Source organism: Miscanthus floridulus, chromosome 16, assembly GCF_019320115.1.
Source record: "Miscanthus floridulus cultivar M001 chromosome 16, ASM1932011v1, whole genome shotgun sequence".
NCBI lineage: Eukaryota > Viridiplantae > Streptophyta > Magnoliopsida > Poales > Poaceae > Miscanthus > Miscanthus floridulus.
In genome coordinates, this window is record NC_089595.1 from 85557257 (window position 1) to 85629345 (window position 72089).

The 72089-nt window shown below is 45.2% G+C and overlaps 3 protein-coding genes and 1 pseudogene across 3 annotated transcripts; 1 reads left to right on the forward strand and 3 right to left on the reverse strand.

The window, feature by feature from the left end:
• Positions 1–6032: 6032 nt before the first annotated feature.
• LOC136514443 (uncharacterized) lies at positions 6033–8230 on the reverse strand. The gene is made up of 3 exons (XM_066508398.1): positions 7904–8230; positions 7630–7724; positions 6033–7514 (listed from the first exon to the last, which is right to left on the reverse strand). The coding sequence occupies exon 3, from the start codon at positions 7360–7362 to the stop codon at positions 6226–6228; it is 1137 nt and encodes a 378-aa protein (XP_066364495.1). The 5' UTR covers positions 7363–7514; positions 7630–7724; positions 7904–8230; the 3' UTR covers positions 6033–6225.
• Positions 8231–35827: 27597 nt separating this feature from the next.
• LOC136509929 (uncharacterized) lies at positions 35828–37764 on the reverse strand. The gene is made up of 3 exons (XM_066504517.1): positions 37627–37764; positions 37353–37447; positions 35828–37237 (listed from the first exon to the last, which is right to left on the reverse strand). The coding sequence occupies exon 3, from the start codon at positions 37083–37085 to the stop codon at positions 35952–35954; it is 1134 nt and encodes a 377-aa protein (XP_066360614.1). The 5' UTR covers positions 37086–37237; positions 37353–37447; positions 37627–37764; the 3' UTR covers positions 35828–35951.
• A 1672-nt stretch (positions 37765–39436) lies between these two features.
• LOC136510959 (uncharacterized) lies at positions 39437–44199 on the reverse strand (annotated as a pseudogene).
• A 6704-nt stretch (positions 44200–50903) lies between these two features.
• On the forward strand, positions 50904–52480 carry LOC136510960 (uncharacterized). The gene is made up of 2 exons (XM_066505229.1): positions 50904–51210; positions 51318–52480. Exons 1-2 carry the CDS (start codon positions 50904–50906, stop codon positions 52478–52480), a joined length of 1470 nt encoding a protein of 489 aa, XP_066361326.1.
• The last annotated feature ends 19609 nt before the right edge of the window (positions 52481–72089 follow it).

The window sequence follows — 72089 nt, forward strand, 5'->3', positions numbered from 1 at the left end:
GTTATCATGTTTTGTCTTGCATCAATTCTATTTTTTGTCCAACGGTGATATAGAATTAATGTAGAGAACAATTGTATGTTTTAATTTTGACCAACGTTGAACTAAGGCATGCAATTGTTGTTGTTATTATTTGTGTTCTCACACTATTTGAATTGTGTTTTCAGGCGGATACAACTTGATGAGTTGTATCAAAGAGATCCCCACTCTAAAAGAGGATAACTACAATGAATGGAAGAAATAGATCGACTTGGCCTTCATATTGGCTGAGGTGGACTGGGTAGTCACCACACCGTGTCCTAAAGAACCTGTGGCACCGGTGAGGGAGACAGATGAGACTGATGCTGCATGGCAGAACAGAGAGCGGGACTTTGCTCCCGTAAAGATGCCTTTTGACCTTGAACATAGAAAGTGGGTCATAGCCAATAAAAAATGTTTGGCTGTGATAAAGAATACAATTGAGCCTGCAATTGTGGGCTCAATTTCAGACTGTGACACGGTCACAGAGTACCTAGAAAGAATAAAGAGTCAGTTCACTGGCTCTTCAAAACATGCAACCCAGTTGATCAAGCAGCTGGTCATAGAAAGGTACTCTGGTGGCGGCAGTGGCATTAGAGAGCACATACTGAGAATGAGCAATTTGGCATCTAAGCTCAAACTAATAGATTTGGCACTCAAGGATGAGTTTCTTATTCATTTGATTTTTGCTTCTTTGCCAAAAGAATTTGACACCTTTGTTGTTAATTACAACATACAGCCCGAGAAATGGGATTTAGAAAAGCTCATAGCCATGTGTGTGCAGGAGGAGGAATGAATAAAAGTTTCACATGGTGGTACTGTCAACTACCTAAAAGATAAGAAAAAGAACTATAATAATAGCTCTTCCTCGAAGTCATCTGGAAAGGGTCCCATGCAACAGTCTTAGAACAAGCAATTCCTAGTGGATAAAGACCAGTGTCTCTATTGTAAGAAGACGGGACATTATAAGAAGAATTGTCCCGATTTCCTAAAGATGATTAAGAAAAATAAAGGTGAAAACATTATTACGTTCGTAAATGAATCCTTGTATGTCAAGTTTTCAAAATCTACTTGGTGGATTGATTCAGGTGCAACTATTCATGTTGCTAATTCTTTACAGGGATTCCGTTCGATGAGAACTTTGCAAAGAAGCGAAAGTTTCATTAAAGTCGTAAATGGAGTACAAGCAGATATTGAGGCTGTTGGCGATCTTCCGCTAGAGCTTGCTGATGGCTTCATACTTTTTCTTAGAGATGTTCTTTATGTACCTTCTTTGCAAAGAAACTTGATTAGTGTATCAAAGTTGGACCATGATGGTTATGATTGCCATTTTGGAAATGACAAATGTCAGATATTGTTTAATAATAGATGTATTGGTCTTGCCTTCCGACAAGACGAGCTTTATTTGTTATCACTTCGTGAAAATGTGAATTCCGTATGTGATGTGAATGAGAATGTATCCTCATCGAACAATGCAAACAGAAAACGAAAGAGAGCTCACGATGCGTTGTCGAAATTATGGCACTATCGTTTAGGCCATATTTCGAGGGGGGAATAGAAAGACTAGTTAAGAATGCTATTCTTCCTCCATTAGAGCTCTCAGATTTAGAACAATGTAGAGATTGTATAAAAGGAAAGTATGTAAAGAAAATTAAGAAAGATGCCAAACGAAGCGCATGAATTCTACAGATTATTCACACAGATATCTGTGGTCCTTTTCCTGTAAAGAGTGTGGATGATTTTGATTCATTCATAACATTCACAGATGATTACTCCCGCTATGGCTACATTTATCCAATTAAAGAAAGAACAGAAGCATTGGATAAATTTAAGATATTTAAGGCAGAAGTTGAAAACCAACACAATATGAAGATAAAGATAGTCAGGTCTGACCATGGTGGGGAGTACTACAGTCGGCATACCCCATATGGCCAAGTTCCTGGACCTTTTGCAAGGTTCTTACAGAAGAATGGCATAGTAGCCAGTATTCCACACCAGGCGAACCTCAGCAGAATGGAGTAGCTGAAAGGCGCAATCGTACCCTGATGGATATGGTGCACAATATGATAAGTTACTCCATTTTACCGATGAGTCTATGGATGGAGGCGTTAAAAACTGCCATTCATATTCTCAATAGAGTACCAAGTAAGTCAGTGCCCAAAACACCGTATGAGTTGTGGACAGGAAGAGTACCCTCACTTAACCACTTGCGTGTGTGGGGGAGCCCTGCTAAGGCTAAAGTTTTTAACCCAAACATTGGGAAGCTAGATCCAAAAATAGTGAGTTGTCATTTCATTGGCTACCCAGAAAAGTCAAAAGGTTTTCGTTTCTACTATCCAGATAGACATACAAAGTTTGTGAAAACGAGACACGCTGTCTTCCTAGAGGATGAAATGATGAGGGGGAGCATGGTAGCTCGAGAAATTGACCTTGAAGAGAAGTGGGTGTATGCACCCACTCTGATAATTCATGAGCCATTTTTCTCACTATCTGCTGTTGCTGCACCGATAGTACAAGACACTATGGTGCCAGCACCTGTTGTTATCCCGCCTGTGGCAACAATGAATGATGATGAGGAACCTGTTCCTCAGGATCCTATAGAACCTATTGCCACACATGAGGGGGAGCAACAACAGCCTCAAACAGAAAATATACCAAATGAGGAGACCCCTAGAAGGTCTCAAAGAGTTAGAAAATTAGTTATTCCTGCTGATTATGAAGTGTACAACACCGAGGATTTTCAAATGGAGGATGATCCCACCTCATTTGAAAAAGCCATGAAAAGTGATCATTCATCAAAGTGGCTTAAGGCCATGGAAGATCAAATGAGATCAATGAATGCAAATAAAGTTTGGGATTTGGAGATAATTCCTAAATGAGCCAAAACAGTAGGTTGTAAATGGGTCTACAAAACAAAACTTGACTCTCAAGGGAATATAGAGAGATATAAAGCCCGACTTATGACAAAAGGCTTTACACAAAGAGAAGGGATTGATTACAATGAGACCTTTTCTTCAGTCTCATGTAAGGATTCCTTCAGAATCATAATGGCATTAGTGGCACATTACGATTTAGAATTACATCAGATGGATGTAAAGACGGCATTTCTCAACAGAGACTTAGAGGAAAATGTTTACATGGCACAACCGAAAGGTTTTGTCATGGAAGGAAAAGAACAATTGGGATGTCGCCTAAAGAAATCCATTTATGGATTAAAACAAGCTTCAAGACAGTGGTACTTGAAGTTTGATCAGACAATAAAGAATTTTGGGTTTAAAGATAATGTTGAGGACAATTGTGTCTACGCAAAGTTTAAGAATGGGAAGTTTATCTTCCTTGTCCTGTATGTGGATGATATCTTACTTACTAGTAGTGATGTCAGTCTACTACTAGAGACAAAGAAGTTTTTATCCTCAAAATTTGATATGAAAGATCTTGGTGAAGCTTCGTTCGTTCTAGGGATCGAGATTCACCGAGATAGAAAAAAGGGGTATTAGGACTGTCACAAAAGACATACATAGAAAAAATCTTAAAGAAATTCAGTATGCACAAATGTAGTCCCTCACCTACTCCTATAGTCAAGGGCGACAGATATGGGGATTTTCAATGCCCCAGGAACCAATATGAGATCGATCAAATGAAAGTTGTTCCATATGCTTCAGCTGTGGGAAGCTTGCAATATGCTCAAGTGTGCACGCGCCCTGACTTGGCATTTGTTACCGGGTTACTTGGCAGATTCCAGAGCAATCCTAGAATAGAACACTGGAAATTGGTAAAGAAAGTCTTACGTTATTTGCAAGGAACGAAAGGCCTCATGATGACGTATAGAAGATCTGATTCACTCCATATAGTGGGATATTCAAATTCTGATTATGCGGGAGATAATAGAAAATCCACGTCTGGATATGTTTTCACTCTCGTAGGGGGAGCTATTTTATGGAAAAGCTCAAAGCAAACCGTCACTACATCATCCACAATGTATGCCGAGTTTGTAGCGTGTTATGAGGCAACGGGGTAGGTGAACTGGCTAAAGAAGTTCATACCCGGTTTGAAGGTGGTTGACGACATCAATAGACCACTGAAGTTATACAGCGATAATAATCCAGTAGTACAGTATGCTCACAACAATAGGTCAAGTGGTGCTGCCAAACACATTGACATAAAGTATTATGTTGTGAAGGATAGAGTCCGGGATCAAATGATAAATCTTGAGCATATAAGTACAGAAAAGATGCTCGTGGATCCGCTTACAAAAGGCTTACCACCCAACGTGTTCAGAGAACATGTAGCCGGCATGGGTTTAAGGGAAAGCCTATGATTCCTGGACTATAAAGGGCCCAAAAGTTAAAGTAACTATTTCATATCAGAGACATGCATTGTAGCTGTTAAATCTATCGGCGATTGACCGTGACGATGAAACATGCTCTATGTATCATCTGTGAAGAAATGAGTAAGGATAAAAGAATTGAAGTTTAAAGTTTAAAGATAAAAGTAATAGTGTGAGATCAAGGGAGAGAATGTTGTATTGGTCTCCTAGCCAATAAGCTCAACTGCCTATTGGGCCTTGGTCACGCGCCCTGATCGGGGGCGCCCAACCCTACATGGTTGGTGGGCCCCCATCGTACTGCGCTATATAAAGTGGTGGGGGCCGGCGGCTCAACGTACGAGGTTCACCGTGAGCCAATCCGCCTCACCAACAAACCCTAAGTCCAATCTAGCAAGGGTGCAGCCAGCGACGGGAAGACGCCACCGTCATCACCGTCGGCCTCACTGCACCCCACCGCGTCGCTGGACTTCACCGACTCTTCCCCAACCATCGCTGCCCGTGCGCAGACTGCACCAGCGAACCCGATGGAGGCCTCTGGATCTACTCCTTCCGCGGTGTCAGGTCGTAAGACCTAAACTACTCTCTGTTTTTCTCTGGTAGTACTAGAACTAGTTCTAGGTCTTTGATCTATCATGCACCCCGGCTAGATCCCTACCTAGACGATCCGAAGAGCATAACATGTACGAGCATGGATAGGAGAGGCGCGGGCGGGGAGTGGCGGGTAGCGAATGCATATTTGGTGGAACGAGTGGAGCCATTCTATTCAAGCATTGCACTCTTTAGTAGTATTAATATCTGTACCATAGAGCCTTTGCAGATCAGTGAGAACAATGGCCATGTTCTTATTATTAGTGCCGGGTAATACATTTTCCATTTCAGTTTATGGAATTGTAACATTAATGACCCATCTTTTGACTGTCATGTGTTCTTAGTTTTCATTGTATTATTTTGTCATTCTTGACTGGAAACAAATTATTCTCATTTGCACATAGAATGAATAGCATGCTATTCTCTAATTTACTTGAGCACTACAAAGTCTCGAACAGTCAATTAGGTTCGTTTGATTCTTTCTACAATGTTCCCTGTTACATTACATACCCATTAAGCACTGCTCCAGAACGTTAAGCAGTTCTTGGCTTATTGCGCATTTCCCAGCTTCTATGTGATATTTTCTGCTGACTGTAATCAGCAATATCTATTGCTATGTGCATCACTCCATGTAAAAAACATGCTATGGACTATGCGCTATCAAACATTGTGATAGATTTGTGATCTGCTGGTGCCTAATCGAGCGATCCAGTGAAGCAGCTAACTAAATTCCTGTGCAGTGGAGCAGCCAACTAAATTCCTTCAATCGTTTTTATATGCTTGGCTGTTACACATATATGAAGCATTGATCCAGAACATTAGCAAGTTCTTGGCTCCACGCGCGCATGGGCGCGCGAAAGCCACTAGTTATTAATAGTGGGTGGCCAGTTTAGGCAGGTAGCAGTGTAGCACAGCAGGCACAACGCATTATTCGGTCAGCTAGCACAGCAAGCACAATGCATTATTCGGTACTCATGGTAGATCCAAGCATATACCCCAACTCTAGAAACACCAAAAGAATATCAAGTACGTATACAAAATTATAGGCTGCCCAGAATATCAAGTACGTATACAAAATTATAGGCTGCCCCTGCATCCTGAGCTGCTCATGGAACGTGTTGATTCCGAGAACCATCACTATAGAGTTTATCTTGTAATATCAGAAGTCACAGAAATAACACCCACACACGACACATTACAATCATGACTATAGAGTTTATCTTGTAATATCACAAGTCACAGAAATAACACCCACACACGACACATTACAATGGAATGGTAGCCAGCATTATGGCTTAAATCCAGAAAGCAACAGGTCTCTCTAGGTGATCCCAGTAGACTCTTGCGATTTCAGGTAGTCGATAGGACCCAATCTGCCGGTGTTTTGCAGTTTGCAGATCTCCGTTCTTGTCATATTTGAGAGAAAAAGTTGTAACTCGAAGCAGGTAACGACGGCATTCGGGCAGCGATTCCTTCCAAATGCCCCCTTGGCGATCATCAGTAGAGAGACACTGCACGAGGCAGAAACTGCACCTTTCACCCACATACACAAGCGTCGCGCCAATATGCTCCTCCGTCGGATCCACACAGAAGAGCTTCTCCTTGCTAAGCTTACAGGTCGGAGGTTGCCGGTTGTTGGTGTCGGCAGATAAAACATCACAGGCACAGAGATAACCGAGGGTGTCGGGGTCGCACGACAGCCCTACCCAGGCATCCAGGTCGCGGTCAAAGTACCCGCGACCTTTGAACGGCAACCCCCACGCACCGTGACGCGTCCAGCGGGTGCTATCTATGTTGAAGGAGAATGTAGCAAGCTTGAGTCGCTTCAGCGTGCGCTTCAACATGCTGAACACCATGGTCCGTCCGTCGGGGTGCACGGCGTGGGAGACAACAGTCTGGTACCGCGGCATTGGAAGGTCGTACCACGACCAGTCGAATTTGACCTTGAACCGTGCGCCATCCACTGGCGGTGGAGGAGGCTGGAGCATCTCAAAGTGATAGTCGTCCAGGAGGAAAAGCTTGCCGTCCAATTGCACATAGGCGCAGGCATATGGGCACGGCTCTGACTCGCGCCGGGGAGCTGCGGTGAGAGCCCGCGTGTGGACGTCGTACATGGGGACGGTGCCCCAGGGCGTGTTGTGCACCGCCATGAACATGATCTTGGAGCCAAAGGCTGCGAACAGACCAGAGCGCGCGTGAGGAGCCTCAAGACGGAAGACCGCCGGCGGCAGGCACTGCTCGGTCATGCAATCATCAGCTATGGATTGCTCTAGGTCGTCAGAACCGGAGTCCGGCGGCAAGTCTATCTTGCGGATGCTGTATCCCAGCTCCCAGTCATCCAGGACAAGGTAAAGGTGCCGCCGCCGCCGCCGCCGAGTAGAAAGCTTGGCTGAACCGCCACCGCCATGCTCGTCGGACGGCCGCTTTGGCATCTTTATTCGATTTCCTCGTAGCCTTTGCTCCTCCAACCCCTCGACTCCTTATTTCTCTCTTCGCCTTTCTTCGTCCAACCCCTCAACTCATCATCTTATTATTATTATCCTCTCTACGTCCTCTCTTCCCTTATTTGAAGATCCTTGAAGCCCTGCAGTTCGTATCCGAATTCAATCAATCCCAGATGCCTCCAATCCTACTCCTACATGGCTAAAAACATAAATTCGAATCTGAATCGGAAAACCAAAAAGGTCATATGTACGCACCTCCGACTCCAAACCACCATCAAATCAGACTTTGGTCGACTGGCACGGAGCAAGAGAGAGAGAGAGAGGTGCCAGGATCTGGACCCAGCGTAGGCCTAGGCAAATATCCCAAAACACAAATCGGTACAAGAGTTACATAATGCTCCAAACAATTCCAATAACACATCTGAAATGTGCTAGGATGATGATAACCAAATCAGAGGGGCATTCTACATGCTGTGAGTCTTTGGAAGAATAACTCATTAGACCACTGAGAAAAACTGAAAGTTCTAACCTGCTGACCCGGTGGAGAGGACGACGATGTTCAAGGCTCTTCACTGCGAGGTAGATCGATCGATGACCAGAGGGGTCAGCCGGCCATAGAAGCCGGCGTGCGCGTACAGAGTGATGTCTCCCCAAACGCAGCTCTGACGGTTTGTGATGGCTCTACGATTTGGGCGGCGGCGGTAGGGTTTGGACTTTGGAGCGGCGGGGTTTGGGGGCGGCGTGGTGGGGCTGGGCGGCACGCTAGGGTTGGCACGGCGGCGGAGTGCTGGGATTCGGGCGGCGGCGGAGCGGTGTGATTTGGGCTTTGGGGCACCGGTGGGAGCAATAGGGTTGGGCCGCGCCTCGCGCGAAGCAGTCTGAAACATCTGATGTGACACCCAAAAATGTTTATTTCGCAGACTAAACACACCCTTAGTAAAAGTAATAAAGTCGTAAATAGCAGTCTGAGTCAATTCTTCAAACCAGAGTATATTGAATAGTTCTAGGTCTAACTATCCATTGAATCCGCCCATGCCTCGAAGGGAAGAGCAACGACGGAGGAGGCCAAGAGTGGCAGCGGAGCGGATACGAAGTGACGATTGAGGCCATTAGTAGCGTATTATATGTTGTGCGAGGCATCTCCAACAGCAAAATTTCTTATTTTATTTTACTTCCACATTTAGCTTTTCTAGAATTGTCATGCGTAGTTGATAGTTGATAGGGTTGAAATTTAGCGTGCAAAACTGAGATATAATTTAATAGAAAAACTAGTGCATATCTAGATATGTACTTGAGCCTTTATAGATTTTAAAATCTCTAATTCAATCCCTCTAGGGCGTCTTGATCTGCACACATTCAACTGATCGTGTTACGTGAAGAAGCTCGAACGAGTTCCGGAGCCTCACGAAACCAAACCGAATCAGCATGTTGATCGGATAATCTAGCTACCTGCCACGTTACAACATCTACTGACATGGATACAGGCTCTGTCCGCTACAGATTATTTTCACTGTAGCTACGGCTCTTTGCTGCACGCAGCCGCTGCTGCAGCTGCAGCGGGGAATGAGCACTTCCGAACACGCTAATACTTAAAAATAAGTTCGCCTCTCGTTTGTTGCTTGATATCATGTATAATTGTACCCACTGAAGAGCGGTTTCAATTGGAGTCTTTTAATCAAGGAGAGACAATCAGAGGCAATAATCACGTGATTAAATGAGAGACCTGCTGAAACAACGTGCACTGCATGTCTGAGAGCTGTTACTCTTAAGGATGAAAACGGTCGGAAATGGTCGAAAAACTCCTAAATTGTTTTCTACTTTTACATTTGAAATACGAAAACGAAAGCGAAAACGGTAAAACCGGACGCGAAAACGAACGCGAACTTACGAATTATCGAGAATTTCGAAAACGAACTCATTCGAGCGGATTTATGTCGAACACGGTCGATATACGAAAACTCAATACGGAATACCGACCCGTAGACCAAGTGTATGACAAAGTGTATACATGATCAAGTTCAAGTGCATATAATAATTAACAAGTGCATATTATAGAAACATGAACTCGAAGTGAGTCAGAATAATTTTATTAATCTTTTTAGAATAGATGTAGTATTTTATTTTAAAGATTTATTCAGATTTTTCTTTTGAGTAACAAAGATTTATTCGGCTGATGCAAAAACCATCAAATGATTGACTTTGCAGGTGGGGGTTAAACCGATGAGCTTGATGGGCTATGGCCCATGTGGGCTTTCGTGTAGATGCTGCTGGTTTCCTGACATTTAGCACCATCTCGTGAGGTGAAGAGAGATGAGGCTGGACGCCGTCTATAAGAGAGGACAGCTGGCCACCAGTAGAAAGAACGTAGCTGCGTGGTGAACAACCTGTAATTGGGCTGTATGACATGTGCAGTTGGCCAAATTCGGTTTAAACCGAATTTTCAATTCGGAATATTTCAAATTAAAAGTAGAAAAGTAGAAAACGGTCGGAAAAATGTCTAAATCGTTTTCTACTTTTACATTTGAAATACGAAACATCTGAAATGCGAAAGCGAAAACGGTAAAGTCGGACAAGAAAATGCGGATTCGATCGGATTAAATATAGAAAACGATGCGGTTCGGTTCGGGATATTTCCGTTCTGTTTTCATCCTTAGTTACTCTTAGGATCATTCGTGGGGTAGATCAGTGGGGTTTTATTGGGTTTCTTGTAGAAATAGTATGTACGAAGAGGGACAGAGAGGGAGAGGGAGAGTTAGGGTTAGGTACTGACCATCGGTAGGCATTGAGGAGGCGGATCCGATCATCACAGGTTCGCCGGTGAAGATCTGTGCTAGGGCAGCGACGGGCGATGAAGGAGTGGTGCAGTGAAGTGGTGTTGGCGCAGTGCCGTGGCGGCGGCGGTGCTTCCCGTCACTAGCTGCGCCCCTCTGTTAGATCGGAGTAGGGTTTGCCGGTGGGGCGTACGGCTCAGGCCAACCTCGTACTGAGAGCCGTCGGCCCCCAGCTCTATTTAATACGCAGTGTGACGGGGGCCTGCCAGTCATAGATGGACTGGGCGCCCCCGATCAGGGCGCAAGGTCAAGGCCCAAGTGGCCGTTGGACCACTGTGGTTGGGAGATCAAACCAACATTTTCCCCCTTGATCTCAACTCATACTTTAACTTTAAACTTTGACTTTAATCCCTTTCACTTTTATTTATTTCATCACAGATTAGTGCATAGAGCATGCTTCATCGTCACGGTCAATCGCCGATAGATTTAACAGCTACAATACACGTCTCTGTTCTGAAACAGATTCTTTAACTTTGGGCCCTTTATTATCCAGAAATCATAGGCTATACCATAAACCCATGTCGACTGTGTGTTCTCTAAACACACTGGGTGGTAAGCCTTTTGTACGCGGATCCGCAAGCACTAGCTTGTTACTTTAATACTTTTAGTATGATTCCGGACTTTCTCCTTCACAACGTATAACTTTAACGTAAATGTGTTTGGCAGCACATTTGACCCGTTGTTATAAGAGCGAACTACTAAAATGGTTATTGCTGTTGTATACCATTATCAATTCTGGGTGTAAGTTCTTTTAACCATTTCGCCTATCCTTTAAGCCTCATGACAAGCTATACTATAGGTATACATCATTAATGACACCACAACTATTTCTTTGGAGCTTTTACACAATAAAACTCCAACTGCGAGTGTTAGCTACTATGTGGGTTTCACTAAACATCTCGTCAAAATTTAACATTTGTACCCACAACTATTTGAGAGTACTTATTCTTTCTTACTCATCATGAGGCCTATAAATGTTTGCACAATTGCAAAACATTCTCAACTCCATTCCAGTAATCTATATCTGGACTGGACTTCTGCCAAAACATTCCGGATACATGAACTATGTCAGGGTAAGTTCTTACTTATAAGCACTCATTAAGCTTCCAACAGCTGAAGCATATAGGACGTCCTTTCGATCGATCTCACATTCGTTCTTGGAACACTGAAAGTTCTAAAAACTATTACCCTTTACTATAGGAACAGGCGCAGGTTTATTCACATATATACTTTATTGCTTTAGAATCTTCTCTAAGTATACACTTGAGATAGTTCTAATACCCCTTTTCCTTTTGTCTCGGTAAGTTCCAATTTCTGGAACGAATGACGTTTTACCAAGATCATTCTCATTGAAACTTGAGGACAAGAACCGCTTCTTCTCCAATAGTAGATTAACACCATTACTAGCGAGTAAGGTGCTACTGTCGATGCGGGACCCACAGGATACCCCGCAAGGGAGAGAGAAGATCTAGTTCAACTAGGATTCTTCCCATGTGATCTTAGTAGTAGTACTATTCAGTAATCCTACTAGGATCCCTCATTGTAAACCAACTAGGACTCTGGCCTCCTGACTATATAAAGGAGGACAGGGCTCCTGGGGAGTTGAGAGAACAATTGTACAACACAACGCTTCATAATCAATCCAACGCAAAGGCTAACGCCGACTGGACGTAGGGTTATTACTCGATCCACGATCGAGGGCCTGAACCAGGATAAGTCTACTGTCTCTTGCGTTCACCATCGAGTTTTGCATACGCTGAAGCCCGAACATACTGCCTCGGGTACCCCCGTGGTAGGCTATCGGTGGTAAAACATCGATAGCTAGCGCGCCAGGTAGGAGCTTTCGGCGACTTTGCATCCGAGAGCTCGATGGACCTCGATAACATGATCTTCCCGACGGGATCAACTTTTATCTTCGGCTCATGGATCTGCGAGGCGGACAACTACGGCAAGCTTCAAGGCCATCTCCTCAAAGATTCGGATCATCATGGAGAATTTCCTATTTCAACAACTACGACGGATCAGCTCACCAGAAGATTCGCCCAGCTCATAATACCCGATTCAAATCAGATTTCACGGCTACGCGCATCCGACTCGAATTCAAGTTCCGTGTCCAAGGTGAAGTTTTATCCGAGTCCTTTCAAGAAACCGAGTTCTTTTTCGACAGGGTTCCAGAGCACAACCCAAAACAACTCAGATTACATTCAGGGTTCTTTCAAGAAGTCGAGTTCTCTTCCATTTGGCCTCGACAACATGGCAAAATCCTATCAGGGACAGTTCGAAAGATCCTTTAATCCAATGCTTGGGATACCACTAACAGGAGCCCAGGAGGGTCTCGTACTAACGATAACATCGCAAGACTGTATCATCCACTGGCTAGGTTCTGTTCCTGAAGATAGTGGGACCCAACTAGTCGGCACAACAACAACAGCTATTCTACCTTACCAAGAAGGAGACTCGATCTGCGACATCGAAGCATCTACTGAAGTCATCAGCAACTCCGACAGTATGAAAGCTAACACCAATAACAGAACGACTCACGCACGGGAAGTACTCATAGTTCAACGTCCTCGGTCACCATTAAATCCCCCAGAAGCACACGATGTCAGGTCATCAGATGAATCAGAATCCAACATATCACCCTTTGCCCAGGGCTACGATGGAGAAACTGAGAGTCAGAAACAAGCTAGAGAAAGAAAAAACAAGTTGAAGCAAGGGCGCCAACACCGTGCTAGGCAGCGCAGGGAAGCCTGGATCAGATATGAGTCAGAGTTGGCTGAATATGACAGAAGAAAATCACAACGAGAAGTCGAAGGAAGACGCACGACAAATACGCCTTACGATAAGGTTCGAGAAGCATTAGAAGAACTCAGGGCAACTTCATATCCCAGTGAGAAGTATGAACAGCTCCAAGACCTGCTCCGGACGACGATCCCAAGAACGCATGAAGAGAGAGCCCAATCAAGACTACCCGCCAGATCAACAACCCACAGGCAAGAAGATCAAAATCAAAGGAAGTCCGCTTTCGAAAGACTTGGGCCAGGTGGAAGCCATAACGGAGAAAGTAGGAAGGAACATAATCAAGGCCACCAATTTGAACAACCAAGAAAGACCAGGAGTAGGGTGCCTACCCAGACAGCCTCGCAGACTTATTCTCATCAAAACAACAGTTGGCCAGAAGGAGGTGCCGAATCTGAATTCAAAGAAGCCGGAACACATGACAGATTCCCCTGTTTCGCGAACAGGCTTGTATCGGTACGATTACCTCACAAGTTCAAACCGTCTAACCACTCCAAGTATGATGGCAAAACTGAACCAAGGCAATGGCTCAGAATATATTCACAATCAATTGAACTAGCTAGAGGAGACGACGATATCAAGACCTTGTTCTTTCCCATGGCACTAGAAACTATGCCCCTCCAATGGTTCGATAAATTGAACCCAGGATCGATCAGAAATTGGGAGGACTTGCAAAGAGCTTTTTGTGAAAATTTCGCAGGAATCATTACACACCCAATCACTCATGCAGAACTAAAAGGACTCAAGCAAAAGGGAGGCGAAAGTCTCAGAAATTACTATCGACGATTCGGCGAACTACGGGCTCAAGTGCATGACATCACCGAACGAGAAGTAATTGAAGCTTTCTCTCACGGAATCATGGCTAGGTGGCAATTTCAAGACTTCTACAAAGAAAATCTGAGAAACAATAAAGAATTCAGACGAATAGTGGAAAAGATGATTACCGTAGAAGAAAAAACACGAGAGAGGTTCCTGGATAGGAGCAACCAGGACAACCCGGACAAGCAAAATCATCGAAATAGCAGACATCAAGAAAGAAAACATAGACCAGACAATACCGTGGCAATGGCCGACAAATCAAAGAAGTCTTCCAAACCTAGAAGATATGATGACATTGAAAACATACGTTGCCCATTGCACCCCAATGGGAGACACACCATCGGAAATTGCTACACTTTCAATGATCGATACACAAGAAAAGTTAGTAAGGAGAGCACCAAAGAGGACAACCAGAAAAAAGATGAAGACAACCACGAGGACAAAGGATTCCAAAAACCCAGGGGAACGGTAGCAGTGATCTTCTTAGGGGCTCCAGATTGCAGAAGCAAACATCAAGAAAAACTAGCACTACGGACTATCATGACAGCGGAACCGGCTACACCAAGATATCTCAATTGGTCACAATATCCAATCCAATTTTCAAGAGAAGACCAATGGACTAGCGTGGGAAACGCAGACCATTATCCACTGGTTCTAGATCCAACTATTGCTGGTATGACTATCACCAAAGTACTAATCGATGGGGGAGCCAGACTCAACATCATCTTTTCAGAAACACTAAGGAAGATGGGACTACAACTCGCCGGGATGATCACACCAACAAGCACACCTTTTTGCGAAATAGTACCCGGCAAAGCAGCCATGCCACTCGGACAAATTACTTTACCCGTTACTTTTGGAACTCCTTCGAACTACCGAACAGAGTTTATCAAATTTGAGGTCGCAGACTTCGATTCGTCATATCATGCAATCCTCGGACGCCCAGCATTGGCAAAATTCATGGCAATACCACATTATCCGTACTTACTGCTTAAGATGCCAGGACCCAACGGTGTCCTTTCTCTTCGAAGTGATTTGAAGCGTGCTTTTGACTGCGACGTTCAGGCAATCCAAATTGCAGCCAAAGCACAAGCCGATAATGGAAGAAAAGAAATAGCCACAATTGCTGCAGAGACGAGCCAAGAAGAATTAGAAATACCGGCTAAAAAGTCCAGCATCATCGCACCACCAAAAGAAGCCAACGTCAAGCAAATCGACTTGGGCACAGGCGATACCTCCAAGACAGCAACCATCAGTGCTCACCTCTCGGCAAAATAGGAACTCGCGCTCACCAACTTTCTTCGGGACAACAAAGACATCTTCGCTTGGAAGCCGGCCGACATGCCAGGTGTCCCAAGAGAGTTGGCTGAGCACAGAATTGATGTTAATGAAAGCTCAAAGCCTGTAAAGCAACGGCTACGACGATTCTCACCCGACAAAAAGGCAGCGATTAAAAAGGAAATCACAAAACTGATGGCAGTCGGAATCATCAGAGAAATCCTCCATCCAGACTGGCTAGCAAACCTGGTCCTTGTGCAGAAGAAGAACACGGACGAGTGGCGCATGTGCGTCGACTACACAGATCTCAACAAACATTGCCCAAAAGATCCGTTCGGGCTACCACGCATTGACCAGATAGTTGACTCAACAGCAGGGTCTGCACTATTATCCTTTCTCGATTGCTATTCAGGGTATCACCAGATCACATTAAAAGAACAAGACCAGAGCAAGACGTCTTTCATTACTCCGTTCGGTGCTTACTATTACAAGACCATGTCGTTTGGACTAAAGAACGCTGGCGCCACATACCAAAGAGCTATCCAAACTTGCCTTGGGGATCAAGTCGGTGAAAACGTGGAGGCATACGTGGATGATGTAGTGGTGAAAACAAAGAACCCAGACACTCTGATTGAAGATTTAAAGCAAACTTTCGAAAACTTGAAGAGATGGAGATGGAAGTTGAACCCAAATAAATGTGTATTCGGAGTTCTCTTAGGACAACTACTCAGATTTTTGGTCAGTCAGCGTGGGATTGAAGCCAGCACCAAGCAAATTCAAGCTATAACAGAAATGGGCCCACCTAGAAACATCAAAGATGTGTAAAAGCTAACGGGCTGCATGGCGGCACTCAATCATTTCATTTCAAGGCTCGGTGAAAAAGGACTACCTTTCTTTAAACTACTAAAGAAGACAGATAAGTTCGAATGGACAGAAGAAGCCAATGAAGCTTTCAAGAAACTTAAGGCATACCTCACATCCTCACCAATTCTCACACCTCCAAGGAAAGACGAAGATATGATGCTATACATTGCGGCGACTACTGCTGTGGTCAGCACAGCAATAGTCGTAGAAAGAGAAGAAGAAGGACGCGTGTATAAAGTACAACGACCCATATACTACATCAGCGAAGTACTATCTGAATCAAAAATACGGTACCCGCATGTGCAAAAAGTACTCTACGCCCTATTGATTACTTCACGCAAGCTTCGCCACTATTTTGAAAGCCACCAGATCATGGTGGTGACAGACTTCCCGCTTAGAGACATCTTACACAACAAAGATGCGACGGGACGCATATCAAAGTGGGCAGTTGAACTCGGAGCTCTTAACATTGATTTCACCCCACGGAAAGCAATTAAATCTCAAGCCCTTGCCGATTTTGTGGCCGAGTGGACAGAGATTCAATAGCCTTTATTAGATACAATCCTTGACCACTAGAAGATGTTCTTTGATGGGTCACTCAAACTAGGCGGAGCCGGTGCAGGCGTTCTCCTCATTTCTCTAGAAGGAAAACAACTCAAGTACGTCCTTTAGATATTATGGCAAGCCACAAATAACGAAGCAGAATATGAAGCCCTCATCCATGGGCTACGGGTGGCAATTACCCTCGGAATAAAGAGATTACTCGTATACGGCGATTCAGCAGTAGTCATCAACCAAGTCAACAAAGATTGGGATTGCACCAAAGAAAACATGGGTGCTTACTGTGCTGAAATACGGAAACTTGAAAAACATTTCCAAGGATTAGAAATTCTACACGTCCTGCATGATTCCAACATTGCAGCAGATGTCCTCGCCAAGCTCGGATCAGACAGAGCGAAGGTTCCACCCGGCGTATTCATAGAAGAGCTATCAGTTCCCTCTATCAAATAATCCGGTGAGACAACCCCTGAAATTCAGGCTAAAGGCATTTAGATCTTGGTAATCAACACTTCATGGAGCCAAGTTTTCATCGACTATATCAAAGAAAATAAATTGCCAGCAGATAAAGCAGAAGCCACCCAAGTTGTTCGCAGAAGCAAAAACTACGTTCTAGTAGGAGATAGACTTTACAGAAGAGCAGCATCATCAGGAGTACTCCTAAAATGTGTCTCATTTGAAGAAGGCAAAGAGATCCTAGATGAAATACACTCAGGTTGCTGTGGAAATCATGCCGCTTCAAGAACACTGGTTGGCAAAGCATTTCGCACCGGATTCTACTGGCCAACCGCTTTGAAAGACGCAGAAGAACTTGTCAGAAAATGCAAAGGTTGCCAAATGTTTGCAAGACAAGCCCATGTACCAGCTCACAATCTTATCTGCATCCCACCCGCTTGGCCTTTTTCTTGATGGGGGCTGGATCAAGTAGGACCCCTGAAGAAAGCAAAAGGCGGCTTCGAGTACATCTTTGTAGCAATCGACAAGTTCACCAAGTGGATTGAATACAAACCACTCGCGAAATACAGCGCAATCAAAGCAGTCGAGTTCATCCAAGACATTATGCACCGCTTTGGCATGCCCAATCGCATCATCATAGATCTAGGCTCCCCCTTCACAGCTACAGAATTCAAAAGCTGGGCACAAGACTATGGTTTCAGTATAGACTATGCGTCTGTTGCACATCTAGAAGCCAACGGACAAGTAGAAAGGGCTAATGGACTCATACTAGCCGGATTAAAACCAAGGTTATACGAAGAACTAGTGGACTATGGGTCCAAATGGATTGAAGAATTACCTAAAGTAGTATGGGGGCTACGAACTCAAATAAGCAGAGCAACAGGCTACTCACATTTCTTCCTAGTTTACGGGTCAGAAGCCGTACTGCCTGCCGACTTGATCTGGACATCGCCAAAGATAAAACAATACAATGAAGGAGAAGCAGAACACACAAGAAGATTAGAACTCGACAGCTCAGAAGAAGTCAGAGTAAACGCTACCCTCCAATCAGCCAGATACCTACAAGGTTTAAGACGACACTACAACAAGAGTACCCATCCTCGATCATTACAAGTCGGAGACTTAGTGCTAAGAAGGATACAAAAAACTGACGGACGACATAAGCTACTCAGTCCATGGGAAGGTCTGTTCATCGTCACAAAAGTCACCGGACCAGGCACATACAAGTTAATAACCGAAGATGGAAGAGAAGTCAACAATACATGGCACATCAGCCAGCTAAGAAGATTCTACGCATGAAAACAACTCAAAGGAGAGTACATATACAAAGCACAAGAGATCAACGTTCATGACCTATAAGATGTTGTTCCTCGACAAAATGTGTATTATGGCTTATCAAACGATCATAATCAATAAAGATGGTTTTTCGACAACATATGTCTTATGATGACTAAGCCCCGAGTTGTTTCCAAAAGAGCAAAATGACTGAAACATGCCTGAGCCTACCGGCCGAGAGCAAAATAGCTAAAAAGATGCTTGAGCCAGCCGATGAGGGTAGCTAATAAGCTAACACCCGAACAAAAGAGCAAAATGGCTGAAACATGCCTGAGCCTACCGGCCGAGAGTAAAATAGCTGAAAAGACGCTTGAGCCCGCCGATGAGGGTAGCTAAAAGCTAACACCCGAAACAAAAAGCAAAATGGCTAAAAACACGCCTGAGCATCCCGGCCGAGAGCAAAATAGCTAAAAAGATGCTTGAGCCCGCCGATGAGGGTAGCTAATAAGCTAACACCCGAACAAAAGAGCAAAATGGCTGAAACATGCCTGAGCCTACCGGCCGAGAGCAAAATAGCTAAAAAGATGCTTGAGCCCGCCGATGAGGGTAGCTAATAAGCTAACACCCAAACAAAAGAGCAAAATGGCTGAAACATGCCTGAGCCTACCGGCTGAGAGCAAAATAGCTGAAAAGACGCTTGAGCCCGCCGATGAGGGTAGCTAAAAGCTAACACCTGAAACAAAAAGCAAAATGGCTGAAAACACGCCTGAGCATCCCGGCCGAGAGCAAAATAGCTGAAAAGATGCTTGAGCCCGCCGATGAGGGTAGCTAAAAGCTAACACCTAAAACTAGTCGACCGAAATCAAGCTTAAAAAGACCCTCCAGCTCTTCGTTCCGAAAAGCAAGAGGCTCGGGGGCTACATCCAGATAGGAATACCTTTTCCTCAGAAAAGCACAAGCGCCACTCAAGAAAGCACTCGGATGCCGAAGTTTGTCAAGGCAACATTCCATGCCGATTCGTTTTTACATAGCACAGACGAAAGGTTGTCAACACAAAGATCTACATCTAACAAGTCATAGCGCGGACAAAGCACTCGACGGATCACAAAAGAGGAAGAAAAGAAAAGTACTCGACAAATCGAGGGATTTCGTCAGGATAACACATAGAGTTGTTTACAGAGCAGAGATGAAAACGGGACAAAGTACTCAGCAAGTCAAGTAACTCCGACCATACCCGGGCAAAGAATACATCAACGAAAATAAAGAATTTTCATTTAAAGAGGAGTGTAATATTACAAGAGGCTGGTCAATTGGATCAGGCATTGTCATCAGGAAGGGAAATATCAATATTAAGACTATCTACAACCCTACTGGCTAAACCTTCGACCTCAGGCTCCATCCTCTCAACGGCATCAAGGTATTCTTGGCTATCAGCTTCCTCTGCTATCTTGGACAGAGGCGCCTCTGGAGCAAGGACCCGGACCTGGGCCAGCACATTCTTGGTACATACTTGAGCGCACTTCTTCGCGAACTCTTGAAAACAAGTTGGAATCCGAGGAATGAACTGAGCCCAAGATTGTCCGTCATCCGCTGGAGTCCGGAGAACATCAGCTACTGAACGAAAGGATTTCCACAAAATGTTCCAATTTTCAGTAGCTGTCGCCAGCTTCCCAGACAAGTCTTCAATAGTTTTTTGGGCCTGCACAAGATCTTTATCAGCTCCACGCCTGATCAACTTAGCAAGTGCAAGTTCCTCCTCAGCATGAATAATTACCTCCTCAGCCTTGTTATGACTTGTACAAACAAGAGTCTTCATTTCATTAATGCCCTCCGAGAGCTTTTTTCCTTCAACTCGGAGAGCTGGACAAGACACCAAACAACAAGTCAGCAGAAGGGAAAGGTTTGAATACTGAAAGAAACAAAGAGAACCCGGAATACCTTTACATTCTTTCTTCATGGCTTCCAAGCTCTTCATGGCCTCCGAGTTCTTTGAAGCCTCCCGGATAGCAGCATCTTTCTGTTTCTCCAACTCCTGGGCAACAGTGTCTCTCTGTTTCTCTACCTCTACCACCCAGGCACGGAGAGCCTTTTCCTCCTTTTGATGTGACTTACGCTCAGTCTCCAACTCGGCCCGGAGGAGGTCAAGGTCAGTCTTCAGAGAACTTACCTCGGAGGACAACTTCTTCTCGGTTTCAGATGAAAAGAAGAAGCCGGTATGGTCACAAGAGAAAGTCTAAACAATTAAAGAAAGAGAAAAATAAGGCGTAAGGACAAAGGCAAAACAAATGGCCTAAGAAAAAATCTCAGAAAAACTTACATAAAGCTTCTCCCCAAAAGAAGTCGCAGAGGACGCCAAGCTCCCCCAGGCTGCGGTCAGCTCTGATAGCCGATGGGTGGCATCGAACTGTTGCACCACGTCACCGGTAAAAGAGGGTCCGTCGGAAGCAAGAGAAGGGGAAGGAGAGGCCGGCTGGGGCGAAGAAGGAACGACCAAAGCAACCTCCCGGGAAGCCGAAGCCAATCCCTCAGAAGGACCCGACGCGATGGCCAAAGTCACCTCCAGGGCAGCCAAGTCTGCAACTTCGCTAGGTAGCTCCGAAGCCCCCGTAGCAACTTCACCAACAGTATGTTGCGAGTCCTGAGGCTCAGAACTCAATGGCACGACGGAAGGTTGAGAAGAAGTCGATGAAGAAACGAGAGAAGACGAAAGACTGAAAATTGATAAGAGAAAGCACCGATGAGAACCAGAAGAAGGAAGACAAAAGCAAAAGGATGAAGCCAGAATCTACTCACCCAGCCACTTTCTTCTTCACGAAGCCAAAAGAAGGCCTCGCAGGGGGGACCACGACGGCGAAAACGTCCCCGCCACCCAACGACGGGAGCGGGATAGCAGATACCGGAGCCACGGAAGAAGCCGGGGCTAGAGCCATGGAAGAACTCTGCGCTGGAGGAGCGGTAGAGCTCGGTACCGAGGCTACCAAAGAACTCAACACCAGAGCTCCAGAAGAAGTCGGCGCGGGAGCCTCAGAAGAACTCGTACCCGACGTCCGGTTACTTCAAAAAGTTCAAGACTAAAAGTCAAGACAAAGAAGAAAAATTCAATGCAACAGGAATATGAAAACAACTCACCGCCGCATGATGAGGGGTACTTCATCATCCTCCTCTCCCTCAGCCAAGGAAACCAGAGCACCTGCTGAAAAAAGAATAAAAAGTACTCGGTTCAAGAGAAAAATAGGAAAACAAAGGAACAAAGAGTATTAAATGTACTCACCTAAGAGCATGCTAGCAACAACTGGAGTACCTGAGAGAGTACTTGGTTTGCGAGGCTTCTTGGAGACAGGCAGGCCAGATGAAGACCCATCTGTTCGCCCCCTCTTCGGGACACTGCGAGGACTGCGAGGGACTAGACGAGGAACATATTCTTCATATATATGAACAAATCCGGAAGAAACTCTAGGAAGCGCTGTGGAGGATGGGGACTTACTAGTTGCAGAAGTTCCAGCAAGTTTATCCCCAGTCTCCGCCACGGTAGGGAGAACATCAAGAGGGATCGGGTCAACAAAGTTCCGCCCAAGCTCCTACGAAAAAGGATAAAATGGCAAGACAAGGAAAAGCTAAGCAAAAATGGATGTAGCAAGAGTACATAAAGTATCCAAACAAAGAGATAAATAACTCATAGCTGGGGGCGGGTTGTTGGCAGAGAACTCGGAGACAGCAGAAGGAATAACGCTCACTCCTTTCAGCATCTTCTAGAGACGCTCGAGTACCTCCTCATTGGTCAGCTCAAGAGCTGGGACCATGCGTGAAGGATCCTCGGCCCCAGAATACTCGAAGCCAAGGTGCTCCCGCTCTTTCAAAGGCTGAACTCAGCGATGAAGAAAACTCGAAACAATACCGAAACCAGTTAAACCCTGCTGTTTTAGCATGCTAATCCTATCAAGGAGTGGCTGGATCACTTGAATCTCAGCAGGAGACTCAAGTTTCTTGTCCCATCGGTCATTCACCACAGGACCAGATCCAAAGTGGACGACAAGGGAAGGGATCAAATTGACAGCATAAAACCACTTGGCACGCCAATCTTTTACATAATCAACCAAGTCATAGTCAAAGAACTTGCTCTTAAGACCCTGGCGAAATTGAATCCCGCAACCGCCAAGAACGCTGGTTTCTTCGCGGCGGGGTTGAGGTTTCAGACGAAAGAAGTAGCAAAAAAGAGATAGAGAAGGAGAGATTCCAAGGAAAGCTTCATAGAGATGAACGAAAACGAAAAGATGGAGAACGGCATTAGGGGTTAGATGATTCAGACTAACCCTGAAATAACCAAGAAACTGATGAAGGAAGGCGGAAGCAGGAAGGCAAAGTCTGGCGCGGACAAAGGAAACGAAGAGGACAATCTCACCAGGACCCAGAGCAGGAACCCGATGCTCGCCCGGAACTCTCCATTCAGCGATGACTTTGCTTTGGATCAAGCCGTCGCTGACGAGCTCGCATAGCTGATCTTCGCTTGTTGTTGGAGCCGGCCAAACCTTCTGAGCAGCCCTCATGGCCACGAACTCTTGGTTCTCGATCAAAGAAAGGGATGACTCCTCATCCACGAAGGTCGCCTGGGACTTGCTCGCGGTTTTCTTCTTACCCATGAACTAGCGGAAGCAAAAAGGTATTGGGGAAGATGAAGCTAGATGGCGGTGCTAAGGACGGCGGCGGCAATGGCGACGGTGGATGATTAAGAGCTAGGGTTTAAAGGCAAAAGAAAGGCAGTAAAGAAAAAAGAGGACGAAGGGTCTATAAATAAATTTTACAGCGTTAGAAACGGCCCATCAGGCCTGTTAAAACACCGTGTGAGAACGCAACGGTCCATTTACCGACACAGCTAAAACGACGGAGGGCACAAATCCACACAATGGTACAATCCAATGGGCAGATTTCAGACTTATCCATCCAACACTACTGCGGAGCCATCAGGTAACTGCAAGAACAACCCATCCTCAAAGAAGAAAGGGAGGGTAACTTCTGAAGGAACAAAAGAACCCGGTTCTTGATAAAAAGAACTCAGAAATTCTATAAGCAACACAGCAGGAGAAAGCATGGCAACTAAGAAGGCAAGCATCTTTTTTATTACAAATGAAATCAAGAAGTACAAGATTACACATCTTACAAGACCAGACGAACTCGGTACTACAACAAGCAAGGTAGCAAAGAGGAACCCGGACACAGCTAGGCTCTGGAATGACTACATGTTCCAATTTGCTGCCAGGTAGAACAAACTGCCCTCGGCTACACTATTTTCTTCAAAGGACGAACACAGTGCATCCAAGACGGAAATCAGCAGCACAGCAGGAAAGCATGGACCAAAGGAGGCTGGCAGGCATCTGTCTACCCAAGCCCGACGTGATGCAGGATCAGGTGTTGATCTGCACCGGATAGCCGCAGGGCAGACAAAGAGCGCCAGCCAAGAACTGCCGGATGAAGGAACGAAGCCCATATCACAAGACTTCCTCCAACTACCGCCACCAACTTCCTGATGCAACACCACTGCGGGATTAGTCTACATCTAACCCCTATCACAAGAATTCCTCTAGCTACGACGAGATACACAACAACTACAAGATACGCCCGGGGGCTGCTCAACTTCACAAACTACCATATCCATGACTACAAAGACTTCAGGCCACACAACATAATGCTCAATGATTCAAAAACAAGCACCACAGGAGGGTATTTATAGACCAAAAGAGCGGTGCACATGAACCGGGAGCACCAAAGGTAAAGACCTGTCAAAGGAAACAGTGAAAAGATAGAACTCAATGAAAAATGACTCAGGCGTGAAGGAACAATGACCAAGGACAAGCATATTCGGAAGGATATACCACCACGGCACAACCCGTCAACAAATAGCATTTACACCCAACCAACTCCACACAACTACATCTGACAACAGCAGACTATCAAAGAATACACCAAGACCTCGCATCCGAGTTCTTCCTGAACAAAACAACACGGATATACGCTCGGAGGCTGCATGCTGCGAAACTACTCGGATGATGGTTTTATCCAAGACTAAAGGGCTACTTCGGAAAGATGCCGCAAAACTACTCGGATGACGACATAATCTAAGTCTCGGGGACTACTTCAGAACACAAATTTTCAAACAACATAAAGATTCAAGACCCTCCAATTTTTTATTCCAAATAGCAAGAGGCTCGGGGGCCACACTCAATGAGTGTACTTTTTTCGAAAAAGCGCACGTCACCAAAAGACTTCCTCAACACAGACCACTTTAAGACATTACGACAAAAAGAACCCGGAATGAGCCATATTCGAGTTCTTTTTGATAAAACTTCAACGAACAATCAGAGCAACTTCAAGACAAGATCCTCCAGCTCCTTGTTCCAAATTGCAAGAGGCTCAGGGGCTACAACTAGATGGATGTACTTTTTCTTTAAAAAGCACTCACCACTCGAAGATCCCAAGAAGTGCTACAAGGTTTCACTCAAGAAAGCACTCGAATGACGTTTGTTCCTACTCAACAAGACCTGAAGGAGCAAAACGAGACTTTCAGAGCTCAACCATGAAGTGCTCGGGGGCTTGTCGATACGGGACCCACAGTATACCCCGCAAGGGAGAGAGAAGATCTAGTTCAACTAGGATTCTTCCCATGTGATCTTAGTAGTAGTACTATTCAGTAATCCTACTAGGATCCCCCATTGTAAACCAACTAGGACTCTGGCCTCCTGACTATATAAAGGAGGGCAGGGCTCCTGGGGAGTTGAGAGAACAATTGTACAACACAACGCTTTATAATCAATCCAACGCAAAGGCTAACGCCGACTGGACGTAGGGTTATTACTCGATCCACGATCGAGGGCCTGAACCAGGATAAGTCGACCGTCTCTTGCGTTCACCATCGAGTTCTGCATACGCTGAAGCCCGAACATACTGCCTCGGGTACCCCCGTGGCAGGCTATCGGTGGTAAAACATCGACAGCTACCCACATGAAGGATTAGGAAAATGAATTTCCCATGTTTAAACTTTGCATAAATGCAATTGTCCTCTACATTCCCTTTAAAACCCAAATTTTTTTATTGTACTGTCAAACTTCAAGTACCAATGTCTTGAAGCTTACTTTAATCCATAAATGGATTTCTTCAAACAACATTCCTTACGTTCTTTTTCTTCCACGACAAAACCTTTTGAGTTATGCCATATAAACTTTTCCATATAATATATTTGTTTCGCTGGATTCGGATGAGAAGCCGGAGAAGCTGAATAGAAGCAGAAGAATTTTAAGAGAAGCACGATAAGCCGCTTCCCATCAAATCCGCTCCAAGCGATCTGGGACGTCAAATGGGAGATCGGACGGCGGGGGGATTTCTAGGTGACGTGGCTGCTGCTTCTCCCGAGGAAGCTGTCCTACCTTGTAGAGTTAATATTATATTATATTATATTATATTATATTATATTATATTATATTATATTATATTATATTATATTATATTATATTATATTATATTATATTATATTATTAAAAAAACTTGACAAGTGAAAAAATGCCCTTTTTCCTGTTTTTCTACAGGAAACTTATTTGTAATGTTGGTCCATTGCTTCTATTAGCCTGTTATTCTTGCTGTGTTTAGTAGCTCACCACGCGATATCCTGATTCGCAGACCAAGTGTAAGTGCAACTCTATATTGGTCCTATTGGTCAGCTTGATCCATCGAAGCTCAATCGTGACATCTTGGTGAGTTTCTCATGTGTCTCTTGCTGCTAATCGGTACAAGAACATTACTTTGACTTTGAAGCGTTGTTGCCTTTTGCAACCTGAAGAAGCTTTTTTCTGGATGCTTTTGCATCTCTGTTGTCCAACATGAGCTACCTTATAAGCCCTACATATCCGTGGATTATATCTTATTCGATGAGCAATATCCAGTAGAATGTGTGAATTTTACAAACATTTCGGCTGGTGCCGAACTTCGACTGTGCCCGGCTTGTTTCTACTATGCACAGATTGTTTCTTCTCACAGATTCATCCAGATTCATCCAGAACCATCCCAGCGAACGGGGCCACTCTGGTTTACCTATTATTTTGTAAGATAATCAAATAGAACAAGCAGTACCAATGTTACTATCATGAACTCCACTTTGTTACATCTCTAGCCTTATTAATTTTCCTTAATCTTGCAATAAACTTTTTCTATTTCACTTTATTTCAGAGACTTTTTTATTCATATTCGTTTGCATTACTATGTAAAAAAACCATGAAAATAATGGTCCTGTCGAGCCTCTTGACACCCTTGCATTTCGCAATATATGACTATATGAGATTCAAAGCTGTGCCAGAGCTCTCTTTGTTCGAGGCAACCTTAGGGGGTGTTTGGATCCCAAGGGCTAAAGTTTAGCCCTATCACATAGGATGTTTTGATGTCAATTAGGAGGACTAAACATGAGTTAAATATAAAACTAATTGCAGAAGTCTAGGGCTAATTCGCGAGACGAATCTATTAAGCCTAATTAATCCATGATTAGCAAATGTTTACTGTAGCATCGCATGGGCTAATCATGGACTTATTAGGCTTAATAGATTCATCTCGCGAATTAGCCTAAGGGTTATAGAATTTGTTTTTATCATTAGTCTACATTTAATACTCCTAATTAGCATCCAAACATCCGATGTGACGGGGCTAAAAATTAGCCCCAGAGGAACCAAACACCCCCTGAACAGTCTGTTCTTATTACAGCTTAAACACGAGGTCCAGAGCTTACCTCTGGAACTTCATTTTGATGAGTAAGATTGAGCAGCTAGAATTTCCATTCTGTGTTTCCATTTTAGCTATAATAGAAGCTTCACCGAATTTGCAAGACAAGTAAATCTCCACACTTGAAATTTGAAACAATAGTTGGTCACAAGATGAACGGTTGAGAACTTCAATATTTCCATGCCTCACATCAGTTTTTGTTGACAGTTGAGAATTTGGGCATGATAGCGCAATTGCACAAGTAGAGAATTTGAACATCTTTAACCCATAAGGTTTTCTCATCACGGCCACGTTTCAGAGGGAGAATTTTACTAATTAATTTGTTTACATACAGTGATGTTTAGTGGGGACGCCTTACTGCTTCAGATTAATATATTGTTTTCCTACAGATTAATATGTAGTCTGCAAGGGCTATGGTTTAATTAGCTCTATTTTGCGCCATACAAAGACCTTCCTAAGATAATGTGCTAATGGCACTGGTGCTGCACGCAGAATTATTGTAAACTATTTGCTTTGTGCCATACAAAGACCGCCTTCACGGATGTAGCATTGTAAACTATATGCTTTGAGCAACGAGTAATGTGAAGGAGAGGAGCAATATCATATCTTGAAATTTCTTTGTATTTTCTTTAAACATGCTGTATTAAATGTTAATTCTTCAGTTAACAATGAAATTTCTTTGCTGCGAGGCTATTAATTATGCATAATGGGTAGCTATATTTCAAACTATAAGCTTATTATCCCTGCATGGTGCTCACCTGAAAAGGCGGTCCAGAGATATGATCAGGCAAAAAGGTATATTTGCTTTTTGAAATGCAAAGCCTTACTAATTGGATTATCTTTGTAGCTCTAATTCCAATATCCAACCATTTATTTAGTTACAATTTCGTGGAGTATTTTTCAGCTAAGGAGGCAGTTGCTCTCCATCTTGTGCAGTATCCTGTTTGTATTATTGGACCTGACTTCCAATACCATGCCACCAGTACGTACTGTTGGATTGATCTCCCAGCCAATAAGCCCAACGACCTATTGGGCCTTAGTCACGCGCCCTGATCGGGGGCGCCCAACCCTACATGGTTGGTGGGCCCCCGTCGCACTGCGCTATATAAAGTGGTGGGGGCCGGCGGCTCAACGTACGAGGTTCACCGTGAGCCAATCCGCCTCACCAACAAACCCTAAGTCCGATCTAGCAAGGGTGCGCAGCCAGCGACGGGAAGACGCCACCGTCATCACCGTCGGCCTCACTGCACCCCACCGCGTCGCTGGACTTCACCGACTCTTCCCCAACCATCGCTGCCCGTGCGCAGACTGCACCAGCGAACCCGATGGAGGCCTCTGGATCTACTCCTTCCGCGGTGTCAGGTCGTAAGACCTAAACTACTCCTCTCTGTTTTTCTCTGGTAGTACTAGAACTAGTTCTAGGTCTTTGATCTATCATGCACCCCGGCTAGATCCCTACCTAGACGATCCAAATAGCATAACAATGGTACCAGAGCCACGATTTAGGTATAGATCTGGCTTAAGAAAAAGAAATCCAGTGCGGATTTAGAAAGTAGAAAGAGGCTTCGACCGACAAACGGTTCGGTTGAACCTTAACCTCGATCCCTTCGGATCTGAGAAAAGATGAGGGTTCGGGAAAAGTGAAGAAAAGATACATCCAAACCCTAGATCGGGTTTTGGGACAGAGATGATAACATGGTTTCAACTGGAAACCGGACCTCAAACCCGTGAAGAAATCAATTCGGGAAAAGATAACTGTGCCATCCCTAACCCTAACCCTAACCCTAACCCTAACCCTAATTGGGAAATCGGATGAAATCCGAACAAACGAATCAAAACAAAAGGGGAAGAAGGGGAAGGGGGTGGCCTACCTCGCCGTTGCGCGGCACTGCAGTCACGCCGGCGCGCGGGGGGGGGGGGGGAGAAAGGGTTGGCCAGGGGTGAATTGCTCGCCGGAACAGGCCACAGAGGCGCCGCTGCCAGGCCGCTCGACGGCGGCGCGCTCACCCGCTGGGGAGCGCGCACGCCAGCGAGGGGGCCGGCAACGGCGCCAGGGCTCGCTGCTCGCTCTCGCCGTCAAAGCTCGTCACTCAGTGCTGCGGTACTGAGGAGAGAAGAGAGAGTTGTGAGGCAAAGAGAGAGAGAGAGAGAGAGAGAGAGAGCGAATGAGAATGAAACTAGGGTTTCTGATCGGGGCGGCCGCGGCGTGTTTTAATCATCCGAACTCACCGCTCGGCCGTCGGATCTGAACACACGGCTCAGATCGAATGGGCCAGCGTCGCGGCCCAGGCGGGATAGAGCGCGAGGCTGAATTCCCGGCCCAGGCCCAGGTTGCGGCCTGGGCGCGGGGGAGCGCACAGGAAGACGCCTGCAGCCGTGGGCCGTGGGCCGTTTGCGTTGCTATGGGCCGAAATGGCCGAACACAGTGAAATTGAATTCGTTTTATTTTTTCCAGAAACTTTTGATACATATTTGATGAATTACAATGTCCAACTCTGCACAATTTTGATCCAACGACAATTTTGTTCAGAGAAAAGTAAAGTTCTATAAAGTTTCTGAAAAAATAATAATGAGAATATTTACGTTTTCTGCTGCGTATTTAAAGATATAATTTTCATTATTAAATTCGAACCAACAGGAGAATTTAATTTTGAAAAATAGATATGTTTTAATTGATTATAATATTGTTTTTATTCTGACCAACGTTGATTAATGGCAATGTTATCATGTTTTGTCTTGCATCAATTCTATTTTCTGCCCAACGGTGATATAGAATTAATGTAGAGAACAATTGTATGTTTTAATTTTGACCAACGTTGAACTAAGGCATGCAATTGTTGTTATTATTTGTGTTCTCATACTATTTGAATTGTGTTTTCAGGCGGATACAACTTGATGAGTTGTATCAAAGAGATCCTCACTCTAAAAGGGGATAACTACATTGAATGGAAGAAAAAGATCGACTTGGCCTTCATATTGGCTGAGGTGGACTGGGTAGTCACCACACCGTGTCCTAAAGAACCTGTGGCACCGGTGAGGGAGATAGATGAGACTGATGCTGCATGGCAGAACAGAGAGCGGGACTTTGCTCCCGTAAAGATGTCTTTTGACCTTGAACATAGAAAGTGTGTCACAGCCAATAAGAAATGTTTGGCTGTGATAAAGAATACAATTGAGCCTGCAATTGTGGGCTCAATTCCAGACTGTGACACGGTCACAGAGTACCTAGAAAGAATAAAGAGTCAGTTCACTGGCTCTTCAAAGACATATGCAACCCAGCTGATCAAGCAGCTGGTCACAGAAAGGTACTCTGGTGGCGGCAGTGGCATTAGAGAGCACATACTGAGAATGAGCAATTTGGCATCTAAGCTCAAACCAATGGATTTGGCACTCAAGGATGAGTTTCTTATTCATTTGATTTTTGCTTCTTTGCCAAAAGAATTTGACACCTTTGTTGTTAATTACAACATACAGCCCAAGAAATGGGATTTAGAAAAGCTCATAGCCATGTGTGTGCAGGAGGAGGAATGAATAAAAGTTTCACAGGGTGGTACTATCAACTACCTAAAAGATAAGAAAAAGAACTATAATAACAGCTCTTCCTCCAAGTCATCTAGAAAGGGTCCCATGCAACAGTCTCAGAACAAGCAATTCCTAGTGGATAAAGACCAGTGTCTCTATTGTAAGAAGACGGGACATTATAAGAAGAATTGTCCCGATTTCCTAAAGATGATTAAGAAAAATAAAGGTGAGAACATTATTACGTTCGTAAATGAATCCTTGTATGTCAAGTTTTCAAAATCTACTTGGTGGATTGATTCAGGTGCAACTATTTATGTTGCTAATTCTTTACAGGCATTCCGTTCGATGAGAACTTTGCAAAGAAGCGAAAGTCTCATTAAAGTCACAAATGGAGTACAAGCAGATGTTGAGGCCGTTGGCGATCTTCCGCTAGAGCTTGCTGATGGCTTCATACTTTTTCTTAGAGATGTTCTTTATGTACCTTCTTTGCAAAGAAACTTGATTAGTGTATCAAAGTTGGACCATGATGGTTATGATTGCCATTTTGGAAATGGCAAATGTCAGATATTGTTTAATAATAGATGTATTGGTCTTGCCTTCCGACAAGACGAGCTTTATTTGTTATCACTTTGTGAAAATGTGAATTTCGTATGGGATGTGAATGAGAATGTATCCTCATCGAACAATGCAAACAGAAAACGAAAGAGAGCTCACGATGCGTTGTCGAAATTATGGCACTATCGTTTAGGCCATATTTCGAGGGGAGAATAGAAAGACTAGTTAAGAATAATATTCTTCCTCCATTAGAGCTCTTAGATTTAGAACAATATAGAGATTGCATAAAAGGAAAGTATGTAAAAAAATTAAGAAAGATGCCAAACGAAGCGCATGAATTCTACAGATTATTCACATAGATATCTGTGGTCCTTTTCCTGTAAAGAGTGTGGATGATTTTATTCATTCATAACATTCACAGATGATTACTCCCGCTATGGCTATATTTATCCAATTAAAGAAAGAACAGAAGCATTGGATAAATTTAAGATATTTAAGGCAGAAGTTAAAAACCAACACAATTTGAAGATAAAGATAGTCAGGTCTGACCATGGTGGGGAGTACTATGGTCGGCATACCCCATATGGCCAAGGTCCTGGACCTTTTGCAAGGTTCTTATAGGAGAATGGCATAGTAGCCCAGTATTCCACACCGGGCGAACCTTAACAGAATGGAGTAGCTGAAAGGCGTAATCGTACCCTGATGGATATGGTGCGCAGTATGATAAGTTACTCTAGTTTACCGATGAGTCTGTTGATGGAGGCGTTAAAAAACACCATTCATATTCTCAATAGAGTACCAAGTAAGTCGGTGCCCAAAACACCGTATGAGTTGTGGACAGGAAGAGTACTCTCACTTAACCACTTGCGTGTGTGGGGGAGCCCTGCTGAGGCTAAAGTTTTTAACCCAAACATTGGGAAGCTAGATCCAAAAATAGTGAGTTGTCATTTCATTGGCTACCCAGAAAAGTCAAAAGGTTTTCGTTTCTACTGTCCAGATAGACATACAAAGTTTGTGGAAATGAGACACGCTGTCTTCCTAGAGGATAAAATGATGAGGGGGAGCATGGTAGCTCGAGAAATTGACCTTGAAGAGAAGTGGGTGTATGCACCCACTCCGATAATTCATGAGCTATTTTTCTCACTACCTGCTGTTGCTGCACCGACAGTACAAGACACTGGTGCTAGCACCTGTTGTTATCCCACCTGTGGCAACAATGAATGATGATGAGGAACCTGTTCCTCAGGATCCTATAGAACCTATTGCCACACATAAGGGGGAGCAACAACAGCCTTAAACAGAAAATGTGCCAAATGAGGAGGCCCCTAGAAGATCTCAAAGAGTTAGAAAATCAGCTATTCCTGCTGATTATGAAGTGTACAACACCGAGGATTTTCAAATGGAGGATGATCCCACCTCATTTGAAGAAGCCATGAAAAGTGATCATTCATCAAAGTGGCTTGAGGCCATGGAAGATGAAATGAGATCAATGAATACAAATAAAGTTTGGGATTTGGAGATAATTCCTAAAGGAGCCAAAACAATAGGCTGTAAATGGGTCTACAAAACAAAACTTGACTCTTAAGGAAATATAGAGAGATATAAAGACCGACTTATGGCAAAAGACTTTACACAAAGAGAAGGGATTGATTACAATGAGACCTTTTCTCCAGTCTCATGTAAGGATTCCTTCATAATCATAATGGCATTAGTGGCACATTACGATTTAGAATTACATCAGATGGATGTAAAGACGGCATTTCTCAACGGAGACTTAGAGGAAATTGTTTACATGGCACAACCGAAAGATTTTGTCATGGAAGGAAAAGAACGATTGGGATGCCGCCTAAAGAAATCCATTTATGGATTAAAACAAGCTTCAAGATAGTGGTACTTGAAGTTTGATCAGACAATAAAGAATTTTAGGTTTAAAGATAATGTCGAGGACAATTGTGTCTACGCAAAGTTTAAGAATGGGAAGTTTATCTTCCTTGTCCTGTATGTGGATGATATCTTACTTGCTAGTAGTGATGTCAGTCTACTACTGGAGACAAAGAAGTTTTTGTCCTCAAAATTTGATATAAAAGATCTTGGTAAAGCTTCGTTCGTTCTAGGGATCGAGATTCACCGAGATAGAAGAAAAGGGGTATTAGGACTGTCACAAAAGACATACATAGAAAAAGTCTTAAAGAAATTCAGTATGCATAAATATAGTCCCTCACCTACTCCTATAGTCAAGGGCGACAGATATGGGGATTTTCAATGCCCTAGGAACAAAAATGAGATCGATTAAATGAAAGTGGTTCCATATACTTCAGCTGTCGGAAGCTTGCAATATGCTCAAGTGTGCACGCGCCCTGACTTGACATTTGTTACCGGGTTACTTGGCAGATTCCAGAGCAATCCTAGAATAGAACACTGGAAATTGGTAAAGAAAGTCTTGCGTTATTTGTAAGGAACGAAATGCCTCATGATGACGTATAGAAGATCTGATTCACTCCATATAGTGGGATATTCAGATTCTGATTATGCGGGAGATAATAGAAAATCCACGTTTGGATATGTATTCACTCTCGCAGGGAGAGCTATTTCATGGAAAAGCTCAAAGCAAACCGTTACTACATCGTCCACAATGTATGCCGAGTTTGTAGCGTGTTATGAGGCAACGGGGCAGGTGAACTGGCTAAATAAGTTCATACCCGGTTTGAAGGTGGTTGACGACATCAATAGACCACTGAAGTTATACTGCGATAATAATCCAGCAGTACAGTATGCTCACAATAATAGGTCAAGTGGTGCTGCCAAACACATTGACATAAAGTATTATGTTGTGAATGATAGAGTCCGGAATCAAATGATAAGTCTTGAGCATATAAATACAGAAAATATGCTCACGGATCCGCTTACAAAAGGCTTACCACCCAACGTGTTCAGAGAACATGTAGCCGGCATGGGTTTAAGGGAAAGCCTATGATTCCTGGACTATAAAGGGCCCAAAAGTTAAAGTAACTATTTCATATCAGAGACGTGCATTGTAGCTGTTAAATCTATCGGCGATTGACCGTGACGATAAAACATGCTCTATGCATCATCTGTGAAGAAATGAGTAAGGATAAAAGAATTGAAGTTTAAAGTTTAAAGATAAAAGTAATAGTGTGAGATCAAGGGAGAGAATGTTGTATTGGTCTCCCAGCCAATAAGCCCAACTGCCTATTGGGCCTTGGTCACGCGCCCTGATCGGGGGCGCCCAACCCTACATGGTTGGTGGGCCCCCGTCGCACTGCGCTATATAAAGTGGTGGGGGCCGGCGGCTCAACGTACGAGATTCACCGTGAGCCAATCCGCCTCACCAACAAACCCTAAGTCCGATCTAGCAAGGGTGCAGCCAGCGACGGGAAGACGCCACCGTCATCACCGTCGGCCTCACTGCACCCCACCGCGTCGCTGGACTTCACCGACTCTTCCCCAACCATCGCTGCCCGTGCGCAGACTGCACCAGCGAACCCGATGGAGGCCTCTGGATCTACTCCTTCCGCGGTGTCAGGTCGTAAGACCTAAACTACTCTCTGTTTTTCTCTGGTAGTACTAGAACTAGTTCTAGGTCTTTGATCTATCATGCACCCCGGCTAGATCCCTACCTAGACGATCCAAAGAGCATAACATGTACGAGCATGGATAGGAGAGGCGCGGGCGGGGAGTGGCGTGTAGCGAATGCATATTTGGTGGAACGAGTGGAGCCATTCTATTCAAGCATTGCACTCTTTAGTAGTATTAATATCTGTACCATAGAGCCTTTGCAGATCAGTGAGAACAATGGCCATGTTCTTATTATTAGTGCCGGGTAATACATTTTCCATTTCAGTTTATGGAATTGTAACATTAATGACCCATCTTTTGACTGTCATGTGTTCTTAGTTTTCATTGTATTATTTTGTCATTCTTGACTGGAAACAAATTATTCTCATTTGCACATAGAATGAATAGCATGCTATTCTCTAATTTACTTGAGCACTACAAAGTCTCGAACAGTCAATTAGGTTCGTTTGATTCTTTCTACAATGTTCCCTGTTACATTACATACCCATTGAGCACTGCTCCAGAACGTTAAGCAGTTCTTGGCTTATTGCGCATTTCCCAGCTTCTATGTGATATTTTCTGCTGACTGTAATCAGCAATATCTATTGCTATGTGCATCACTCCATGTAAAAAACATGCTATGGACTATGCGCTATCAAACATTGTGATAGATTTGTGATCTGCTGGTGCCTAATCGAGCGATCCAGTGAAGCAGCTAACTAAATTCCTGTGCAGTGGAGCAGCCAACTAAATTCCTTCAATCGTTTTTATATGCTTGGCTGTTACACATATATGAAGCATTGATCCAGAACATTAGCAAGTTCTTGGCTCCACGCGCGCATGGGCGCGCGAAAGCCACTAGTTATTAATAGTGGGTGGCCAGTTTAGGCAGGTAGCAGTGTAGCACAGCAAGCACAACGCATTATTCGGTCAGCTAGCACAGCAAGCACAATGCATTATTCGGTACTCATGGTAGATCCAAGCATATACCCCAACTCTAGAAACACCAAAAGAATATCAAGTACGTATACAAAATTATAGGCTGCCCAGAATATCAAGTACGTATACAAAATTATAGGCTGCCCCTGCATCCTGAGCTGCTCATGGAACGTGTTGATTCCGAGAACCATCGCTATAGAGTTTATCTTGTAATATCAGAAGTCACAGAAATAACACCCACACACGACACATTACAATCATGACTATAGAGTTTATCTTGTAATATCACAAGTCACAGAAATAACACCCACACACGACACATTACAATGGAATGGTAGCCAGCATTATGGCTTAAATCCAGAAAGCAACAGGTCTCTCTAGGTGATCCCAGTAGACTCTTGCGATTTCAGGTAGTCGATAGGACCCAATCTGCCGGTGTTTTGCAGTTCGCAGATCTCCGTTCTTGTCATATTTGAGAGAAAAAGTTGTAACTCGAAGCAGGTAACGACGGCATTCGGGCAGCGATTCCATCCAAATGCCCCCTTGGCGATCATCAGTAGAGAGACACTGCACGAGGCAGAAACTGCACCTTTCACCCACATACACAAGCGTCGCGCCAATATGCTCCTCCGTCGGATCCACACAGAAGAGCTTCTCCTTGCTAAGCTTACAGGTCGGAGGTTGCCGGTTGTTGGTGTCGGCAGATAAAACATCACAGGCACAGAGATAACCGAGGGTGTCGGGGTCGCACGACAGCCCTACCCAGGCATCCAGGTCGCGGTCAAAGTACCCGCGACCTTTGAACGGCAACCCCCACGCACCGTGACGCGTCCAGCGGGTGCTATCTATGTTGAAGGAGAATGTAGCAAGCTTGAGTCGCTTCAGCGTGAACTTCAACATGCTGAACACCATGGTCCGTCCGTCGGGGTGCACGGTGTGGGAGACAACAGTCTGGTACTGCGGCATTGGAAGGTCGTACCATGACCAGTCGAATTTGACCTTGAACCGTGCGCCATCCACTGGCGGTGGAGGAGGCTGGAGCATCTCAAAGTGATAGTCGTCCAGGAGGAAAAGCTTGCCGTCCAATTGCACATAGGCGCAGGCATATGAGCACGGCTCTGACTCGCGCCGGGGAGCTGCGGTGAGAGCCCGCGTGTGGACGTCGTACATGGGGACGGTGCCCCAGGGCGTGTTGTGCACCGCCATGAACATGATCTTGGAGCCAAAGGCTGCGAACAGACCAGAGCGCGCGTGAGGAGCCTCAAGACGGAAGACCGCCGGCGGCAGGCACTGCTCGGTCATGCAATCATCATCTGTGGATTGCTCTAGGTCGTCAGAACCGGAGTCCGGCGGCAAGTCTATCTTGCGGATGCTGTATCCCAGCTCCCAGTCATCCAGGACAAGGTAAAGGTGCTGCCGCCGCCGCCGAGTAGAAAGCTTGGCTGAACCGCCACCGCCACGCTCGTCGGACGGCCGCTTTGGCATCTTTATTCGATTTCCTCGTAGCCTTTGCTCCTCCAACCCCTCGACTCCTTATTTCTCTCTTCGCCTTTCTTCGTCCAACCCCTCAACTCATCATCTTATTATTATTATCCTCTCTACGTCCTCTCTTCCCTTATTTGAAGATCCTTGAAGCCCTGCAGTTCGTATCCGAATTCAATCAATCCCAGATGTCTCCAATCCTACTCCTACATGGCTAAAAACATAAATTCGAATCTGAATCGGAAAACCAAAAAGGTCATATGTACGCACCTCCGACTCCAAACCACCATCAAATCAGACTTTGGTCGACTGGCACGAAGCAAGAGAGAGAGAGAGAGGTGCCAGGATCTGAACCCAGCGTAGGCCTAGGCAAATATCCCAAAACACAATTCGGTACAAGAGTTACATAATGCTCCAAACAATTCCAATAACACATCTGAAATGTGCTAGGATGATGATAACCAAATCAGAGGGGCATTCTACATGCTGTGAGTCTTTGGAAGAATAACTCATTAGACCACTGAGAAAAACTGAAAGTTCTAACCTGCTGACCCCGTGGAGAGGACGACGATGTTCAAGGCTCTTCACTGCGAGGTAGATCGATCGATGACCAGAGGGGTCAGCCGGCCATAGAAGCCGGCGTGCGCGTACAGAGTGATGTCTCCCCAAACGCAGCTCTGACGGTTTGTGATGGCTCTACGATTTGGGCCGCGGCGGTAGGGTTTGGACTTTGGAGCGGTGGGGTTTGGGGGCGGCGTGGTGGGGCTGGGCGTCACGCTAGGGTTGGCACGGCGGTGGAGCGGTGTGATTTGGGCTTTGGGGCACCGGTGGGAGCAATAGGGTTGGGCCGCGCCTCGCGCGAAGCAGTGGGGTTTGGCGCAGCGCGTGGGCTCCGTCCGCGCTACCCGGAAAACGTTTTGTAACGCAGCTCGCAAATGAAAGCGCACTTGCCGATTTCCGTTTTCCTATCTGTATAGGGTACGGTATGTTTTAGTAGAAGTAATAAAGTCGTAAATAGCAGTCTGAGTCGATTCTTCAAACCAGAGTATATTGAATAGTTCTAGGTCTTCCTAGACTATCCATTGAATCCGCCCATGCCTCGGAAGGGAAGAGCAACGACGGAGGAGGTCGAGAGTGGCAGCGGAGCGGATACAAAGTGACGATTGAGGCCATTAATAGCGTATTATGTTGGCTCCGTTCGCTGGTCTGAAACTTGGCTGAAACTGGCTGATTCTGTGAGAGAGAAACACTGTTTGGCTGGTTTGGTGAACGGTAAATTGCGAACGGCCCCGTTATGCGAGGCATCTCCAACAGCAAAATTTCTTATTTTATTTTACTTCCACATTTAGCTTTTCTAGAATTGTCATGCAGTAGTTGATAGGGTTGAAATCTAACGTGCAAAATTAAGATATAATTTAATAGAAAAACTAGTGCATATCTAGATATGTACTTGAGCCTTTATAGATTTTAAAATCTCTAATTCAATCCCTCTAGGGCGTCTTGATCTTAACACATTCAACTGATCGTGTTACGTGAAGAAGCTCGAACGAGTTCCGGAGCCTCACGAAACCGAACCGAATCAGCATGTTGATCGGATAATCTAGCTACCTACCACGTTACAACATCTACTGACATGGATACAGGCTCTGTCCGCTACAGATTATTTTCACTGTAGCTACGGCTCTTTGCTGCACGCAGCCGCTGCTGCAGCTGCAGCGGGGAATGAGCACTTCCGAACACGCTAATACTTAAAAATAAGTTCGCCTCTCGTTTGTTGCTTGATATCATGTATAATTGTACCCACTGAAGAGCGGTTTCAATTGGAGTCTTTTAATCAAGGAGAGACGATCAGAGGCAATAATCACCTGATTAAATGAGAGACCTGCTGAAACAACGTGCACTGCATGTCTGAGAGCATGTGCCTCCGCTAGCTCTGGTTTAGTGACCCTATCAAAACCTTGTCTGCAAGCAGCCAAAAAGTTAATTACCAAACTGGTCTCTCATCGCTAATCCAGCTCCCTTCCAAAGTGGCGGAGCTTGAACGCGCATCGCAGACATAACTTTTTAATGACAACGCAAGGACGCACATCAATAGCTAATCTATGCCAAATTTAAACAGCGATTGATGATGGTACCTCTAATTTGAAGATAGTAATCCGTTAATTCAACAAAGACCAACCGAACAAGAATAAGTGTCCAAATTAAAGACCAAAATCCAACATTCCAAGACCTAAGAAACCTGTAAATTTGAAAAGGAAATCAGTTAGTGACTTAGTGTGTAATATATGAATTATAATGCAATAATAAAGTTATGAGGAGACATACCACTACACCACTAGCCTACTATTAAAGAACTAATCGTGTCTAGGTCTTCTTGGTGGCCTAGGCAAGTCAATAGCCCAATTTTTTATGGCTTGAAATGTCTTTCTGATTTCATCTCCATCAAGGCCTCTAAAAATCTCTTTCTCAATGTAACAGAGTATCAAGTCATTAAGCCATTTATCAGACATCCTATTGCGCAAATCTGTCTTGATTATATTCATAGCCGAGAAGGCTCTTTCAACAGTTGCAAACAGGTAGAAGCAATGCTAGCTTGATGAGGCGATAGACCAATGGAAAAGTGATGTCTCTTTCACTTTTAACCATCTGTATGGCCAAACTTCCAAAATCATGACAAGCCTTGAATTATTCAACTCTTCTCATGTGAAGGATGAATGTCTGAAGTTGTTCTCTTATATTAGAGCGATCCAAGTCAGAGAAATCTTCTTCATATATTTCAGTTAATCGAGCAATCTTTTCAACAATAAACTTGGAAAAGGAGTCTCTTGGGTCAAGACATGAGAAGTAAACAAGTAACTCTGATGATACCTCATTGAAGCGATGGTCCATCTCAATGATAATAGCATCAATAGCAGCCAAGAAAGTATCAACATGGTAATGATGCTCTTGAGTGATTAAGTTACCATCTAGCCTTGATCGACCCCATCTAGGTATTGACTCATCCATATTTGGTATGGGAATCTTCTTTTCAGTGCAAAATGATTTGACTTCATCAAGCAACGGCTCCCAACCTTCATTTCTCAAAGTCATCAACCTTGTTTTCACATCAACAAGCAATAACTTGGCCTGAACAATATTTTGATCCTTTCTTTGCAGCAGCTGAGATAGCTCATTAGTAATGCGAAGCACCTTCAACATCAACTTCATATTCAAAACAAAAGAGAAACTCTCCATCTTGCGCACCAAACCACCCGCTCGACTAATATTACGCTCATCCTCATGAATCATGGACAAGACCTTAACCAAAGAATTCCACATTGTCTCAATACGAGCTAAGGTTGTTAAATGAGAACCCCACCTTGTTTCTCTAGCTCTAACTAAATTTGTCCTTTGGTGCTTGCCCTTTCCTAAAAAAATTTGACCACTCTCCAATTTTTCCAAAATTTCTTCTCAATGTTTTGTAATTAGCTTATCCTTTCTTTTACAAGATGAACTAGCACTTGTGACAATCAAACTAACATAGTTGAAGGAATCCTCAAAGGATGACCAACTAGATGTGACAGAAACAATAACCAATTGCAATTGGTGGGCAAAGCAGTGAACATAGAAAACATATGGGTTCTCATCACGAATTTGCTTTTGTAGCCCATTGAATTCTCCTCTCATATTTGAGGCTCCATCATATCCTTGTCCCCTAAGCCTAGCAACAGATAATCCATATTTAGCAAGCATCTCAAGCAAAGATTTTTAGTGCATTTGAAGTTGTGTCCTCCATGTGCTTGAGACCCAAGAACCTTTCCACAACCATTCCATCTTTGTTCACAAACCTGCAGCACATGGTACAATAAGGATATAAATAAAAATAAATCAACAATGACACTATTGACTTATGAGACATACATCAACTAACCTCTGAAAGCCCTAGTTTGGTTTTGGTTAATTGATGAAACCTATTGGACTAATCCCATGCTTAAGCGTGTAGATAAGTTAGGGTGGTCCAATCGAAGTGATGAAGCTAGATGATGATCATGGAGATGATGATGACCACAAGATGTTGATCAAGTGCTTCACATTTTGAAAAGAAGAAAGAGAAAAACAAAAATGGGCTCAAGGCAAAGGTATAACCATAGGATCCATTTTTGGTTTAATGATCAAGACACTATAGAGAGTGTGATCACATTTAGGATAGATAGCCGTACTATTAAGAGGGGAGAATCTCAGTTAATACGGTTATCAAGTGCCACTAAGTGAAGTCATACATGCATGTGCATTAGGACCTAGTGTGCTAACATAACACCCTTGAAAATGATTGTGAAAATGCTAACTCACGCACACATATGGTGGAACACTTGTGGAGTTGGCACATTTGCAAAGGGGTTGAAGAAATGGTGCAAAGGTGCTCATGCAGTAGCACCGGATGCTGCACCGGACGCTGGCCCCGTGGGATCGGACGCGTCCGTTGCGTTACCCTATCCTCTGTTTACACTATCAAGTTGCACCGGACGTGACCCCGTGGGACCGAACGCGTCCGGTGGCAAACCCTAGGCGAAGGGGGCTCTATGCAGCGCGCACCGGACGCTGCCCTTCGGGCGCGACCGGACGCGACACTGTCTCTATTGGAATGACGGTACTAAATGCACCGGACGCTGGGTGCGTCCGGTCAAGAGGACCGGACACGTTCGGTCGTTAAAAATGGCTTTTGAAACCTCTCTGAGTTGCACCGGACGCTGAGGCGAAGCGCGTCCGGTCAACGCACCGGACACGTTCGGTGCAAACTCAGTAAGCGCGCTGAAGGAGCCGTTGCATGCCAACGGTCGAATTCAAACGGCTAGGACACGTGGCCGCTGGCGGTGCACCGGACGCTGCGCACTGGACGCGTCCGGTGCCACGTGCAGCGTCCGGTGCGTACGCAGAGTGCCCTATGAGTTGCCCAACGAGTATGTTTGTTGGAGGGGGTCTATAAATAGATGTTGGCCGGCTCCAAGGGATTTCCCTTGACCTTTTGAGATACTAAACATTCCCTTGAGCTAACAATACTCCCTCCAACTCATCTCCTTGTTTGATAGTGCAAATCAAAGTGAGATTGAGTGATTCCAAGTGCTTGTGCTTGTGTGGTTGCATCTAGTGGCACTTGGGGATCGTTTTGCTGTGGTTTTCTTGTTACTCTTGGTGGTTGCCGCCACCTAGATGGCTTGGAGCAGCGGTGGAAGATTGGCACGAGTCGGTGATTGTTCGTGGCCATCTCCCGGTGATTTGTGAGGGGTATTGCACCTTCCCCGACGAAGAAGTCATAAGGTAGCTCTAATACATTGCTCGTGTCATTGAGTTACCTTCACTTGTGGATCGGTTCTTGCGGCGCCCAATTGTTGGGCTAGGTGTGTGATACATATTAGTCGCCGAACCACTAAGTGTGTGGTCGACACAACGGGGACGTAGCGTGTCGGCAAGCACGTGAACCTCGGGAGAAAATCATTGTGTCATCATTGTCTCCTTGGTTCATTTGGTATTCATATTGTGATCAATTGTCTCTTGCCGGTATTGGTAACTATTTCTATCACTTGCATTATATTCATATACACTTGTGTAGTGTTAGTTGTAGTGCTTAGTAGTAGCTCTCTAACTAGAAGTAATTAGCTTTTACTTGTTCTCTTGTGTAGAGTGTAGCAACCTAGACATAGCTTTGTGTGCCATAGAGATTAACATACTAGAATTGCTTGGATAGGTGGCTTGCAACACTTAGTAGAGCTAGTGCAAAAAGCTTCGCTTCTTAATTGACTAATTAAGTTGCTCTAAGTGTTTTGTAGATTTTTAATTGGGCTATTCACCCCCCTCTAGCCATAAATGATCTTTCAACCTCACAATCATAGCCATTTGCTCTGCTATTGAGATATCACGAGATTCATCAATGAGAACAGAGAAAAGATTATCCCCAATCTCATCCTTTATCAATTTACTAAGCTCTTTTGCACAACTTTCTGTAAGGTCCTTTTGAATCTAGTGAGAAGTCATCCTAGCAATTTTTGGACAGCAGTCATCAAATGCAACCCTCACCTCATTGTTCCTTTTCTTGTACCAATCAAGCATCTCTAAGAAATTCCCTTTATTTAAGGATGTTGCAGATTCATCATGTCCACGGAATGCATGACCTTGGGCAATGAGAAATATTGCAATGTCTAAAGCTGCAGTCACTCGGACCTCATATCTCTTCTCAACATCTATAGTATTGGACTCAAACTTACGTGAGATACTTGTCCTTTGATTACTAAAGTCATCCGCACATTTTCTTGCCTTGTTGTGGCAGCCATTAACAGCCCGACAATGCTCTGGGAATCCTCTATTTGCTGCATTCCTCCAATTATCATAGCCAGTCTTACTAAAAACAACATGACCAAACTTTTCATGCTCTGCTTCTCTCCTAAATAAAAAGCAATAGAAACAATAGGCTGCATCCTTTGAAACACTATATTCCAACCAATCATAATTATTAAACCATGCTGCCCGGAAACATCTACGAATTGTTTTTGGAAATGCATGACCTCTAGGTTGGGTTGGACCCTTCAACAAATAATCCCTCTTAACCTCATCTCTAATGTCAGGGTGAAATCTATCAATTGCTATTCGACATCTAGGATCAGCAATAGCATGAAGATTTGCATCAAATTCCCTAATGAGATCAGTACCTGCACTTTCTTCTTCATCCTGTGTTTGTGCTCGCTCTGTTTGGGCTTGTGCTTGTTCTGTCCTAACATCAGTTGATTCAACTTGAGAAACTACTACTAGTTCTTGATGTATTTCTTCAGATTCCATAGCCACACCAATTTGACTTTCATGGGTACTTGGGCGTGATCCAGAACCAACACTCATGCTTGAAAAAATGACTTCAAATCTACACATATCCAACTAGCAAAATCTCAATTATCACATCTCAGATAAATTGCTAAATGCCTAAATCTCAAATCCACAATTATACCTCTTGTTACCAATTTTTTCTTCCCAATTGCAGAAGAGGCATGACAGTTGGGGGCGCCTCCGCCTCCGCCTCGGCCTTGACCTCGACCTACTCCTCCTTCTCCCTCTTGCTCTCCTTCAGCTTCTCCCCGGCCACGCCCACGCCCATGGCCAGTGCCTGTTGTCTGCTCACCGGCGTCCTCCATCAGAGCAGCCTGCCTGCGCCATTGTTGTGAGCAGCGAGTGGGTGCCGCGCAGCTAGGGGCCGGCCGGCTGGGGCAGCGCAACAAGCGGCACGACGTGGGCTTGGGAACGGCCGGCTGGGGCAGCTGCAGCGAGCGGCACGGTGGGTGGCAGACCGTGGACGCAAATGGGAGGAGCCGAGGAGGGCGAGCGCGATTGGGAATTAGGGGTTTGGGGGCACTTCCACTTGGGCCGGCTGGGCTTATTGGGCCTATTTTCCTTCCCTCGCCGTTATTGCATGTGCCTCGCTGTGCTCTCGTTGCGTCGGACGCCGGCCGCCGCCGCTCCGCCACCGCTCCTTCGCTGAATCGCTGGCCGGAAGGGAGGAAGACATAAGGGTACTAGTGGTTCTACTCCGGCGGTAGCTGGGGCAGCCGCCCCACCCTGCCGCATGGGGAGCTCTACCTCTACTTCCAATTTGATTAATCTACAAACAAGGCGGCATCAACATTAACCTTAAGCCATCCTTTGGGCGGTGGAGCCCATCGTTTAGGACTAGCAGGGTCACACTGTTGGAATATGTGATCTCGGCTAATTACGAGATTAATTATGAGATTAATTAAGAGTTAAGTTTCTGGTCCACCTATCATATTTATCCAACAAATAAGTATTGCCGTGATCGGCGACAACCCTTAGATCTATTAGGGTTCGGCCCCTCGGCCCACAGCGCATCTATAAATAAGAGGGAGGCGCCCCTGCGTCTCCCATCCACGTGAAACATTCACATAACCAGATTAGGGGCTAGAGGGTTCGGGAAGGTCGTTCTCCCATCCGGGCCAGTGCCGGTGGCGTCCAGAGGGCTGCCGCTACTCGGCAACTCGTCAACGTCACCTGTAGAGGGTTCCCAAACCCTCAGCTGGCGATTCACGTCCATCTGCTACACCCACGACGACTGCATCGACACTAGAGGCACTAATGGCGACTTCCAACGCTGGTCTGGCACTTATCTACTTAGATCTTCCGCATTAGATGAGTTGTGGTCATGTGATAGTCTATTTATAAGATCCTGTGTACATTTGCTACATATTTTATGCTAAGATTAGATTGAACAATCGGTATCAAGAGCCTACTTAGATCTACCATGACCCCTGTTAGTGCTAGATCATGTTTTTATGCCTCTGATATGTTAGATTAGTTTCGTCTAAGTCAGATTAGATGTAATCAGTTTTTATCTAGATCCATCTTATCTGTTACATGCATGATTAGTCTCTGTGCTGCATGTTTATGTTACCTAAGTACCTTTTTAGATTCGTTTTAGATCTGATCTATGCAATCAGTAAGTACTTAGTCCCTAATTAGATCTTATCTGAGTTCGTAAGTGTAACACTTAAAAAATAAATATATAGAGGGGGTGCTGGTTGGGCAGGCCCAAGCCCAGCCGACTAGGCCAACTCTCCCTGATCCTTTATCCTTTCCCTCTCCCATTCATCCTCTCTAGAATAGCCACTTCGATTTCTTACATTCCCTTCTTCCTCCCCTTGCTCTCCCATGGCTTCCCTCCCCTAAATCCCCTCTATATAGCACCAAACCCTTGGGGCAATCTAGCAAAACAAATCGGGGACGTCAAGTGGAGCAAGAAGAGGTGCATCTTCCATGGAGATCTGTCCTTCCCCGTCTCTTCCCGCTGCTCTAGGGTTTAGGGGTAACCAAGGTGAGTAGGATTCCGTCCTTCCCTGCACGAATTATATGTCTATGATGGGTTTGGCCTTGGGTATAAATGGATTAGAGGGGAACAAAAGTTGTTGGGATGTCATTCCTCGGATTTCAGTGGTGCAGCTACTGTAGCTTTTCTTGGGGAAATGATTAGGGATACTTAGAGGCCGAAATAGGTGTTTTGGTGAACTAAAAAGTTGTAGAGGACCTTAAGATCTATTATCTGGTGAAATATAATGATTTTAAGCCAAATGGTTTGAGAGAGATGATTTTTCTAAGTTAGCTGTCATGTTCTGACAAAGTTTTGGACAGAACTGGATCTAGCAGGATTTTGATAACCTTAGAGGCTTTATATGACTTCACAAATCATAAGATACTTGTATTACTTTTCATTAGATTTCTATATTGGTAAAGATCATGGCTTTTGGATAAGAGCAACTCTAGATATAGATTTTCAAAGTTAGATGTACTGTTTTCTCTGCAGAATTTTCAGTTAAGCTTTTCTCATGCATTAGGCCATCATGTTGATCCTATATGCAAATGGGAATAACATGAAAGTTGTAGATTATGAAATGATATGCTAGATGGTGAAATTTTGTCATTTTTGGACTTATGAATTTGGAGATATCAAAATGTAAGGCTCGCTGTCTCAATTCTCGAGCAGATTCTAAAACCTGTTTTCAACTGCAGATTAGGCCATCTTTTAAGCATGATAAAAATATAAACTCTTCATGAAAGTTGTAGGCCTTGTTGTGTAGATCCCCAAAGTGTATTTGTTTGCTATCATAGCCTTTATGGATTGGTTGATACAAAAAGGTGAAGCAGCACTGCTGCAACGGGTTTAGTGATTTGTTCACTGTTTTGCATCGATGTCGGGTTAGGGCGTAGGTGCGCTTTACCTACTGTTTATATTTGTTGAAATGAGTTCTACCTCTGTCGTTATACTACTTAAGCTGGTGGTAGTACTTCGGATTGCACATAGAGCGATCATCACCTCATTGGAGGCAAGTAAACATAGCGGTGGTTTGCTACAAGCTTTGACTTGTTATTTATACTACCTCCACCTTAAAAATTCAGAACTCCATTCAAGACAATATTACATCTCAACCATGTTATGGAATTTGTCATATGCTCTATGCTCTCTATTTGAATATCTATGTTCCTACACTTATGGTTTGATGATGTTCATGTTAATTCAATGGAATATGGTTTGTTGCCTCTATGGCGAGATGCTGATGATGTTATATGTGGTGTATCTTTCCTTCTATAACATTGCACTGCATCTCATTCCTGCATTGGCATATGGAGTTATGTCACCACTTGCTAGCCGCGACCGTACTGGTACATCATCGTTTATTAGGCATAACGATGCAGCTTCATACCTTGTTGGGTATGAAGGCAGGAGACATGGCATTTGCATTGCATATGCATTGTGATTTTGGACTATGGCATGAAAGCCTTGGACTAAGGTTTTGGGAGAGTTTGTGAGAAGCTATGCTTCTCCAAGGTTTGGTGATGACTAATGTTTATCTCATATGAGGATGTATCACTTGTTGGACATATCTCATTGCTTATTGTTGGCTTACATATAAATGAGGTTTAATCGATGTTTAATGAACTTGTAGTTTAAATAGCTTGTTAACGCAGTTTACTTGCTGAGATTTTTATATCTCACACCCCTTTCTATTTTTCTAGGTACTCAAGTGACTTTTGCTTGAAGGGTGGGAAAGTAGCAGCACCTTTGCACATTAATGCCATAATCCAATGTTAAAATAATATGTATTGTAGTAATAACATGATTCGAAGTGGACCTTATACTTATGGTTCTCATTGGGTTGTTTCCTGTAGGCTGTTGTTGATGCTTATCTGTTCATTAGGATGCTATATCTTGTTGGTTGAGCTTATTTATATCTCTCTATATGTTGTTGCTTCCGCGTTACTCCGGTTTTAAGGGGAGATGCTGCCAAAATTGTTGTTGATCACTCTAGTTTCCAACTCTTGTGGTGGCATATTAGGTAGTGAAGTTTTGGGGTGTCACAATAAATTACTGATTAGATAAAGTTATTAGGGTTAGGATTTTCTGTTAATGCGAATCAGTCTCGGTTTAAGTCACATCTCAGCAATTAGAAGGAGATCATTGGGCAAAACCCCATCAAAGTCCCAAAATCCCCAAATCAGGAACCCTAACCCTAAGCATCTGAGGATGTGGTTCATACCTGGCGGCTTTAGGCTGGGTCGACACCTCGCGGCCGCCATAGCGCGGACTGCCGACGCGCGTGCGCAAGACCCTAAGGGCGGGCCTAGCTGTGCAGGCTCGTACATGGCACTCAGGCCAGGTCGTCGCACGCGCTGAGCCACCGAGATGAAGGGTCGCCACCATCGTCCGACTCTACAACGAGTGAATGGTTCATACTCGGCACTTTGGCCGGGTCGCCGTCACCGCCGGGCCACGCTGGCATGAGGGCGGGCCCCGCCGCGCGTGCACCCCTTCTGGCCGTTGCACGCGCCCAACGCGTTGTGCCACCTCAGCTCTGCCACCATTGCGAGCTGTGCCTGAGGGCGCCGTCAGCCTCCTGCACCGCTGCTGCCTTGAGAGGCACCAGACCGACCTCCTAGACAGGGCTGCGCGCGGTCATGCCGCACGCGCGCTCTGGCTAAGAGACCGGCTGATGTCGGTAGTCCAGTGACGCGCTGTGACTCCCCCTCCATGGCTATTGTGCGGCTGCTGAGAGTGGGAGAGACTGAGAGACTGAGTGAGTTAGGGTTCATCCCTATTTTATATGAGCTGAGAATGATTCGTAGTCGTCAGATGCAAACGAACGGTTGAGATCGAATCTCCATTATGGTTTTCCTATGGCTGGGTTGCTGCTGGGCCATAAGGGAGAGGGCGCTTGGGCCCTGTAGGTCGCGCGTGTGGCAGTGGGCCTGCGACGAGCCATGTTGGCCCATCAGAAGGCGCGCGCAGAGCGCCCCTCATGGGCTTTGCTGGGCCAATTTTTTTTGTTTTAGGCCAATTTTAGTTTTAGTTTTTCCAGAATTTGAGTTCCTTTTATTAGTATCAGTTTTTTAATTAAGCTTTTCAACTAAGATTTTGAGGGATTAATGTTATTTTCCATTATTTATGAGTTTATTTTCTGTTCAATAAACTTGCTCGCTGAGATTATTTATAAATCCACCCTGTACATTTAAGATGGTCTCTGATTAAATGGAACCAACCAGAAGTTTGATTGGAGATTTTACTCATAATTAATTTTGACCAATGTTGATCTAATTATGAGTTATTTAAGATGAAATTCTTTTGACTTCTGCCCAACGATGATGCAATTGAAATTCTTAAGCATATTTTTATTTCTGACCAACGTTGATTTAATTGCATGCTTTAAGTTACATCTTTTCTATATAGTATTAATTGAGACATTTGATATAATTTTTCGGTGAGCAATATTGCGGGCCTTGTTGCCAACATCAACCCCCTCAATGGCACCAACTATCCTACATGGAAGGAGAAGGTGTTAGTGGTGCTCAGAGTCACATACTATGATCACGCACTACGTGAGGATAAGCCTGCTACACCCACTGCAGATGCTAGTGTTGATACTCTAAGAGAGTATAACACTAAGCTTGAGAAGTAGGAAAAGAGCAACAGGATTGCCAGCATGATCATTAAGGGCTCGATCTCTCCTAGTGAAAGCATCTAGGCCCTTAGTGGGTTTTGGTGATTAATGACGACACAAGATTACTGTGACTAACGTGTGTTTTGCAAAAACAATATAAGTTAGGTCATGGTAATGGGATTGATTAGGGCAATCAATGGTTTCCATGCCCCTACGATGGAATTCATTTTGGCTTTCAAAGGATGGATGACAAGGTTAAGGACGAACTAGTTCTAAGTGTCGTTTGGAGTTGGAGTGACACTTAGAGTAGTTTAGGACCTTGTTTTACCTTTGGCCATAATATTAAGGGGGGTATGAACCAGTAGCTTAACCTAGGTAAGTGTAATGTGCTAGGTGTGGTGCACACTTGTCAAACTTAGCACTAGGTAGCTCAATGGAAGCCCAAACATCAAGTGGAATAAACCCCATTAACAAAGTTGTCGAATTGGAAGTGAAATGAGGGTTCAGAAGAGCGTCGGACTGTGCTTCAGGTTCATCATCGGACCATGGTACATGGGTCCAACGCCTACGTGGCGCTACCAGAGAAGCCCTCAGCCGAGGTAGACCGTCAGACCCAGAGTTAGAGGGTCATCTGAACATGACTCGCGGGTTCAAGGCCTAACCCTAGCTAGGGTCGGCTTCAGGAGCCATCGGACCTTGGTGAACAATACTCAGTTGGACCATCATTGAGCTAGGTTTGACGCACTCCAGAGAGGTTCCAGAGAGGGTTTTACACCGCCAGACTGGTCCAACGGTTGCCGTCGGACCATGCTACATTGAAGGGTCTCCAACGGCTAGTTTTGACAATAGTCTTCGTACTATTACCATTGTGAGAGTCGGACCATGGGTCAATGGTCCGACACCCTCCCCAGTTCGAGTCCGACGGTACGCAGAAAGGTTGGGATTGTTTCCAACGGCTAGTGGAGTTGATGGGGGGTATTTATACCACCTCTACTCGTCCATGGGCACTCTCTTGCCCATTTGTTCAGCTGAGAAAACACTTTGGAGTGCAAGGGAGAGCAAGAGCCTAGTGAGGTGTTTGAGATTTGATAATCACAAGATTAAGGACCTCATTAGTGCTTAGGGAGTAGGAAGTGTGCATCCACCTTCCTCATTAGCCTTGTTTAGGTTGAGTGTTTGTGCTTGTTACTCTTGGTGATCGGCATCACCTAGACGGCTTGGTGGCGATTGAGAGCTTGGTGATCACCCGACAGAGCTTGTGGGTGGCCCAACTCATGGTGTAAATGATTGTGGGCATCTTGATGCTTTCAATTGGTATCAGAGCCTCGTGCTCATTGGATTAGGCTTCACCGCCTAGTGAAAGATGTCCGAAGGTGATGGACCACCTCCCGCGTTCAAGGGAGACGATTTTCCTTATTGGAAAATTCATATGGAGGCGTACCTAGAGGCCATAGATGTTGGAGTGTATAGATCCACCGTCCAAGGACTTCCAAAACCTAGGGATCCCGCCAACCTAGTTGGTGATGAGGTGCACTATGAGAAGTGGAATGCAAAGGCCAAAACCACCATCTTTGGAAGTCTTTGCAAGGTGGTCTTTAACCGTGTGCGGAACCACAAGGACACCCATGCACTATGGTCGGACATTTGTGCGCTCCATGAGGAAACCAAGAGTGAGCGTGAGGAATGCTATCACCTTGTCTTGAAAAGTTAAATTCTTTTGAGATGCTTCCTCATGAAAGTGCTAATGACATATATTCTCGCTTGAATGTGCTTGTAGAGGAAGTGAATGGACTTGGGCTTACTCAATTGACACAATCCGATGTTGTGAGGAAGATTCTTAGTGCCCTTCCAATTGAGAAGTATAGCCACATCGTCACCGTGCTACATCAAATGGATCTTTTCACTGCTACACCAACACAAATATTGGGAAAGATAAATGCTCATGAGATGTACATGCACATCACTCCTCAAGATGTCTCATTTTCCAGCAAGAAGAAAGATTTGGCATTCAAGGCCAACCAAGAGAAGAAGAGCAAAGGCAAAGAAAAGCAAGTTGATCTTGAAAGCTCAAGTGAAGATGAAGGTGATGATGTCAAGATTGCTCTCATGATGAGGAACACCACCAAGATGCTCAAAAAGCTAAACAAGAAGGGCATCAAGTTTGATTCAAAAAAGAAGTTCTTCACTAGTAGCAAGAGAAAGCCCATCACCGAAATGGATTGCTACAATTGTGGTGAACTTGGTCATCTAGCTCATCAATGCCCCAAGCCCAAGAAAGACAAGTACAAGAACATGTACAAGTGCAAGAAAGATGATTCAAGTGATGATGATAAGAAGAAATACAAGTCATACAAGAAGAGGGATGGCAAGAAGAAGCAATTCTGCAACAAAAACAAAAATGGCAAGGCTTACATTTTTTGTGATTGGCTCACCGACATTGAATCTTCAAGTGGTGATTCATCTGATGATAGTGATGATGAAGAGAAGGTGGCTACTCTTGTTATTGGGAATTCTCTACCTCCACCGCCACCACCGCCATCATCCTCTACACACCTATGCCTTATGGAAAAGGGTGACCGAAAGGTACAAAGTGATGATGATAGTAGTGGTAATGATAGTGATAGTGAAGATGAATTCACCGCACCCACTTATGATGAACTTGCCAACATGCTAAAAGAATATATACAAGTCATTAGAAAGACAAGAGCTAAAAATGAAAAGCTAAAACTTGAGAACAAGTCTCTTCTAGCTAAGTATGACATTGCCGAAAAAGCTAGTGATGAGCTTAGAGAAGAAAACAAGGTTGTGTCATCCACCATCAATGAGCTCAAAACTTCACTAAAAGAGCTTAAAGAAAAACATGATAAACTTGAGGGGATACACAATGAGCTCAACACTAGATACAACTTGCTAAAAGAAGAGTACACAACTCTAACATGATAATCCAGTGCTTTCATATGATCTCTTGTCTCATGAAACACATGATGCTCCTAACCATGTTGTTAAGATTGATATAGCTACATCATGTGATGACTTGATTATGGAGAGCATCGAGCAAGGATCTAGTAGCAAAGGCAAGCAAGTGGTTATGGCCGAGTCCTATGATGACTATGTCAAAATCAAGAATGAAAATGAGAAGCTCAAGAAGGACATAGGGAAGCTATCAACCCAAGGTGGTATTGTCATTTAGAAGCAAGATGGTGACTATGATATGGCTCTTAACAATGAGATGCTAAGAGAATAAAACAAGAGGCTTAAGATGGAGAAGACACATCTTACCACTGGATTGCAAAAGTTCACAAGAGGCCAATATCTTCAAAGTGAGTTGCTCATGAACATCGTCATGAAGATGGATAGAAGTGGTATTGGGTACTTGTCCAACAAAGAGAAGAAGTATCAACAACGACAACAACAACAATACAAGCCAAAGCCAAAGCCAAAGAGATGTTTTGAATGTGGACAAGAAGGTCACTTTGCTCATGAGTGTGAAACTCCTCCACCCACACCCTTGCCCAAGAATGCTAGACCCTTTGCCTTCAATACTCACTACATGCTTAGAAAGAACACAAATGGAAAGGTTAAGGTCATGTTCTTAGGTCCACCAAACAAGAATAGGCCTAAGAAAATTTGGGTTGCAAAGTCCCTTATCAAGAAAGTGGTTGGCCCCCATCAAGTTTGGGTGCCTAAACATCAAGCTTGATCTCTTATGTGTGTAGGTGAACTACAAGACTGGTGGAAGTCATTGGGTTATTGATAGTGGTTGCACACAACATATGACCAGTGATCCTCGGATGTTCACCTTACTAGATGAAGATGTGGATGATCAAGAAAGGATTACATTTGGTGACAATTCAAAGGGCAAAGTCAAAGGGTTGGGCAAGATTGCAATATCAAATGATCACTCTATATCAAGTGTGCTTCTTGTTGCTTCATTGAGTTTCAACTTGCTATCCGTTGGACAATTGTGTGATCTTGGTTTTTAATATTTGTTCACCAAGAAGGAAGTTGTTGTGTCAAAGAAGGATGATGAGAAGGTTATATTCAAAGGATTTAGATACAACAACCTCTATCTAGTGGATTTCATTTCCGAAGATGCCAACTTGAAGACATGCCTTTTCACCAAGTCCCCACTTGGGTGGCTATGGCACAGAAGGCTTGCTCATGTGGGAATGAGTACACTCAAGAAGCTATTGAAGAAGGAGATGGTTAGAGGATTGAAAGATGTGTTTGAAAAGGATAAGCTTTGTAGTGCATGTCAAGCCGGCAAGCAAGTTACCAACACTCATCCAACCAAAGCTTTCATGTCAACATCAAGACCGCTAGAGCTTCTACACATGGACTTATTTGGACCAATGACTTATGCAAGTGTGGGAGGCAACCTCTATTGTCTCATAGTAGTTGATGACTATTCAAGATACACTTGGGTGTTCTTTCTCAAAGACAAGACCAAAGTTGCATCAACATTCAAGAAGTTTGCCAAGAAAGCGCAAAAATGAATTTGAAGTAAAAATCAAGAAAATAAGAAGTGACAATGGGAAAGAATTTGACAACACAAACATAGAGGAATATTGTGATGAAGTTGGGATCAAGCATGAGGTTTCCGCAACTTACACTCCCCAACAAAATAGTGTTGTAGAGAGAAAGAACCGGACATTGATCGCCCTTGCAAGGACTATGCTTGTTGAGTACAACACATCAGAGAGGTTTTGGGCTGAAGCTATCAACACTGCATGTTATGCATCCAACCGCCTATTTCCTCACCAATTACTTGAGAAGACCCCCTATGAGTTGCTCAATGGGAAGAAGCCGAATGTCTCCTTTCGGGTGTTTGGATGCAAATGCTACATCTACAAGAAGCGACAACACCTAGGGAAGTTTCAAAGACATTGTGATATTGGCTTTTTACTTGGTTACTCATTAAAGTCCAAAGCATATAGAGTATTCAACCTTGCCACTGGCTTGGTAGAAGAAACTAACGGCTCCCAAGGAGCATATGAGAATCTTGATGATGTAGGTGATCAACCATTAAGGGAGGCTATGAAGAACATGCTAGTTGGAGTCATCAAGCCAAAGGAGGATGAAGATGATGTTCAAGTCATTGACATGCCCTCTTCATCAAGTGGGCCACAAGATGATGACAAGGAAGGGAGACAACCTAATGAAGATACCTATGTCCCCTAAGATCAAATGGTGGCACAAGCTCTAGATGTTGATGCTCCACAACTTCCTCCCCAAGTGGTTGAAAGAAGAAGCATGCCTCTACTTCAAGCTCACCCACAAGATCTCATCATCGGGAGTCCTTCAAGGGGTGTAATGACTCGCTCTCAAAAACATGCTTCATTTATTGAACATCACTCTTTTGTCTCTTGCATTGAGCCTACTAGCATAGATGAAGCTCTCAAGGATCCGGATTGGGTGAATGCCATACATGAAGAACTGAACAACTTCACCTGCAATGAAGTATGGACACTTGAAGACCCTAGATATCCTAATCATGTTTATAGGTTGTCCAAGGCGCTATATGGGCTCAAGCAAGATCCAAGGGCATGGTATGAGCGCCTTCGGGATTTTCTCATTGAGAAGGGCTTCAAGATTGGGATGGTTGACACCACACTATTCACCAAGAAGCTTAATGGAGATATCTTCATTTGTCAAGTTTAATTTGATGATCTTATATTTGGCTCAACAAATGAAGACTATTGCAAAGAGTTTGGTGAATTGATGTCAAGGGGTTTGAGATGTCAATGATTAGAGAGCTCACATTCTTCCTTGGTTTTCAAGTCAAGTAAATGAGAGAAGGGAATTTTATCTCTCAAGAGAAGTATACCAAAGATCTTCTCAAGAGGTTCAACATGGAAGATTGTAAGCCAATCAAGACACGAATGCCATCAAATGGACATCTCGACCTAGATGAGGGAGGTAAACAAGTTGATCCAACTCTCTACCATTCTATGATTGGTAGCTTGTTATACTTGATCGCATCTAGGCCCGACATCATGTTTAGTGTATGTATGTGTGCTAGATTCCATGCCAATCCTAAGGAGGCTCACTTAGTTTCCGTTAAAAGAATCCTTAGGTACCTTAAGCACACACCAAGCATTGGCCTTTGGTATTCCAAAGGAGCTAGTTTCCAACTCATTGGCTATTCTGATTCGGATTATGCGGGTTGCAAAATTGATAGGAAAAGCACTTTCGGAGGGTGCCATATGCTTGGTAGATCACTAGTGTCTTGGACCTCCAAAAAGCAAAATAGTGTTGTCTTGTCCACCACCGAGGCGGAGTATATCGCCGTGGGTGCTTGTTGAGCATAGATCCTTTACATGAAGCAAACCCTTCTAGACTATGGTATAGTTCTAGAAAAGGTACCCCTTGTGTGACAACGAGAACACCATAAAACTTGCTAACAACCCGGTTCAACACTCTCGCACTAAGCACATAGATATCCATCATCACTTCCTTAGAGATCATGTAGCAAAAGGTGACATCTTACTAGAAGGTGTGAGGATGGAAGATCAATTGGTGGATATCTTCACAAAACCTCTAGATGAAGCGCAGTTTTGTAAGTTGAGGAACGAGCTCAATGTGCTTGACCTAAGTAACTTCACTAAAAGATGAGCTTATGTTGTCTCTTGCATTGCATTGTAACATAAATCACATTTAAATAACTTGCTTTGCACATAAGGCTTGCCTAACTTGGTTAAGATAACCGCCCAAAAGCATGTGAAGAAGCTTAACCAAGGCTCAAACTTGACAAGCAATAGATTTAAATTCAAGTATTGCATTGCATATGCATGTGTGTTGCTTTTATTGTTTCTTTCTGGTTAAGTTTGAGCATCCGCTATGTTCGTCCACCGATAGGGGGAGCATTTGATGCTCCTAATGGTTAAGATCCCTATTATGAGTGGCCACATGATTTCTCCTCGCCCTTTTATCGCTTATTTTGATAAAAATATACATAGCCTAAGGCACAATATTTTAAAATTTTGAGGGTTTGAGAGAGGTCTTTCATACCAGTTCCAATTGGTGTTGTTTTGGCTCTTATTGAAGTTGGAACTTGGTTGGGAGAAAGTGTCGCGAAAGAATTCAGAGTTTTGGAGAAGAAACAAGCGTCGGACCCTAAAGAAAACAACCGTCGGACCATTCATCGAGAGTCCGACGGTTCGAGAAAGTTGTCAGACTCAGGAGAGAACAACGGTCGAACCATTAACCCAGAGTCTGATGGAGGCCAGTCGTTGCAGTAAACTGCACAGAGAAGTGTCGGACTCAGGGACCATGGTCCGACGACTGTCGTCGTCCTCGGTCCGACGGTCAAAAGGGCATTCTAGATCTCTCTGGAGAGCCTCGGACCCTCCATTCAATGGTCCGATGATTTACTCTACCGGTCCAAAGCTTGGTTTTTAAGCATGATTTGTTTCAAACTGCTCTAACACATGGAGCCCACTACCGCTTAAAGCAACTGCCACCGCTGCTCACTCTCCTCTGTCATTGCAGGCCCACCATTTTCTCCTTCCCAAATCGGCAACTACCAGCGCCTGCTCTAAACCCTAGCGCCGCCGTGCTTGCCCGCACACCATCGCAGACCACGCCGTGCCCTAGCCTCCTGCTGACCGACCGTGCCCGCCATGCCCACGCTCCACCATCATCGCTACGCCATGCCGCCATGCACGCGTGCCCTCCTTCTTCTCCTAGCTGCCTACACGCGCACCTCTCTAGCACCTCTGCTCGTCGCCGCAGGAGCACTACCGCCGGCCACTGACCTCTTCCCAATGGAATCTCTTCATGTTTCCAGTGTCCAGGAGACCTCCCTAGCACTTTTCTTGGCCAACAATGTTTTCTCCTTTGGTGAGGATCTCCACTGCCCTCCAAGTGTTTGTTGTTTTGTCTCAATCAATTTAGCAACTTCGTTAACCCTGTTTTGGCCCAATCTTCCTTTGCAGTGCTTTTGTCAAACTCGTGTAGTGTCCCCCATGCTTAGTCCTTCCCTTCTCATAGGTGTTTGGCAGGTAGCAAGCCCTTCGTTCTCCTTTCTCATCTCATATGCTTGCTTCTCATAAGGATGTCTCATCTCTAGATAATACAAATGCTTATGTATACTCTATCTTTCTCGTGCAGCGAGTCATGGTTCTTGAAGCAGTCCATGGTCAGTGGCAGTGACAGTTGAACTCGAGGCCAAGCTCGCGGGTATGGATTGAGGCCAAGCCTCATGAGTGTTAGTGGCAGAGTGTGTTTGAGTCAGGGGGAGTATCACTTGCATTGTAAGCCATGGCACATGTGAAGAACATGGGTGGCGGTCCAAGAGACGATGATAGTGACAGACGTCTACCCCCTTCGTCAGGCAAGAGATAAGGGGAAGGCTATACAAATTGGGCCTAGCAAGAAGCACAAGCGCATTGATAGAGCTACTCAGATGGCTATTCAGGGAGCAGAGGCAGCTGAGAGAGGTGGTAGTAGTGGAGGTTTCCACTTTGCTAGTGCTCGCACCTTCAGAGCACCGCAAAGACAGAGCAGCCAGCACCAGAGGCACAGCAGCCAGAGCAGGAGTAGACTCCACTTTGCAGGACCACACGTTCTCGCACTCGGTTACCTCCTAGGCCTAAGGGTCCAAGATGTGGTGGTCGAGTACCGAGAGTAGCTGCACCAGCACCTCCTCTAGTTGTGCACCTTGACTTGAGGAACACCAGCGCCTCCAGAGTTCGAGAGCTGAGGTTCGTTGACTTGGACGTGTGGTTTCCCCATGAGAGAAACCCTTGAGCTTCAGATGGTTGGTATACTCCTCTTCATGAGGATTTCTACACAGCACTGGATCTCACAGGGATTGGCCTTCGTCCACACAGAGTCTGTCCCTTGGAGGACATAGTTCGTGCAGGAGGTGAGGAGATTTGCCCCTCTTTGACCTACTTGCTCTGGACTATATGTTGAGTCTTGGATCCATGAGTTCTATGCCTCACTGTGGATAGATCCAGATCATGAGTACCTGTAGTTCACCTTCAGAGGCACACCACACAGGTTCTACGCTAGTGGACCCAACTCTATCAGGGAGAGACTTGGTTTGACAACGTTCGCCACCAAACTCCATAGCTTGTGCTATGGCACTACTGACCCTCCCAAGCGTGCTCACAGTGGAGTGCTCCCAGGCATAGCTTAGGTGGAAGTTTGTTTCAGGCCACCATTCGAAGATGGGTCACGATGCACACCCAACGAGCTCACACATGTATGCCATCTCCTGAACGATGTGATGAGGAGGACCCTGCTACCCAAGACTAGATTTAAGGAGGGCTTGACTAACCTTCATCAGTGGCTCTTGAGTGCTCTTGCCTCTCAGACTTCTTTTGATGTGCTTGACATGATTATCTGTGAGATAGAGGACACCATAGCAGAGGGTATCCGGTCCCACCGACAGCTTCCCTATGCTCACTGGATCTCTTACTTGATTATGAGGGTGCTTGGGCAGGGTGTTCCAAGGTTGGTTCGAGAGTTGGAAGAGTCCCCACAGAGTTTCCCATCTACCGGATGACTTCATCTATAGATGGACGACGCGGGAATAGGGTTCTTTGATAGATCCATCATGCTTCCAAGCCTGCAAATATGAATGAAGTAGACGAGCAGGATGAGGCCATTTGGGCCATTCATTAGATAGAGTTCTAGCAGCTGTTTGAGTAGGAGTATAGAGATAGTGACAACTCAAACGACAACTATGACCCTCCTCCGCAGATGCCTCCACGCTCACATGACCACGAGGCCAGAAGTTCCTGCTCATCTACAGACCTAGCTCTACTTGTGATTCTTGACAGGATGCAGCGGGAGCAGTAGAGACAAGCCAGGGCACAGGTAGAGATGACTGACCGCATGCTGACAGTGATTGGTTAGGTCTAGGCTCGTTAGGATGAGTTTCAGCAGCAACACCTGAGTATTCACTAGCAGAAGTTATTTTTCATGGATCATATGCTCAGACACTCAGGTGCTCCTCCGTTTATACCACCGTGCAGTAACTTGGACCCGCAGCGACATCAACCCTAGTGGCTCTAGCTATACAGTCCAGTGGACTTCAGAGTCAGGGTCAGTTTTAATTCACCTCGCCCTAGCTGCAGTCCCCCACTTCTTTGCTACACCAGGATTAGGGTAGGTACTAGGGACAGTGATAGTTTAGCCATAGACTACCACCGCACAGATAGCTAGTCAATCTGAGTCCCTTATGGTCACGATGACCCCCGCTACTCAGAGCTTGTCCACTACGTTCAGTGAGCTCACAGGGCACCCCACTCCCCAACTTCAGGTGCTCGTGCCTACCGTAGCTCCAGTTACCGGGATGGTAGATACTATACCTTCCTTAGTAGCTTCGTCTGAGCCACCGCTAGCAGAGAGTCAGCCTCCTCCTATTACTCCTATACCAGAGGCTTCAGTTTCAGAGACACCGACAATTTTTGTGGCTCCCACTCCTTCTATGTCACTTGCAGAGCCACATGGTCAGGCCGCCGATTCTCAGACATAGAAGGTAGATCTAGTTTTGGAGTCCACCGAGCAGACCCAGAGTACTACTACTTCAGTTCTAGATATAGAGGGTGAGCCAGAGGGACCGTCAGAGGGTCAGGCAACTCAGAGTTCAGACTCCGACGTCGACCTAGACTAGTTTGAGCTCACTCCTCACACCTCTGTGCCCGGCTCAACTCCTTCCACCCTGCTAGTTGACCCTTAGGTTTTGGTGCTTGATGCCAAAGGGGGAGAGGGAGCGAGTATGTTAGATTTAGGGGGAGCATGTGAGAGGGTCTCGTCTTTTGTTGTGTGATACTCATGCATTCATGTTTACTTTCATGCATTGTATTTTATGTGTGGTGCACTTGTGTTGAGACTATGAGACTTGTGACATGTGTGTGCTCTCTCTTTATTATATATCATGTCACTGTTTTCATTGCTCGTTTATTATGCTTCACTTACTTTACCTGTTAAATGAGTTTTATCTTTTGTACTCGCGCTTATTTCATATCTCTTGAGTACGACTGTTGACTTGGCTTGTATAAGCATGCCTAACCCCATGTTCTTATTGTCACATGCTTATATGAACCAAGTAGTTGAAAACCTCACCCATCTCAAATTTCAGACATAATTGAGGTGTGTTGTCATCAATCACCAAAAAGGGGAGATTGAAAGCATCTAGGCCCTTAGTGGGTTTCGGTGATTAATGACGACACCAAATTACTATGACTAATGTGTGTTTTGCAAAAAACAATATGAGTTAGGTCATGGTAATGGGATTGATTAGGGCAATCAATGGTTTTCATGTCCCTATGATGGAATTCGTTTCAGTTTTCAAAGGATGGACGACAAGGTTACGGACAGACTAGTTCTAAGTGTCGTTTGGAGTTGGAATGACACTTAGAGTAGTTTAGGACTTTGTTTTACTTTGGACGTACTATTAAGGCGGGTATGAACTTGTAGCTTGATCTAGGTAAGTCTAATGTGTTAGGTGTGGTGCACACTTGTCAAACTTAGCACTTGTTAGCTCAGTGGAAGCCCAAACATCAAGTGGAATAAACCCCATTAACAAAGTTGTCGAATTGGAAGTGAAATGAGGGTTCAGAAGAGCGTCGAACTGTGCTTTAGGTTGATCATCAGACCTTGGTACATGGGTCCAACACCTACGTGGTGCTACTAGAGAAGCCCTCAGCCGAGGTAGATTGTTGGACCCTGAGTCAGAGGGTCGTCGGACCATGACTCGCGGGTCCGAGGCCTAACCCTAGCTAGGGTCAGCTTCAGGAGCCGTTTGAAAGCCCAAGTTTGGTTTTGGATAATTGATGAAACCCAAGTGTACTAACCTTTGGCTCTAAGTGGATTTGAGATAGGTTGGTACATGCTAAGGATGGAGCTAGATGATGACCATGGAAATGGAGATGGTTTGAAGATGATGATCAATGCTCCAACATGGAAAAGAAGAAAGAGAAAAACAAAAACCCAGGATGATCAAGGCAAAGGTATCAATAGGGTTTTTATTTCACCACTCAAGACACCATAGAGGGTGTGAGTGGATTTAGGATTGATAGCCGTACTATGAAGAGGGGAGAAATTCATTATGAAATGCGGTTATCAAAGTGCCACTAGAAGTTCTAACTCATTGCATATGCTAACACACGTGCACCATGGTGATACACTTTGTGTTTAGCACTTGGGAGAAAGGGTGAAGAAGTTTGAGAAGTGTTGGGGTTCACTGCATGTGACCGGACGCTAGTGCCATAGGCACCGGACGTGTCCGGTACCTAACCCTAGGTGCGGGAAGCATGGCCAGGGCGACTGGACGCTGCCACTTGGGCCTGACCGGACACGCCTGTGCAACTGTGCCAAGGCTGTCAACATAGGCAGAGCCTAACTGGACTCTGGGAGCGTTCGGTCAGGGTTGATCGAACGAGTCCTGTCGAGTTTGGAGCTCTCTGGATGCTCTTCGGACTCGACCGGACCAGGTTAACAGGGGAGTCCGGTCGGTTGTGAGGCTGTAGGGTCGAGATGATGGACTAGAGGGGGTGAATAGTCCTTTCTAAAAACTAATCGCACCGGCTAACCGAAACAAATGCGGAATTAAAACTATCGGTCTAGCCAAGACTATACCCCTCTATCTATGTTTCTGAAGTACCTTACAAAGATCCTAAACAAGTAATTAAGGTGCTGGGATAGCTTGAGCTCTCCTAAACAATTCTAGTTAGCAAGGTCACACAAACCTATGCAACTATTACTCATGCAACCGGGGAGCTCCTACACATACTAGTGTGCAAAAGCACAAAGCCTAAGCTCACTAGCAATGCTCAGTAACAAGGCTACACAAGCCAAATTAGAGAGGGAAAATTACTTAGCTACACAAACTAAGCAAAGCTACTTCTAAGCTACACAAGCAAGGAAGGTAACTAGCAAGTTACTAAAACTAAACTAGTTACTAGAGCAACTACACAAGCAAAACAAATATGAACAAAGTAAAGAGCTTGTGTATGGGACTTGCAAATGACCGAGAAGATGAAGACAATGTTGACATGGTGATTTTTATCCCGAGGTTCACTTGGTTGCCACCAAGCTAGTCCCCGTTGAGACAAGCTCCAAGGTTGCTATAACACCCTCGGTGTTAAGCATGCACTTAACCTTGACATTGCATGATCACAATCATCATTGAGCATTCATGATCATAAGCATATCATGTATTCCATCTTTGTTGGCTTATATTGCATATGATATTACTTAATTGCCGTACTTAGATTAGTGTTTATATGCAACCAATGTATGAAATGTGTCTGGAACCTTGTGAATGCTTTAAACATGTTTAGAATAGCATAAGGAACCACTTTGGTACTCATGACTAAGTCTAGTTTAGTCTTTAAGTCATTGGTATTGTGTATGGCATCATATTTAAGTTGTAGGTTTGACCTAGTTTGAATTATGTCATAGAGACTTTGCATGGCAGTGAACCTTTAAGCAAAGTTGTAGTATTTGAGTAGAGCAACGACTTTTATGTTTGGGTCTCGGTCTAATTCAGTGCATATCTTAGTCATTTTGTGCTCACAAAAATCCATATTTCACTGTTTTGCGACACTTAGAATTTTTCTAAGTCAAAACTGGTTTCCAGTGTTATTTGCTCAACTTTGGCATGATATTACTCTGTGTTGACTGAGAATTGGAACTCGATCCTTTAATGGAAATTAAAGATGGTACGTAGGGCTTCAACTTTGATTTAGGAAGTTTGCGCTAATGATCAACGGATTAGGATATTTATCGTCGCCTAGTATCGCTGTCAGGCTGAAACCGTGGCTCTGATGATGTGCTATAGTAACCGACCATTTTCAGAGCTTCAACGTCGCGTGGCGCCGCGCGTCGCCGTTTCGCTGCCCGGCCAGGCCACGACGGGCTGTCGTGCGCCACATCAAGCCCCAGCGCGCGCCCGTGAGCCTCCCAGCATCGCATTTGGTTTTCTGTTTCTCCTTCGCCTCCGCACTCGCCCGCAGCAAGCACAGCAGCAGCACCGCAGCGCCGCCGGCGCCATTGGCAGCACCAAGCTCGCCGCGTCGTGAAATCGCCACCGTAGCAGCTTCACCGTACCCCTACCGCACCACCGCAACCGCCTTGCTCCCTCGCCGCGCTTGGTAAGGCCGCAGCGCCATGCACGGACCTCGCCGGTGTCCGCCGCCGAGCTCCGTCGCCGTGGCCGCATCGTCTCCGTCCTCCATTCGTCGAAATAGTGGGTGCGCTAGCTTCGTAGTCTCGTGTAGATGCACGGCATAGCCCTAGCTTGCGCTTCCATGGCCGGCTCCGGCATATCGCCGTCAACCGAAGTCCGCCGCACCGCCATGGCCGCCACCATCGTCGATAGCCCCCGCCATTGGTCAAATTGGTCTAATTGGTTGCATCAATGTGTGCGGGAGGTAGTGGGGATGCTTTTTGTACCGACGCCGTCGCCGGAGAAGCCGCCGTCGGCGAGCTCCGCCGTTCCCGCGTCGAGTTAGCGCCGTTGCTCTGTTTTCGGTCCTCTGTTTTCGTTCACTACAGTGACTCAATTGAAAAAGATAGCTCATTTATTTTCTGATCGAATGCAACTTTGGAAAATCATAAGTGGAGTTATTTAGGTCCAATTTTAGTGAGTCAAATTTTGTTGTGTTCCTAATGAAGTGTAGTTTTTTTTATAAAAATATGAAACATACAGTTTATTGTATTTTTCTTGGTAATTAAAATGTATTTAAATAAATGCTTTTTGAATGTTGGTAAACTTGTAAATTAGATATCTTGAGCTAGAAAAGTGATAAAATTGTGATTCCAAGTGTGTTGGTCTTATATTGACATGCTCTAGCTAGAAAAAATTTATAATCTGTTGTTTGACACTTTTCTATAGGGTTTATTATTTTCACTAAAATCGACCTTACTAGCTTGTCATTTTTGTAAAGAATATTTTACTTGGTAAAATGGCATGAAACTTTTACAGTAGTCTTGTGGTAGCACTTGGAGGTCACTGTAATTTTCTGAGAATTTATTATGCACATTTGGTATAGGTTTATTATTTAACCTAATTATCTAAATAAATTAATAAATACAATTAAATAAATAGTTTGGGCTTTGCCATTATGTTTTCTTGAGTGTATTTGATGCCCCTGAACTGTTGGTGTACTTGGTGGTGTCAAATTTTGAATGCTTACATGTAGTAGAAATATTGTTGCTTTATAATTCGATTTAACATGTTTTCGGACAGATTCTGTTGCTTGTTATGTTGCATAGTCAAAATGATGTTTTCTGTAGAAATGATTAATAAGAAAGTTGTAGGTAACTTCTTCATCTATCTTGTGTTAAAATTTCAGGTCAATAGGCCAAAGGGTTTAGGAGTTCTATCTGTTTAAAGTTAGTTTTTCGAATTGTTTGTTCTCTGGAATTTCTGGACAGCACTGCATAGATTGCCTATTTTGTCTAGGATAGATTGTGATTCAGCTTTTGGTGATTAAATAAGAGTTGTAGACAATTTTATAAGCTTTCCATAAAGTCTAAGATCACAGCATTTGGATAAGTATAACTTCAGTTATGATATAAACTTGTAACTGTCATGTGTAACTTAGATATTGCTTTGTGTGAAATTTGTAAATAACTAGAGAAGAGATATGCACCTACTAGGCAAATAAGGAGTTAGCATTGTTATCATTTTGCTACTTAACATCATTGTTGCAGCATGTACATTCCTTATCACATCCTCCATGATCCATCTTATGCATTCATGGTACTTACTTATGCATATGCATGCAATAGGTGCAACCGAAGGGATCACGCTTGTGGAGCTCGACGCCGAGCCGCAGGAGGAGAATCAGGAAGTTTAGCACCTGGAGGTTCCCGGAGAAGGAGAGCCTGAAGCCGATCACCTTCCCGAGTGCCCCGATCACCAGCCTTCGACGTTTGTGAAAGGCAAGCCCCGGAGCATTATAAGCCTCCCTATTTTATTAATGTCACTTAAAGTTATTCGTATTGCTGCATTACGTGACAGGAGTTGTTTGGAAACCATTGTTGCATATTACCTTCCTTGACCAGAAATATTTACCATGAATCCTATTTAAGTCCAGGAACGTTTATCATGCTTAGCTATGGTTAGACCGGTAGAAGTCGGGTGATTTCCTGTCACCTGCGAGCTATAGGTGATAACTTAATCACGGTTGGCTATATTGTGCTATCGTGGAACATAACCTGGTAATGTGGAGTAAAAGGAGACCGGGCAGAGTCTTATATGTGGTATTGTAGTGATTCCGTCTGTGTCGTTTAAGGACCGGACGTTGGAGGTCATCTTGTCATGTTGAACGCAGCCTCTCACATAGTTGGCCGGATAAGTCGTTCCGACCGCGAAGCCGAGTAGTTCAATTCAGGCCGGGACCACGAGTGGTAAAAGTGCGCACTCTGGATGGTAGTAAGGATGTACGGAGAGCCATTGGCATAAGCCCAAGGGCGGGTTAGAGTCCCGATCACCCTTGGCAGAGTGGTTCTCTGATTGTGCGGCGCTGGTCGTACCCGCGAAATTGGTTCCTGAGTTGTACCAAAGGTGACCTTAGGCTACCTTCACGAGGTATGCTTGGGTGTGTGTTAGGAATAATTCCCCAGCTGGGTAGGAATCGATTCGAATCGCCGTCTCTCCCGGATAGTGAGAACTTGACTTGAGTTCCTTTCATCGTAGTAAATTATGGAAATGATGGTTATGAGATTATGCGAGAACTCAACTGGATATGGTTATTATTGTGATGACTTAATGGACCAACATGTTTGGCATAGGATAGTTGCTAATCTAGTATGAGATAGGATTAATAACTGGTGATTCACAATTAAAGAGATGTTGGATAACTTATGCTTTTTCTGCAAATAATGTCTACCAGCTCTACTTATAAAGCCTTGCATACTCCTTGGTGTCTTAGTATATTAGTTGGATGGGTAAGTCTCGCTGAGTACCTTCTCATACTCAGGGTTTTATTCCCATTGTTGCAGATAACGTTATGTATCATGGCTACTGCAAGAACTATCTTGCTCTTGCTATGGATGAGGACTAGGACCATGGGCAATGGTCATTCTGTATTTCATCTCACCTTTGTGCTTTTGGTTGGAGATGACTATGACACTGGCTTTGTATTAAACTACGTGTGATGTTGATGTTAAACTACTTTGCTTCCGCTACTTTCAAACTTGGTTTGTAATAATTATTCGAACTCTGATGTATGAGACCTATTTGTGAACTATGATGTAACATGTGACTGGTTGTGTTGAATCTCTATGATCTTGGTTTGTATGTTGGTTGTTTGAGATCCTTCGCGATTTCGTTGGACTACCGGGTTTATACGGGCTCAAGTATGACGGTTTAATCGCTTTGATGATTGCTATTGTACTTGTGCTCTTATAAATTGGACGGTTCTGTGACAGTTGCCGCCGGTCTTCTTGCTAGTGGTGACTACACTAGTCACACTCTCCTACATGGAGTGCTTACCACAAGCTCTAGCACTTGACCCGACTGGACCACTTGTCACCCTTTGTGGGGGTATTAACCCCTATACCCTTACGGCCAGGCTTGGGCTGGCCCAGATCAGAGGGTCCGGTCCACCAAAAGACGACGTGCGGCACGGCCAACCTGTTTGGAGTCCCGCGCAAGGAGTCAAGGCAGATTTGGCGATCAACCAAGATCCTAGTCGGTTAGAATAGGAATCCTTATCCGGCCACCTATGGCAATTGTAACTGGCTAGGATTAGTTTCCAGATCTGTAACCCTGCCCCCCGGACTATATAAGGCGGGCAGGGGACCCCTCTAAAAAACATCTCTCATTGACATACATCAATACAATCAGACGTAGGACGTAGGTATTACGCCTTCTTGGCGGCCGAACCTAGATAAAACCTCGTGTCTGTCTTGCGTCACCGTCTTGTTTGTGGCTTGCGCATCTGTCTGCCGACAATCTACTACCTTGGGCATACCCCTAGGTAGACTGCTGACCATATTTCATCGATAGTGGCGCGCCAGGTAGGGGGTGTGCGTACTGCTCTCCAAGCGAACAAGATGGTCATCATCCCCGGCTCCATGGCTACACCGAACGGCCTCACGTTCACCGTCGGTCAGATCACCTAGACCATTGGCTCCAACGACTTCATCGCCACGATCACGGAGGAGGCGCGGATTCAATCTGTGTCGACCGCTGCTTCACCTGCATCGGCTACGGCTCCGTCCATGGTGGATACGGCTCCGACCATAGGGGATCTGGCTCCGACCATGGTGGATCTGGCTGCGACCACGGTGGATCTGGCTCCGACCACGGTGGATCTGGCTCCGACCACGGTGGATCTGACTCCGACCACGGTGGATCTAGCTTTGACCACGGTGGATCTGGCTCCGACCACGCCCGCATCACCTTCAGCCACGCCGACAACCCGTCGTCCACTTCCCCGCTACAAAGGGAAGAAGATCGACAACACCGACCTGCTCGACTCCATCGATCGGGTCGGCACCAAACTCGCTGAAACCCTAGCTCTGGTAAGTTCAATTCAAAGTGGACCTAATGAGCAGGTAACCGCTTCCCACAACAGATCTACCCGACCAGCTTGGGCCAGTCGTCCTACACGACTTGGTACAGATCTCGTGGTCATATCTACTCCTGAAGGGCGCTCCACTCGTCGCCGGCCAGCCTCCGCGATGGGTCTCCGGCTCTCCGAGTACAAAGCCTCGACAGAGAACTACCAGGCCCAGCCCTACGGCCTGCGAAACGCTGCCTCCAACTACGCGTATAATGTACAACGCCGCTCAGATCTGTGTTTTATACATCGACCTCGGCCAAAGCCACGCAACTTCGTCAACATGATCCGGATTGAGGATTATCAAGAAGGATCCGTCCACACAGTCCAAGAGGGTGACTCCGGCTCCTCGTTTGGCATCGCATCTAACGCCTCCGTCCACACCAAGCTCCAGCATCATGATGATGAAGGCATCGAATACGATCTGGATATCCCAGACCACGCCCCAGGGTTCCCACAATTCCCGTCTTTCCCACCAAGGCGAGGGGATTTGATCAATGTTGTCAGCAATGACGAACCGCCAGCAGTCGGCGAAACAGAACAAGAAAGGATTGCACGCGAAGCACGCAATATTGACCGGTTTAATCGCCGACAAATTGAAGCCAAAGCAGAAGAGGAGGCACGACGCATAAGGGTCCAGCCACACGACCTCAACAATGCCTTCGACAGGGTGGGGGACAAACAGGTCTTCAGGACTCCAAGCGCCAACATAGCCGTCGCTATGGCGACAATGCAACGGCTACCCAATACCCCGGAAACCCAGGCAGTTCGTGACGATATACAAGCTTACCTGACGGCCACCCAACCCACGTGGCTCGCGCAACAACGACCCATCAGACATCCATCCAGGCGGAAACGGTGGCCATGATGGTGGTCGGGATGACAACCACCGTTGGGATGACAACCACTGTCGGGATGACAACCGCCAAGACAACCACGATAATCGCCGCGATAACCGCGGTCGCATGGTTAATCAGGGTGGCAACTGAGATCGCCATGATGGCAATAACGATCTCCGCCATTACCTCGGAGAACGCGATCTGCGCGATCGCATCAACCAAAGAGCCAATGATCGTGCATCCCACAAAAGCTATCGCCGTATGGAATATGATACTGCCCATGGCCCTCCGAGTTTGAAGCAGTTTACTCCGCATCTTCGCCAAGTCATATGGCCTAAGAACTTCAAACTCGAAAAACTTCAGAAGTACGACGGCAAGGAGAACCCCGAATTATGGGTCATGCTCTACGAAACCGTGTGCAGATCAGCCATGGCTGACGAGCACGTCATGTCTAACTACTTCCCAGTCGCTGTTGGTCATGCAGGTCACCAATGGCTGGTTAGCTTGCCAGCGAACTACTTCAATTCCTGGCAAGAACTCAAGCAAGCTTTCATCGACAACTTCATTGCCACTTGCGAGCAACCCGGCAACAAATATGATCTGTAGTGGATTCGAGATCGGAAAGATGAGCCACTGTGCGAGTACGTCCGGCGTTTCTCGGAGATGCGCATCAAGGTCCTGTCAATCTCCGACAATGAGGCAATCGAGGCTTTCATCACTGGCCTCCGCTTCCACGACGCCCTAAGGGACAAGCTCCTCCGCAAGAGACCTAAATCGGTCACAGCGCTCCTGGCCACCGCTAAGAAATATGCGGATGCCGACGATGCTAAAAAGATAATTATCGAAGAAGCAGCAAGGGTTCCGCGCTCCGACCATCCCCCATGCCACGACGACTACCACGACAACTGTGGTTGGAACGACAATTTTGACCGCCGCAACCAGCGCAATGACTCCCGCGACCACCGCGACCAACGTAATCAGCGGCGTAACCGCCGTGACGATTACAGGGGCAAGTGTGCTCGGGAAGACGACGGCGAGGTCAACACCGTCAAAAAGGGTGGCGGACGTCGTAACTACGAAGAGGACTACGCCAAAGCATTGAAAGGGCCCTGCCAGCTCCATCCCAAGTCAAACCATACCATGGAGAACTGCCGCGTTCTCAAGTCTATCTACACGCGTCAACAGGCTCCGGATACGTCCGACAAGCCTAACGACGCAGGGGAACAGCGCAACAAGGACAACGACGATGAAGATGCAGATCCCCGTCACAAGTATGTCAAGCCAACCGATCGCGTGCACACCATCATTGGAGGTAAAGTGTCCATCGAGACCAAGCGAGAACGCAAGCTGCTCGCCCACGCTTGCTTAAACGTGGCCAACACCGACAACCTCATTGCTGATCCACGGCTCCCTCCTTGGTCTCACCGCGAGATCTCCTTCAGCAGAAAGGACCAATGGGCCGCAATACCTAAGCCAGGACGTTTTCCTCTGGTCCTCGATCCTTGTATCAACAAGGTTCAGTTCGACAGGGTGCTGATTGACGGCGGTAGCTCCATCGATATACTGTTCAAGAATAGTCTGCCAGCACTGAAGATAACCCAAGCGGATCTCAAGCCATACGAGGCACAGTTCTGGGGTGTTCTCCCCAGACAGAGCTCTACACCTCTCGGGCAGATCACGCTACCTATGCAATTTGGGACCCCGGACCACTTCCGCACCGACTACGTCAACTTCGTGGTCGCTGACTTCGACGGCACCTACCATGCTATCTTGGGTCGACCATCGCTCACCAAGTTCATGGCCATACCTCATTACAGGTATCTGGTGCTGAAGATGCCTACTGAGAAAGGAGTTCTAACCCTCAGGGGCAACGTATACGCAGCTTATACCTGCGAGGACGATAGCTTCAAAATAGCAGAGGCTCACGACCTCTCTATTCGCATGGCCGAGACCATGCTTGAAGCCAAGAAGACCTTGGCCGACCACCTGGAGATCCCAGAGCTCGGGGCTCCACGCAAGAACACCAAGTCCAAGGAGCACAAGGTGATCTAGCTGGTCGATGGTGATCCCAGCAAAATGGCCCTTATCGGGGCCAACCTGGATCCCAAATAGGAAGACATGCTCGTTAGGTTCTTGAGGAGCAACATGGATGTGTTTGCATGGAAACCTACTGACATGCCCGGTGTACCTCGGAACCTGATCGAGCACTCCTTGAATGTCAACGGCAAGGCCAAACCTATCAAGCAGAAGCTACGACGGTTCGCTCACGACAAGAAGGAGGCGATTAGGGTAGAAGTTACACGGCTTTTGGCAGCCAGATTTATCAAAGGAGTGTATCATCCGGAGTGGTTAGCCAACCCGGTTCTTGTACGCAAAAAGAATAATGAATGGAGAATGTGCGTTGATTACACTGATCTCAACAAACACTGCCCTAAGGACCCCTTCGGCTTACCTCACATAGACGAGGTCGTAGATTCAACCGCCGGTTGCGGGCTGCTTTCCTTTCTCGATTGCTACTCTGGTTATCACCAGATCGCTCTCAAAAGGATGACCAGATCAAGACATCTTTTATCATGCCTTTCGGCGCCTACTGCTACACGACCATGTCGTTTGGGCTCAAGAACGCCTGGGCTACCTACCAACGCGCTATACAGGCCTGCCTCAAAGACGAGATAAAAGACGACGTCGTTGAGCCTTATGTTGATTATGTGGTTGTCAAAACCAAGGAGGCACATACCCTTGTTGACAACCTAGAACGCGCCTTTGCAGCCCTTAACACATTCCAATGGAAAGTAAACCCAAAGAAGTGTATCTTTGGTGTTCCTTCTGGCATACTACTTGGCAATGTCGTCAGTCATGACGGCATACGCCCTAACCTGGAGAAAGTCAAAGCTGTCTTGGACATGAAGCCGCCCAAAAAGGTGAAGGACGTTCAGAAGCTTACCGGATGCATGGCCGCTCTCAGCCGTTTCATATCAAGATTAGGCGAAAAAGGATTACCGTTCTTTAAACTACTCAAAGCATCCGAAAAGTTTGAGTGGTCGGAGGAAGCAGACGCTGCCTTCACACAGCTAAAACAATACCTTACGTCACCTCCAGTCCTCACTGCTCCTAGAGAAGACGAAACACTCCTGCTTTATATTGCGGCGACTAATCGAGTGGTCTCCACTACCATGG

What these genes read in the sequence shown, in the direction of transcription:
- LOC136514443 (XM_066508398.1), bottom strand. Translation starts at nt 7,362, where the DNA reads ATGCCAAAGCGGCCGTCCGACGAGCATGGCGGTGGCGGTTCAGCCAAG.
- LOC136509929 (XM_066504517.1), bottom strand. Translation starts at nt 37,085, where the DNA reads ATGCCAAAGCGGCCGTCCGACGAGCGTGGCGGTGGCGGTTCAGCCAAG.
- LOC136510960 (XM_066505229.1), top strand. Translation starts at nt 50,904, where the DNA reads ATGTCCGAAGGTGATGGACCACCTCCCGCGTTCAAGGGAGACGATTTT. An exon ending in GCTCCATGAGGAAACCAAGA is followed by an intron (nt 51,211 to 51,317) that starts GTGAGCGTGAGG and finishes ATGTGCTTGTAG; the next exon opens with AGGAAGTGAATGGACTTGGG.